Raw genomic sequence first — 72,089 nt, forward strand, 5'->3', positions numbered from 1 at the left:
GCTGTGGTGCTAGACCACTGGACCACCCCAGACCACAGGAGGTTGAAACAACTTGATACAGAACACTATCAACCTGGACAGTGCTAATTCGTCGTCCCATCTGCTTCTCGCTGTAGCAGTTAGCAAGATCAGTGGTAATTTGCTCTGTTTTACATTTACATGACATTTATGGCATTTAGCAGACACTGTTGTCCAAAGAGACTTACAACAATAAAGATACTTTAATCAGATTAACTTGGTCAAACAACAGTAACATATTAACACATAGGATATAAGACCTGAAGAAAAATACAAATAAATACATAATTAAATACAGTTTATTAAAATACAACTGACAGGAGGAAGGGGGAGTTTCAGGGGGAGAGCTAAGGTGCAGCCCGAAGAGGTGGGTCTTCAGTCTGCGACGGTAGGAATGCTTTTACTAGCATTGTTTTGTCACACACTGATGTCATGGCTGTCATTCACCAGACACACAGAGAAGCAAGCGTAATGCTCAAATAGGCCTTCTAAGCTTGTATTGCGAAGCATCATCTCTTTACCCAAACACGCTCCATGTCACTGACTTTTCCCTAGTTATCAACAGGAGTTTGTAGGCTGAACGCATTGTGCAGACCTGGCCCGAGAAAGGTTGAAGGGTGGCGTGCTTTGCGTCCAAATCCTGTTGGCAGTTTCCAGACAACACTTTTCTACATGAAAGCTTAGGCCTATGTGACCAGTCCAGTTGTTAACTGCCAAAGTCGCCTCTGTACATTTTGCATTGGGGTTCGGGGTTGAAGTTGACAGCTGCAGGCAGGGGCTGGGGCAGCAAGTGGAACGTGACTGACAGAAAGAGAAGTGGAATGAACCGACAACAGGAACTAGATGAATGTTTAAAAGCATCAACGCCACAGGGATAAGTTAGACAGTGATGCTTAGCCAAGTGTAACTGGTTTTCAGCAGCTTTAGAAGTGGGCATGCCTTGTTTTCAAATCTTTAGTTTTGTTTAGTTTGTGCAGTGTGTGGTGCAGACTAGCGCGAGAGCTGTGTTTACCCAAGTTGTGTTCTGACTGTGTTGGTTCAATTGAAACACAGATCCCTCATTAACTCACACTTCATTAAAGGAGCAGGGCTTAAGTGTGTTGGAAACCTGCCCTCTTTGGCCACTGTGGCGATATTTATGTTTTCTTGATGGCGTACGTATCTCTTGTCAAGAGTTTGCATCAATTTCTTGAACCGACTTTGTTTGACAGTAGAAATTGAGGGGTGATGTGGTAGGTTAAGCCGTTGGTGACTTCATTCCACCGTTCGAGAGTATTTCACATATGGAGTTGCAACTGGAAACACCTCAGTGATAGATGTTTGTCTTGTTGTGGCATCTGAGCTCTCCTGGGCGTTTTGGCTCCCACATCTTGTCCATACTATCTAGGCCATACATTCACCATACTTTTTCACGTTGTGTTTCAAAAGGTGTAATTGCTAGTGTTCCCTAGTGTTGAAGTGACAAGAAGTTTCTGTCAACATATTAGCCTACCTCCTGTTGATCTTTCTCTGTCGGTTTAAAATGAATTGAACCTCTGTCTCTGTGTGTGTGTGTGTGTGTGTGTGTGTGTGTGTGTGTGTGTCTCTCTGTTTGTCTGTTTGTCTGTCTGTCTGTCTGTCTCTGTCTCTGTGTCTGTGTGTGTCTGTCTGTGTCTGTGTCTGTGTGTGTGTGTCTGTCTGTGTGTCTGTCTGTCTGTCTCTCTCTGTCATAGATGCAAAGCAGCAGCACCTGCTTATGTCACACACCCGAAGGTAGTGGCAAATAAGAACAAGGTTGTATCCTTCTTGCGCTAAAACAAATGATACTCATAGGTTCTCATTTTGCATCAGTTAAAATTAACACAATTCTACAACAACCCTGTGAATGATAGGTTCTAATTTTGCGTCAGTTAAAATTAACACAATTCTACAACAACCCTGTGAATGATAGGTTCTAATTTTGCGTCAGTTAAAATTAACACAATTCTACAACAACCCTGTGAATGATAGGTTCTAATTTTGCGTCAGTTAAAATTAACAAAATTCAACAACAACCCTGTGAATGATACTTGATATACCAAGTCCAGGTATCGATACATTTGTGGTTTATCGCCCAGCTCTAGTGTGGATGCATGTGTTTGCGCAATAAGTGGAATTATACTTACTCAGCAATTCTCTTGTGTGTTGAGCTTTTAGGCTACAGACCACCATCTGATGTGAATCCCAAGGTGAAGTGATAGTCACAAAAAATATTAATTACGGATGGCATTTTGGAGTGAGGGAGAGAGAGAGAATTATTGTTCTTTTCTTTTTTGCTCTTAGGCCTGTAGCCAGGTTGTTCTACATAGACAAAGGGAGTGTTGCCAGAGCTGCCTATGTTTGAATTGGCACTTGCTGAGTTCCCATAATCTTTCTGGCTCCTTGGTTCCAGGGCACTCACCTCCCAGTGAGCAGGTGCAGTTGTGTTTTGCCTTCACGGCAGTTGTTCATCTCCATGGCGACAGATCACCTGCTGTCCAGGTTACAGAAGGGGTAGTCTATATCATGCAGGGGAACAATATAAACATAATTACTCCAACTTCAGCTGGATGTTGTCTGTTCATTTTCAAATATCTATTCTTCAGCGAAAGTTGAGCAAGAGTCCCCCAAAAATGCAATGTTAGGATATTATTTAGTTAGGCTATTATTAGAGTTAGAAACAGACCTGAAAGTTCAAGCCCATCCTGACTCGGGCCCATTGAGATTATGGCATCAAATAAGTTTGCATGAGCCTGAAAAAAGTCTAGAAAACATCGACCTTTATCCATTGTGCAAAACAGCAAAATTGCAGCTCTGCCGAGTAAGGAGAGGAGAGTGGAGAGAGAGAGAGAGAGAGACTGCTTGAGAACTCACCTATAAACAACTACACCACCTGCCTTTATAGAAAACCTTATATATTTCCAGAAATTAGCCAGATCTTGCTGTTTTGTGTTTTTAAGTGTTGATGCCAATAGTGCCATAAGGCTTCATGCAGCAAAGTTTGCTCTGCTTTCAATTTCAATTGAATTGAACTGACAGTCAGGTGCAGATGAAGAGAGCACGACAAAAGATGCACATCAGCGATGTTGTTTTGGGGGTTTTGCAGACTTTGAACACCAATTCATACAAACAACAAGAGAACGTAAAAAAATACAATTATTTACTTTATTTCTGCAGATTATAATAATAATCATAATAATAAATTTTATTTGTAATGCACTTTACATAAAGAAATCTCAAAGTGCTAGAGATTAAAAACAAGAAGAAAGATCAAAATAATAAAACAATAAACATTTAAATAAAAAAGGCTAATAAAAGGCTCTATTAAAAAGGTAGGTTTTAAGGCCTTGTTTAACAGCATCCACAGACTGTGGTGCCCTTAGGTGGTCACTGGTCAGAGAGAGCATTCCACAGTCTGGGAGCTGGTGGGTGAGGAGGGAGACCTTGAATTCAATTCTGAGGGAGACGGGGAGCCAGTGAAGTGATTTGAGGATGGGGGTGATGTGATCATATTTGCGCACCCTCATCAGGATCCTAGCAGCGCTATTCTGGATGTATTGGAGTTTCTGGGGGCAGTTTTGCAGTAGTCCAGCCTGGAGGACGAGCTTCTCTGCATCTGCCAGAGTGAGTGTGGGACGGAGTTTGGCGATGTTCCTCAGGTGGTAGAAGGACGTCTTGCACAGGTGTTTGATGTGGGTCTCGTAGGTGAGGTGAGGTTCCATTTTGACGCCCAGGTTGGTGACTGATATATAGGTGTGACGCCTCCCACTCTGGCTACGTTCACACTGCAGTGAAATGCGACCCAAATCCAATTTTCTTGCCAACACGCGACTCAGGTCTGATTTATGCATGACCGTGGGAACAGCGCAAGTCACATGAAATCTGACTTTTTAAAATCCGACCTGGGTCGCGTTCAGTGGTGGTATTACATCGGATACATGTCTGATATTTAGCAACGCGCCCGCCGTCTGAATTGTCAAGTCGAGTTTTACGTCACTCTAGCAGGGTTGCCAGATGGGATTGACAATTTACAGCCTAAACAGTCTATAACCGATAAATCCAGTAGCCCATTCGGCGGTATCCCCACCCATCTGGCAACCCTGCACGCACTTGCTCATATCTTTGCCGGCTTCCGCTGCACAAAAACTTGAAAATGAATCCGGTTGTAATGTTATCATGTTATCCTATATATGTTATCCTATATATTATATATCATACATCTAGATATACTTGCAGACAGTATACAGAGTAGACCTGTATCCTACAAAGACACTTAGATCTTTTCAGTTTGTTAAGCGTCTTTGAGTGTCTAGAAAAGCGCTATATAAGTCTAATGTATTACTCTCACTCTCTCTTCCTTTCGTTTGCTTGGGTTCAGTCACTCAGTGAGGGTTGTGGTAAGGTCTCAGGGTACCAAGTTTTGGGGCCTTTTAGTTTTACATTACATACATCCATACACCCTCTACACATACAACATACATTCTACAACCATTCACGCATGGCATACACCACTGATTCTTATCCATATTCATACATATGTTATTTAGTTTATTTTGATTATTTACCTAAATAAAACTGATACGTTGTATCATTTAAACACGTGCCACGTGTAGTGAACCAACTGTGGTGAACCAACTGATTCTGCTTGTCTCTCGGACAAGTAAAAGATAAGTTCACTTGTCCGAAGGACAAGTACCTGAAAAAGCTTAATGTCAAGCCCTGCGTGTGGACCTTATTTGCCACTACCGTCGGGTGTGTGACATAAGCAGGTGCTGCTGCTTTGCATCTATGACAGAGAGAGACAGACAGACACACAGACACACACACAGACACACACACAGACACAGACACAGACAGACAGACACACACAGACACAGAGACAAAGACAGAGACAGAGACAGACAGACAGACAGACAAACAGACAAACAGAGAGACAGACACACACACACACACACACACACACACACACACAGAGACAGAGACAGACACACACACACACACACACACACACACACAGAGACAGAGACAGACAGACAGAGCATGAGCAGTAGGCATGCTGTGAGTTGCCACACAGCCACACACAATTCTATCAAACTAAAGTAAGCACAGCTCTGTCGGGGCAAGCCCAGCCCAGCCCGGCCGAATCAATGATCAGAACATTAGGCCTGGCCCGGATCCATGAGAACAAAAACATCTATGCCCGGCAAAACCCATCATTAATGCAAACATGCATGTGCTTGCCATTGACAGAAAAAGCGGCTTCTTATCATGTCGATTCAAACAAGACCGAATGCTCATCCCCTGTCCAATCCTGTTCAGTATTTTCCTGTCAAGTCCCAATCCTTCTGTAATCTAAAATCCTGACCCCTGTTTTGCTGATAATCCCCCCAGTCCTATTCCATCCTGCACTTCTGAAACCCATCCAGTGCACTGTTGTGGTTGGTAAACGTATTGTAAACGACTTCACTTAGGCTACCACTTTCAGTCATGTAATATTGTTAGCCTCCATTCTCCCAAGGCTTTCAATTCATTCTTTGCTGTGGTTATTGTTATTTAGCCTACTGTTTTATCCTATAGGAAAGGTGTTCTGACTACATTGCTTTGTAGGTTCTGATTTCATTTCTCATTGCCTGAGATATCCGCTTCGTAACATGCTTGACAGCGCAACAATTTTGGCCAGGGACTGTGACATTTGTTTAATTTGATTAATCACAGCTAGTGGAAAGAGAATAGGCTTACACTGTTTTCAGGCAGAGAGAGATTTCATTTAAAACATACACACACACACACACACACACACACACACGCATAAAACAACGACGAGTGTTTTGAACAGTGTGGTGGATAATGTGTGGCAGTTAACCCGTTCCGTGCACTATTATAGGCATGGCCATGGACTAGGTGAAATGCACAACACTGGGTTTGCATAACAGGAGCTAACTGGAGGGAAAACGACAGAGGAAGGGGAGGAGGGAGGAGGGAGCGCTCCATGGGTGCTAAAGCAGGGCTGTGTGAGGGTGGTCTGACTCACTGAGTGTGAGTCACCGCAGGCGAGGCACACATGATTCAATATAATTCGTAATATTACACTCAATTGTAATATTAGAAAGTAGCCTGCATTTTGATACAGGAACTACCTGCCTCAGTGTGCAAAAGCATCCTAACTTAATCTTGTGTTACCAAACTTCAGTCTCTTATTTTGGAAGTCATGATTGGGGAAAATGGGTTTGAAGGGTGTCCTGTGGTTGGTCACGTTGGCACAACAACACACTTTTTCTGTCTGCTTACTCTTCAAACCGTAAGAAAAAAGCACACAAGTCAGTGTTAGCCAATTGATTCAGCTAACATTGATGGCATGCTATATTTGTTTACCCTAGTCTTGTTCCCTGACACTTTCGCCCCAAATGCGCGAAAGGTCTGGTGGACCAACACGTCAAACTTTGCCACCGTTAAGCCAAAAGAAAGAGCATTGAAAATTAACGGCATATCGCCTTTGGCTTTACCTCACATCAACCATCTCTCACAGCTCTTTATGTTAAAGGGCTTTGCCGCCTCGCTGCCATGTTATTCACTGACATCAAATAATAACAAATCCTTTACTCAGTAAATTCACTCCCACTAAGGCCAGGTTTGAGTCATTGTTATGTCCATGTTATAAGTTCTGTGCGCATTAGTCTGGGAACGAGGTTAGAACCCACAATTGCCGGTTCAGGTTCCGTATCTGCCACTGTTTTAAGCCGTCTACTGACTGTTTGGCTGACGAAAACTCCCATGTGGTTTTTGGAGTAACAAGTGATCTGTCGGGTCCCGGCCTCAGTATATCTAAGAACCTCAGGATCACGTGGTGTGGTGTGGTAACTTACCTCGCCATATCCACAACAGGGACATGAGAGACTCAAGGAAAGGTAGCCAAACATTCATGTAATCGTTAACATAAAAAAACACAATATTGTACCCCAATAAGCACTTACATTAACATACAAGTAAAAGGCATTTGATTCTGAGGGCAACCTAGCAAGAATAGCAGGCCCGTTAGCTTGCTGGATTACTGCAGAGAAACTACTGACAACGTTAGCTGGTGGCAGCTAGGCAAGACAAGTTTATTTGTATAGCACATTTCATACAGGGGCAATTCAAAGTGCTTATGGCAGCGATGGTGATCAGGTGCATGCCAAAAAGCTGGTGGTAGACTACCCTATTTCATAGGCAGAGCTTTTAGGGAACCAATCAGAAATCAGCGTTGGTACAACATGTACAACCTGCACTATTAACACAACTGCTGGACTTCAAATAGTAGTCTATTATAAGAAATAAGAAATTGCTTTATTAGGAATAACCCCTTGAGATATGCTATCTCGTTTCTGAGGGGGTCCTATGCAACAACAATAAAATAACAAGACAATTAGACAACACATTTAACAAAAAAACAAGAGAAGAAAAAATGAAAATTAATTAAAATAAACAAGAACTAAAGTAACAACAGGACAGATGAACCACACAAGACATAACAAGCAAAATAACAAAACAGACAAAACAAAACCAAAAAATCTAAATTAGAAAAAGGAAGCAGAAGGAGCATACAGATGGATCTTTCACTGATTAGAAATAGAGGAATAGTAATGGTGACAGTGATAATAAGTTATATCATAAGTATATTTATAATGATCTATAATTTATTAACAGCTTGAAACACAAAGTTGTCTAACTATTGCACACAAAACACCCTAATTCTCGGTCTACTTTTTTGCAACTCCAAATGTCTCTTTTCCTGTTTGAGTGTGGCCACAACATTCACATGTTGTATCCAAATACGATATTCTGTGTCCAAACATGATAGTGAGTGAGAAAGCCTTTGATCCAGGCACAGGAAATGTCCCATAGGAAGCTGGCATAATTTGTATGATCCCAGTCACTCCAGACCAATACATAATAAACCTTATTGTGGAGCACATTGACAGATCCCAGAAAAAAAAACCTCTCCTGCCATTGTTAGAGGGAAGTAGAGCAGACAATTGTGGGAAATGAAGGGAGATCTGAAGACGTTAAATTTCTCCAATTAATTATTAACCGAATACCTACTGTTTTGCTTAGGTATTCTATGATTTATTTATTAATGCAAAACACTTAACACCATGACTATAGAGAGGTCATGTTATCCCCCAAAGTTAAGTTGTCCTGTGATTTAGTAGGCCTAATGTATAGAAAAACATGCACCTACAAGGCCTACTTCAGACTGACACCATTCTATTTGGTAAACATAACGTATTATTTGCAATAACTCACAACATTTAAAAAAGATCACATGACCACAAAGACCCACATGTTTATGTGGGTCTTGTCAAACCCTTACCAGTCTAAAGGTTCCGGAGCTTTGATGCAAAGGTGCCTCAACTGACAAAGGGGGCCGTGTCACTTTGACAAGGTCACTGGTGGTTATATTTAGAACACAGGCCACGTCCAGGTTTGGAGTTGCAGCTTTTTTTTTGCAGTACAGGCAGCACATGTAGTAGGATGTTATACTATGGCTAATGTTCACTCAGATGTTAATGCTAATACTTCAACAAAAGCTGGTAAGTGTTGTGTAAATGTAGCCTAGCAGTTTGTAATGTATCTGGTCTTATTAGAAAGTGGAATTGACAATTAAAAATAAGTCTGTGTGCCCAGGGCTGTGGCGGGTCATATTTTTTGCGGGGGTTTGGTTGTCGGTCGATCATCATGCAAATAATTGGAAGTACGGTAACGTGGAATAATGATAATAATAATAATAATAATAATAATAGTAATATTTTTTTCTTTTTTTTAACTGTCACTAATATAGCTGAAAAACAAATCACATTCTAGATTTATTGATGGAGTAGATGTTAGTTAGTTAGTCCTCTTCACCCCGTTGAGGGGCATAGGGCGTCCACCAGAGCTCTCCATCTCACTCTCTTTTGGGCCTGGGCCTTTGTTTCTTGCCAGCTCACCCCGATGTTCTTCAGGTCTTGGAGTGTGGAACGTCTCCAGGTGTTTTTCGGCCTTCCAGCTTTCCTCTTCCCCTGCGGGTTGTAGTCCAAGGCCTGTCTAGTGATGTTGTTGGAGTCCTTCCTAAGGGTGTGCCCTATCCAGCTCCACTTTCTCCTTTTGATGGTGGTAGCTATGCTGTCCTGGTTTGTTATTCTCCACAGCTCTTCATTTGTGATTCTGATGGGCCACCACAGCTTGAGGATGTACCGCAGGCATTTGTTGACAAACACCTGGGATGGAGTAGATGAGCCCCCCCAAAAATGAATGTAATCATTGCTTGACCACCACCATTTCCTGGTGCAACTGATTCTGCTTGTGTGGTCTTGGCACTTTTAAAGTGCAGAGTTGGTACAGTGGCGTGTCACGGACTCACGGTGACTGATTAAGTTCGCGTTATTAAAAGACTTGACTTAACTCCCTCCATGCAAGACTTTGACAGTAAGCCTAGCCTACACGTGTTGCAGATTCCTGATTTGTTTGTGTTTTTTGGGCATCTTTAAATTGGTCCCCACAGTCTACACATCTCTCCTTGTTCATCAGCGGCATATCAGAGAGTAGTGGCACACTTTGACAGAGTGTACATGACTGGTTGATGGCACATAATTACTGCCATGTCACCCTACATTTCATCCGATACAGATAATGTATATTTGCCAATTATCAGAATCAGAATCAGAATCAGAAGACTTTTATTGCCATGACATGTAAACATGTTAGGAATTTGGTTTGGTACCATGGAGCACGGTTTACAGAAGGACAGGTGCAAGACAGGACAAGACAGTGCAAACCAACATCAAAGTGCAAGAGTCATAATTAATATAAATATAAAGTGCAGAGATTCAAGTGTTCAAGTGTTCATATCCAGACAGTGCAAAGCTCTCTGGGTGGGGGTGGAGGGAGGGTAGATAGATAGGGGTCAGGTCAGGGGGGGGGGGCCAGCGGCATTTAGGAGCCGGATGGCTGTGGGGAAAAAGCTGTTGGTGTGTCGGACCTTCACAGTATTTATGGACCGCACCCTCCTGCCTGAGGGGAGCGGGGCGAAGAGACCGTGTCCTGGGTGTGCGGGGTCAGCCATGATCTTCCTGGCCCTCCCCAAAGCCCTACTTTTAAACAGGGCCTCAAGGGGGGGCAAAGGGCAGCCAATCACCCTCTCCGCCGAGCGTATTACCCGCTGCAGCTTGGCCTTGTCCTTGGCCGCTGCAGCGGGAAACCAGATGATGATGGCGGAGGTGACGATGGACTCAATGATGGCCGTGTAGAAGTTCACCAGCGTGGTCTTAGGAAGGTGGAATTTCCTGAGCTGCCTCAGGAAAAACAGTCTCTTCTGGGCCTTTTTTGTGAGGGCGTTGATGTGGGGCCCCCACTTCAAGTCCCGAGAGACTGTCACCCCAAGGAAGCGGCATGACTCCACTGTGGTGACTGGAGTGCCTCCCAGTATGATTGGAGAGGGAGGGGGTGGGTTCCTCCTGAAGTCCACTATCAGCTCCACTGTCTTAAGAGCATTTAGCTCCAGGTTGTTCCGGGTGCACCAGGAGACCACCAAGTCAATCTCGCTCCTGTAAGCAGATTCATCCCCCTTGGAGATGAGCCCTACCAGGGTGGTATCGTCCGCGAACTTGAGGAGCTTGACCGACTGGTGGCTGGAGGTACAGCAGTTGGTGTAGAGGGAAAACAGGAGGGGAGACAGGACGCAGCCCTGCGGGGAACCGGTGCTGATGGTCCTCAGCTCAGAGATGGACTTCCCGAGCTTCACCCGCTGGGTCCTGTTGGACAGAAAGTTCGTGATCCACCTGCAGGTGTAGTCAGGCACCTGCAGTGCAGAGAGCCCACACTCCAGTATGGGTGGCAAGATGGTGTTGAATGCCGAACTGAAGTCAACGAACAGGATTCTGGCGTAGGTCCCGGCCGTGTCCAGATGTTTTAGGACAAGGTGTAGGGCCATGTTGACTGCGTCCTCTACGGACCTGTTGGCTCTATACGCGAACTGCATGGGGTCTAGGAGAGGGTCTGTGATGGACTTTAGGTGGGCAAGGACGAGGCGTTCAAAGACCTTCATGACTACAGAGGTCAGGGCAACGGGTCTGTAGTCATTCAGGCCTGTGATCCTCGACTTTTTGGGGACAGGGATAATGGTGGAGGTCTTGAAGCAGGCTGGTACCTGACAGCACTCCAGGGAGGAGTTGAAGATGTTGCTGAACACAGGGGACAGCTGGTCAGCGCAGAACTTCAACATGGAGGGTGAGACAGCATCCGGACCGGCCGCCTTCCGGGGGTTCTGTCTCTTGAACAGGCGGTTCACCTCTCTCTCTGAGACAGAGAGGTGTGAGCGGGCAGAGGGGGTGGGGCTCAGGGGAGAGAAGGGAGGAGGAGGGGAGGTTGGGGAGAGGGGGGGGGGAGGGGGGGCAGTAGTAGAGGGGGCAGAGGGGGTGGGGCTCAGGGGAGAGAAGGGAGGAGGGGGGGAGGTTGGGGAGAGGGGGGGGAGGGGAGGGGGGACAGTAGTAGAGGGGGGGGGGGCAGACTGTGGATCGAATCTGCAGTAAAACTTGTTCAGTTCATTTGCAAGGAGAGTGCTTTCTATGGTCAGAGGGGGTTTTGGTTTATAGTTTGTAATTTGTTTTAGACCCTTCCAGACAGAGGCAGCGTTGCCATCTGAGAATTGTTGTTGCAGTTTCTCAGAGTAGCGATGTTTTGCTTGCTTAACAGCTGCCTCGAACTTGTACCTGGCGTCTCTAAACCTGTTCTTGTCACCCCTCTGCCAGGCATCCTCCTTCTCCAACCTCAGCCTTCTGAGCTGGGCTGTGAACCAGGGTTTGTCATTATTATAACTGACCCTGGTCCGAGTTGGAACACACACCTCCTCGCAGTAGCTGACGAATGACGTCACAGTGTCAGTGTACGCATCCAAGTCGTTACCGGCCTCAGCCCCCGCCCACTCCACATAGCCCTCGTCACAGCCAGCCCGCTCTAACCAGGCGCTGGTTTTCTCCTTAGCCTCGCTGTCCCATGTTCTGAACGACTTAACTACAGGTTTTGACACTTTTAGTCTCTGCCTGTAGGATGGGATCAGATGGACAATGTCGTGGTCAGATTTGCCCAGCGCAGCTCGGGAGACAGCGTGGTAGGCGTTCTTGATGGTACAATAGCAGTGGTCTAGCGTCCTCTCCCCCCGAGTGGGGCATTTGACCTGCTGCCGATATTTGGGCAGAGCCCGGCTCAGATTTGCTTTATTAAAATCCCCCAACACAATCACAGCACTGTCCGGATGTAAACGTTCAGTCTCCATAATATGCTCAGCTAATGCGCTCTGTGCCTCTTCGACAGCAGCGTCTGGTGGGATGTACACACAAGCAAGAATAAAAGAGCTGAACTCACGGGGCGAGTAAAACGGGCGACAGTTTATGATGATGAGTTCTAGGGCAGTCGAGCAGTGTTGTTTAATCACTGTCACGTCAGTACACCAGGACTCGTTAACGAAAAAACATACCCCACCTCCGCAGACTTTTCCGGACGAGAGTGTATCCCTGTCGGCTCGGTACAGCTGGAAACCCTCCAGTTGTACTGCTGCGTCTGGGACGTCCTCAGAGAGCCAGGTCTCCGTGATGGCATAAGCTGCTGAAGAGTTGTAGTCCTTGCTTTTCGCTACCAGGCACCGGAGTTCGTCCATTTTATTACATAAGGAGTTCACGTTGGCTAGAAATATTCCTGGGAGTGGAGTGCGGGAACCGCGTCTTCTGAGTCTAGCGAGAGCCCCAGCTCTCTTCCCCCGCTGTCGTCTCAGCCACCTCACAGCCTGGGTGAAGATTGCGGTTCCTCGGATCAGGATATCCAGCACTTCCGTAGATCGGGTGAGAAAAATAGGGGCAATGTCCAAGGGGGTGGAATCCCTGAGACCTAAGAGTTCTTCTCTTGTATAAGAGATGTCACAGACCACAAATCCAGACATACAAACACACCAAACAACACTCCATAGTACCACAGCTGCCATGGGCGGCGCCATCTTGGACATGCGCATATAGCGCATACTCACTCTCGGCCATTAATTACCAACATACCGTGCATCCTTAATGAAGCATGTAATGAAGATTACAATCTCTGTAAGAGAACTGGAGCGGCAGTAAGGCTCCCAGAAAAATAGGCCTGAGAGGTGCCTCCAGTTGTTCTGTGGCATAGATTACTTTTTCTCGCGATGACTGATGGATAGATGATTCATTTACTTAGACAAATGTTGCTTTGGACAAAAGTCGCTTTGGATAAAGGCGTCTGCTAAATGCCCAAAAATATTAATGTAAAATGTGACGTTGTGTAGCCACGGCCTAGATTTCAACCGCACCATGATCCCACAAGATTTTACTATGTTCTGTCATTGGGCACCATACTAAACGCCAAGAAAATATCATTTTGACATTGAAAATGTGATTCATTCAAATGTGTGATGGTGTGCCTACATTGAGCAGGTATTGAGTAGTTATTGGGTTGTGTTTGTCAGTACTTTTTTCATCTTCAACAGTGTGAAGAATTAGGCTATATTCTACAGGATAGGCTGATCTTATCAGTCAATATCACCAGCACGATTTTTATCGAAGCATTAAATCCGGCTAACAGAAACCCTAATTATTCAACCCTAATTATATAATAATTATATCTCCTTTTCCTCTTTTGTCCAGGTTTCCTGTGAGAGCTTCTGCTCCCCATCTCAGATGTGGAGGTTGCAGTGACAGGGCGGGGCAGAGGCAGGTGCCCTGGCCCCTCTACCCAGACGAAGAGCAGCCGTCAACCCCTACCAGGGTGCATACCAACCCCTTCCCCTGGGCCTCCGGTCCTTCAGGGGGCGCCCTGAGCCATGGAGAACCCACGGGAGAAGGAGGGAGAGCGGCCAGCACGCAGCAGTAAGACGGGTCAGGGGCGCAGTGGACACTCCCGTCCCTCTGGCTCCTCAGGCTCCTCTGGAGTGCTCATGGTGGGGCCCAATTTCCGTGTCGGCAAGAAGATCGGTTGTGGTAACTTTGGAGAGCTGAAGCTAGGTAATAATGTCACCTGTGTGCTTGTCCTCTTTCAACATTTGGATTTAGTTGTGTTAAGTATGGCAAAGGCTCATTCTTTTCTTTGTTTTTTGTTTCTTTAAAAACAGTAAAATGAAGGTTTGAGGTTCAACGATTTAAAGGGGCAATCTAGGATGTATAACAAAGGGTACTCCCTGCCACGTTATTTTGTAAACAGCTATGGGATGGTACTGGAGAAATGTAACCACGCTCAAATACATAGACAGAGCTATGGATACAAGGACTGACCATCCATGATTTTTACCCATGTTTTGAAGCTCTACAGTGTTTGTTTACAGTTACATTATAAACAAAAGAGTATAACTAATATATGTTTGGGTACTGATGGGGTAAAAGAACTAAGCTAAGTGTTTCCCACAGGATTTTGTGAGACTGTGGGGGGTGGGCCACTTAGTGCGAGCAGCGCTGGAAAATGTGCCCAAAGAAAACCTGCAAAAATACTTTGGGTTTGTTTTGAGACTATGGCGGGACACATTAGACTATGGCGGTCCACCACAGTCTCGTCTATGCAGTGGCGGGCGGTGCATTTCATACCTAGGCCTTCAGTGATGTCCTACCTGAATTATTCCACCTCTTAATACCATCATTATGACACGCCATGGCTCTAGAAACTATACATTTAGACAGAAACGCAGTATAACCGGGCGTTGCCATTGTTATTATAGCGGCACCTAGTCTGGGTGTATTCAATTCATTGCATGAAAACGAAAGCATCAGTTATTTCCCGAACTTTGCGGTCTGTCGATCTCGATAGGAGAACCGTATCGAGGTTCCATTTAAGGCCGGTTATCTTCCTCGTGTTCATACGGTCACGGGGGTGTGTCGTTTTCCATGGTAGCAGCCCGGGAAGTGGTTAAAAGATCGCATTGAAGCCCCACTTACTCACACAGCTGAGCCAGTGCACCGCACCACCACACACTCTATCTACGAACCCCAGGGTCGCTCCGTATGTCTACATCTCTTGCAGAAAACATTAAATGCTTTGTACTCACCAAAACAACTGATTATTTGAACACAAAATCCATCCTCCTTTCTTTCCTCAAGAAGACTTCAATGACTCTGTTGTACAGTTGATCAGTTCCACCAATAAGTCCTTTTACATGGATAGCGTCGCTAACGTCGGGGTTCGGCTTGTAGAACAACAGCTTCCATCTACACAAATTAGCGAGATCAAGTTTCAGTGTGTTAGCTCCGCCTCCCAATAGTTTGTATCCAATCAAAAGACGTGCAGGTGCTGATCAGGTGCTCCGCCATCCAGAAGGCCCCTTCGTCGGATTTGCTTGGATTTGCTCGCCAACTCGAGATCTGACCACGGCACGCCACAGCTCTTTTCTCACTCACTTTAAATTACAATCTGTACTCGCGCCACTGTTGAATCTGCAGGCGGGCAGATTTCTTGGTACCCTGGCAACACATTATGGCTGAATTTTATTGGATAAAAGCTAAAGGCCAGCCCTCCAAATGTCTGGAAGCAGCGCAACCAAGAGGAAAGCTATGAAATGAAGAGAATAGACTACGGGAATAATTTAATACATATTTGTAGAAAAAAAATATAAAAATTAAATGTATATTCTGATGATGTTTAGGCCAGCAGAGAAGGCCTTGCTGGCCCTGACGGCACACCACTGCGTCTATGTATGGGAAATACTGATACTCAAAGATTCATTCTTCAAAAATGTGCATCATTTTGCATCAGCTAAATAACTAGGCCTCTAATCTCCTTTATCTCTCGCAACCAACCGCCATGACCATCATTTCCTACCTTCATGTATTGTCTTGCAGTTGCCTTCATGCATTTATTTATGTCACTGCAAACCTTTTTGTATGTTTGCAACATTAGTCATTCGATGTTTTGGGGAATATAGCTTGCAGAATTTAGTAATGTGACACTAGTTAAAGTGCGGCTGGGGCGGCTGTGGCTCAGGAGGTAGAGCCGGCGTCTAATGATCGCAAGGTCGGCAGATCGCCGGTCGAACCCCGGGTGGCCACATGTCGAGGTGTCCGTGGGCAAGACACTGATCCCCAAATTGCTCCCAATGAGCGGCTTGCACCTTGCATGGCAGCTTGCCGGCATTGGTGTGTCAATGTGTGTGCGAATGGGTGAATGAGATATATGAAGTTTAATAGTTTAACGTTGTAAGTTGTGTAGTAAGTGATAGTGTTGTAACTGTCTATTTTAAAAGACAAAGCCTGGCACTCTAGTGAAACCAGTAGCCCCAGTAGCCCCCCTGAGACAAGTAGGTGCTAATCTGCAAGTAGGAGGAGCCTCTGTCCTGTATATCTGGAAGACACCAGGGGACATTTGCCTCATACATGCGACTAGGGAGAACACCTGTCAGTCGTTGGCATTAGTGGTCGTTAGTGGGAGGGGCTACAAGCCTGCAAGTTGGTAGCAATTACTGAGTCTCCATAATATCTGGCCTGTCTGAGAGCGACACTGACACTAAGGCCCTGTCCAGACCTATACGTTTTTTTGACAAACGTGGACTTTTCTATTCGTTTTGGGGGGTTCGTCCAGACGCAAACGAGTTTTTGCCCTCTGAAAACGAAGATGTTTAAAAACGCCTGCCAGAGTGAAGATCCTTAAAAAACGCTGTATATTTTTTGACGTCTGGACGAGATAGACGTTTGTTTTGTATTCGTCACGTCATCATGCGCGTAGATGATGCGCAGTGCAGCTGTTTTCTGTAACCCGCATGCGCTAACCCAGCCAACAACAACAACAACAATGGCGCCTTACAGGGTTGTTGCGTTCGTGCTGCAGAAGCTGTTGAGCTTGATTGGGCTTTTACAGCAAAATGTACTGTTGCTCCTCTACTACCACAGACAGCAACAAATGGACAAATGGAAATAAATAAATGCCTGTATGCAAAGGACACCCTGTGCTCGTAATTCTTAACCGGGGGAGCTACACACACCATGACCTCCCAGCACACACACACACCTCACTCCTGACTTCACATTAGAACCTCCTACTGCACATAGTGCCAGACCTACACTAGACAGATGCACTGTCAATCAGTACATCACTTCACTACATTACAATACAATACAACACTACACAACATTACACTGCAACGCTACATTACACCAGTACTACACTACAACACTATGACACTTACTAGGACAGTTGCATAGGAGAAAGACACTTAAGAGAACATTAGATTAGTCTTTTCTGTAAGTGAAGATATTATACAGAAGTCCTGTTCTGTGTTTATGTAAATTGTTCATTGCTATTCTTTTTTGGGGGCTTTTGCCATTACTTACTAGGAGAGGTGCATAAGAGAAAGACAATGTAGAGAGCCACAGTAGATTATTACACACTCTTATTTCTGTAAGTGAAGACATTTTTGTTTATTATTTGCGACATAATAATTACGACATACAATTCAAAGGTACAATAAAGAATGTTTATTTTGTTTTTTCACTGGGTAATGTTGCAGTGCATACAAAATATTGTAAGAAAATAAATAACATGTCATCTTGACGGATTTACAAACATAGGAGCTGTCCAACAAAAAGTTTCAAACACTGCGAAAATGGCAAGACTCCCAGTCAATGGTTGCATATGTTTTTTGTACTTTGTACTCAATAGTTAAACTCAACAATACTTCTACTTCACTGTCTGTCCAAATGAACGACTCCTTTGCTCCCCGAGGCGGCATGTTGTTTACGATTGGAATTTTGTATTTCGCGGATGTAACGCGGAAGAACCACTTTAGCTTTTCCTGGCGTCTGATTGGCCAGCGGAGCTATGGGGTTAAAATTATATCGCCGACTACTGGTGTGGAATGCTCAATGACAGCGTTTATATTGCGTTCATACGTATGCATCTGGATGCAGATATTGTATAAACGTGCTCGTCTGGAAGGTGATATTTTTATATACAAAAAACGTTTATCAAAAAAACGTATTGGTGTGGACATAGCCTAAGACTCGTGACAACAAGACAAGGGAGTCTATCTGTGGGAGTCAAGACTCGTGACAACAAGACAAGGGAGTCTATCTGTGGGAGTCCATCGAGGAAGGCCTGAGAGGAAGCCGGAAGCCAGGGTACTAAGTACCTTCTCTTCCAGTTGTTTGTAGTGTTGCTGCTGTCTTCTCAAGTCACTCCGGTCTACTGAGTGCGCTTAGCTACTCCTAGTTCTGTTGGTTCCTTAGCCCTCTTCCCCTCTACATACTTTTGCCACAATGTGCTTTCTCCCTATCCCTGTTCTTCTGACACTCAGGAGGACACCTAGATGCTACATCCCCCCTCGCAAACCTTCCAATCTCATCTACCCACATCTTTCTACTGACCATGACTTTATCGCCGCAGGCGGTCTCTGGAATTGCCAGTCGGCGGTCCGGAAAGCTGACGCTATCTCAGCCTATGCATCTCTTATGGCCCTCAATTTCCTTGCTCTCACTGAAACCTGGATCACACCAGAAAACACAGCTACACCGCCAGCCCTCTCTGCCGCCTACTCCTTTTCTCATTCCCCTAGACCCTCTGGTCGAGGGGGAGGCACAGGACTCCTCATCTCTCCCAAGTGGTCACACACTGTCCTTCCCCTGGCACACTTGTCTACATCCTCCTTTGAATTTCATGCTGCTTTTGTCTCTTCCCCGGTCAAACTCCACATTGTTGTCATCTATCGCCCCCCAGGCCAACTCGGTGACTTCCTAGGCGAGATGGATGGCCTTCTCAGCTCTTTCCCTGATGATGGCACTCCGCTCGTACTACTAGGTGACTTCAATTTCCAATCTGAGAAGCTTCTCTCATCTGGAGTACTTGACCTTCTCCTCTCCTTCGGCCTTACCCTGTCCCCCTCTCCTCCGACTCATAAGGCAGGCAATCAGCTCGACCTTGTCTTCACCAGATCTTCCCACACCTCCAACCTTACCGTTACCCCTCTTCCAGTTTCTGATCACCACTTTATATCCTTCTCCCTTCCCCTCAAAACTTCCTCTTCCCTCTCAGCCTCTAACCACTTAAGACCCTCTCGTCGTAACCTACGTACCCTGTCCCCCAGCGCCCTCTCTTCTTCTGTCCTAGCCTCCCTACCCTCTGTCGAATCCTTCTCCCTTCTATCCACTGATGCGGCATCCTCAACCCTCCTGTCCGCTCTCACCTCATCCTTCGACACCCTCTGTCCACTAACCTTGAAGCCAGCTCGATCCTCTCCTCGAGCTCCCTGGCTCTCTGAAACGCTACATGCTTGTAGACTAGAGCTCAGAGCAGCTGAGAGGAAATGGAGAAAAACTGGCCTTTCTGATGACCTTAACCTCTATCACTCTCTCCTTGCCAACTACGCCTCCTCGGCATCAGCTGCTAAAACATCCTACTATCATTCAAAAATGCATTCTTCTGCCTCTAATCCTAGAAAACTGTTCTCCACTTTCTCTTCACTCCTTAATCCACCTCCTCCCCCTCCTCCTTCCTCCCTGTCCGCCGATGACTTTGTCACCTACTTTGAAAAAAAGGTGGACGACATCAGCAGCACCTTTCTCCCCCCACCGCTCCCTCCTCCCACTAACAATGCTAACACTGTTCCCATTAACAATGCTAACACCCCTTCCAAACTCTCCCCTCGACACTCGATCTCTGGATTGTCATCTTTTTCCCCCCTCTCCCCCGATGAGATTCTCACACTTATCACATCAAAGCGGGCAACCACATGCCCTCTTGACCCCATCCCCTCCCCTCTTCTCCAATCCATTTCCGCCGACATCCTTCCTTACCTTACCACCCTAATCAACTCCTCCCTATCCACTGGATCTGTCCCAGCGGCCTTCAAAATAGCCAGAGTCAAGCCTCTCCTCAAGAAACCTACCCTTGTCCACAATTACAGACCGGTATCCCTTCTCTCCTTCCCTTCCAAAACCCTTGAACGCGCGGCATCTAAACAACTGACTGACTATCTCCGGAAGATGGATCACTTAGACCCCCATCAATCCGGCTTCAAGGCTGGGCATTCCACTGAGACTGCGCTCCTTGCTGTCACGGAAGCCCTCCACTCTGCCCAAGCTTCCTCCCTCTCCTCTGTTCTCATTCTCCTTGACCTGTCTGCTGCCTTCGACACAGTCAATCACCAGATCCTTCTCTCCATCCTCTCAGACCTGGGCATCTCTGGCACCGCACACTCCTGGTTTTCTTCCTACCTGGCGGGCCGCTCCTACCAGGTGACCTGGAGAGAATCGCTATCTTCTCCACGAACCCTCTCCACTGGAGTTCCCCAGGGTTCCGTCCTAGGGCCCCTACTCTTCTCCCTCTACACCAAGTCTCTTGGCTCGGTAATCTCTTCACATGGGCTCTCCTACCACAGCTACGCAGACGACACTCAACTCTTCCTGTCCTTCCCCCCGTCTGATGTACACGTGGCAACCCGTATCTCAGCATGTCTCGCTGACATTTCAACTTGGATGGCTGACCACCATCTCAAGCTCAATCTTAACAAGACCGAGCTCCTCTTCATCCCCGGGAAAGCCTGCCCTCTCCAAGACTTCTCCATCACAGTGGAGAACTCTACTGTAACCCCCTCCCTGACAGCCAAGAACCTTGGAGTGATCCTGGATAACCGACTATCCTGTGCGGAGAACATTGCAGCAACGGCTCGCTCCTGCAGATTCCTCCTCTACAACATCAGAAGGATACGACCATTCCTTACCAGAGAGGCAGCGCAACTCTTGACCCAGGCACTGGTCATCTCCCGCCTGGATTACTGCAATGTACTCCTGGCTGGGCTCCCCGCTTCAGCCATTAGACCTCTGCAGCTCATCCAGAATGCTGCTGCCCGGCTGGTATTCAACCTCCCCAAATACTCGCATGTCACCCCTCTCCTTCGCACCCTGCACTGGCTCCCGATAGCAGCTCGCATCAGATTCAAGACCCTGGTGCTTGCATACCAGGCAGCTAAAGGGACAGCCCCTGCCTACCTGAAGGAAATGGTAACCCCCCAAACCCCTGCCCGCTCACTCCGTTCCTCCACCTCGGCTGGCCGACTGGCCCCACCTCCTCTACACAGCAGTCGGGCTGCCCGATCACGTCTCTTCACAACACTGGCTCCCCGCTGGTGGAATGAGCTCCCCACGGCCGTCAGAACGGCAGAGTCACTACCCATCTTCCGTCGTAGACTGAAGACCCGTCTCTTCAGGTTACATCTTAACTGCTCCTCCTGAGACATCTTCTGACCCTCACCACTACGTCTCATAAAGACACCCGCTTTCCCCTCTACTGTGTCCCTAAGAACTTCTACTGCCCCCCTTGTACTGTTTCTCAGTTTCTCCAGTAAAAAAAAAAAAAGTTTTAGTAGAAGGCGATAATAGGGAGAAGGTTTTTCCTTCTATCAGTGGCCCCGGGCCCGAGCTAGAGTACTCTTCCTGCAACGAATAGTGGACTGCTGATTCACATGCTTAGTATTCAAATGTATTGATTGTAAGTCGCTTTGGAATAAGGCGTCTGCTAAATGCCAAAAATGTAAATGTAAATGAGAGGCCGTTGTAAAGAGCTTTGGAATAAGGCGCTGTATAAGTCAGTCCATAGTTAAACTTCCACATGTTTAAAGGTACTGGTAGTATGAGGGATTATCCCTGACGGGCGACAATTGCTGCCCATTATTATTATTTTGATCCATTATTCTCAATAAGTGTCTTCTTTTGACTATTAGTAATTATTTAACCTAGTTGAAGCCAGACTTTCCTAGTTCGGGAAGCCTGGGGAAATCCTTTTCACAAAGTAGCTTCAAAGGTGTGGAAACCCGTAGCCTGGGGTGGTCCAGTGGTCTAGCACCGCGGTCTACAGTGCACATATGCCCATGTTGGCACAGGTTTGAATCTGGCTCATGCCCTGCTGACATGCCCTGTCTCCCTTCTTCTCCTTACTTTCCTGTCTGTCTTCACTATATCTGTCCCAAAAAAATTAAAGATATGAGTGGGACTGCCCCACTCATAAAAAAAACACAGAAAAAAGTGTGGAAACGCCTTGCGTTAAACCAATCAAGTACATTTCTTCGGCAGAGCTCCAAAAAAGAACGGTTCAGTTTTTCTTTCAGGTTATCTTCCAATTTCTTCAATGTTGAAATGTTTCCCTGTAATGTAAAAAGTTGATGAAAGATTCTTAATCACCCAGTCATTTAAAGATAGTTCCCGATCATCACCCTCCCTGTCAGGTTTCCTATGATGCGTAGCTGGGCAAACTCTACTTATAATCTCTTCTATATATAATCTTGACTTGGTGTAAACATGAAGTTTGAGCTACAGCAAAGCTCCACTGTAAGTCTTCTGTATCTGTCTCTGGCTGCAGTCGAAACAAACCCTCTGTAAATTAGTCTAATTCCAACAAATAAATGAATCGCCCCGAGCAACCATCAACAAATCGACTGCCAAGAACTTGAGATGAACCCTGATACGCTTCTAGTGTGCATCCCAAAAGCTATGCTGTCAGAACTGACGAGCCATGTTTGCAGTGAAGTCTTGGCGTAAGATGAATTAGCCTATCCATATCACAATGAGCTCAGGACCCAGTTACTCTCTGAATTCTGTTGGCACCAGAATTAACAGATAACAGAGGTGGCTAAGATGTATTTTATATTCACTATCGATCATTTGAGAGCTGTATCCTCTCCCACAGCAACGGCATCTCATTACTAACACCTCGTGACTTAAAGGCTTAAATAAACGTGATAAAGAGTGTGAGAGCTTATTTTTTCTATGCTGTTATTGTCACCATATTTCAGGCAGGATGAAATAATGTAATTAAGTTTGTAATAATATTTTAAGCCCATAACCTGTTCCATTTTATCCAGACAGCAAAGCGACATGTACTGTTCTGCTGTAGAAAAGCTGCAGGTTTAAAGTGCCTGTATAATGTTATTAAAAATAATAAAGTACTTCAATATTCCTTTAGTATCTCTGGTTGCTGTCCACTGAAAGTAGTATACACTGTGGCTTAGCTTGGGTGAGCTGAATGAGCAAATAGGCGTAATCGAAATGTAAATAATTTGATGCCGATGAAATGAATAATTTATAGTTTTTTGATTACATTATTTTACTGCTGTATTTCAAATATTCATTATGATTAGTTCTGACTTGTGGTTTTCAAAAAACTACAGCCGCAAAATGTGTGCCCCCTATGATGTCATCATTTTCTAAGGACCTCTTCTTGAAATATCAAAAAATCTATCAGAAACTAGACTTACCAAGAACAACAGTCTGGAACATGATCAGAATCAGAATGACTTTATTCGCCAAGTAGTTTTCACATACAAGGAATTTGCTGTGGTTGTTGGTGCATACAGACAACATAATAATAATAAGAAGAAGAAGAATTAAAAAGCAAGTAGTACAAAAAACTATTACTGTATAAAATTAAATAAGATATGAATGAATATTTACAATATAGTAAATTGTGTCTATGGGGGCGGGGTAAGAGTCTGTGTCAGTGGGGTCCCGGGCCTTGTTGATGAGGCTAGGCTAGTGCGTTCACCAGTGCGTTCTTAAAAAGTAAAAACGCACTGGTGAGCTCAACAATCACAGACAGCCTGGAAGTCCCAGGAAGACTTTAAGATCAGCCTTTAAGAAAACACGCATCAGGAACACTCTCCAGTAGGGACGCACCGAACTGAAAATTCTTGGAAGAAGCATAATTTAAGGAAACATTTGCCCGAATACCGAATGCGTACCGGCAGTATTTTCACTATTTATTTTTTGGGCATAAATTAAATCAATTTAGCTTTTTATTCATGCTTTTCAAATAAAAAAAAATGGTGAAAACTTTTATTGATCACTTTTATTGAACATTCCAGGAGACATTAGGCTATACCAACAAAGCACAATAACTGGAAATAAATAAGAACAGCATTGCACTGTTTGATCAAAAAACGTCTACTCAGGGTTTTTCCTGGCACAAAATGAGGTGTTATTCGGTGCATCCCTACTCCAGGAGGTAGGCGTGAATGTGTCACAGAATACAATCCGCAGAAAACATCACCTGCCTACTACACAGGCGTCACGGCAACGTGCAAACCGTGGGTTATCCTCAAAAAGGATGGTCAGGTAACAGGTTACAATTGCGATGCTTAAAAATCCCTACAGAAGCATACAGGTCTGGAAAACGGCTCTGGACAAATATAACCATGTACCAGAGTGATTTCAAGAGGAGAGTTTGCGTGACCAGAGGGGAAAGAGATGTTATGTGTCCTCTGTGGCTCAGTTGGTAGAGCATGGCACTAACTTGTGGGTTCGATTCCCGCTGGGGCCATATATACTGAAAAATATATGCGCTCACTGTTGCTTTGTATAAAAGCGTTAGCTAAATGCCATATATATATTTTATTTAGAGACAAGTTAGCCAGTTCTAGCGGCAGCTATACATGGCCATTTTATATATAAATAAAATAAATACGTAAATAAAATGGCTAGCTTGTCAAAACTATTTTAGATATAGCTTAAAATCCAAACTGAGTATAAAGCTAAAAGAAGACAAAATGCTTCGTCCTTCCTATACTTTCCAACTGCCTGACCCTCTAATGCTGCATTCAAGTGCTGCTAGGAAATTGGAAACGTGGACATTTCCAACTTGTTTACCACAGAGTTACCCACTCTGAGCTATCTCAGAATTAGCCAATAGGGAGCTCTATATGCAACATCCTATGATAAATCTTGTTGAAGGTCCAAGTTTCCAAGGAGCACTTGAATGCACCAAAGCTTCTAAGAAAAGGTATTAGAAAAAAAAAAAGCTTGTCACTGTAGTTTTAGAAATCATAGATCCTTTGTTTTAGGAACCCAGGTGACATAATGGAGGAGGTCATTTTCTTAGGACCTTTTCACTACAGAACGTATAATCACTGTTTTCACATATGTAGACACTCAAATCGTTACCTTGGTCGGGGTTTGATGATTGTTTGTCTAGCCCGCTGATATTTGTGAAGCCTTTGCTTTAGAGAGCTGTGTTTGAAGGATTATTTGGTGGCTGTGCTTATGACACCAGACTAAAGAGCTGTTGTTGAAGTACCTCTGACTGTCAGACCATCTGAGTTAGGCTAATCTGTGTGCCACCTTGTGTCTGATAGAATCACATCTTTGCCTCTTGCTTCTACTGTTCCAGGTAAAAACCTCTACACCAATGAATATGTTGCAATAAAATTGGTAAGTAGTGCTGCATATCTCTATACTTTCCATATTGGAGCTTTTTCCTGACTTCAAATTTGAATTTATTTTATGTGTTCGATTTCTTTCTTTTTACACGCAATAATATTATAATATGACATATTATAATATTATTATGGTTGTTCTTAAGGTCCCTTACAAGAGCATTAGCTCATGAACCATTTTAATAATCAGGAGAAGAAAAAAATTGCTGAATAATGACAGATTAATATAAATGTATGAGAATCATTAAGTGGTTTAGCAACTCAGTTAATTCAGTGCTGCTCTTACTGGTAATTGCGATTTTGTAATTAATTTGATTGATAATTCTGTTTCATGAATACATTTGAATTGGTTGAATATTCACCTCAAGTGTCTCATTGTGTGTGTAGTGAAGTAAATGAAAAGACCTCCTCTGGCTGAAGTGTTCCTTTGTGTCTTCCTCCTCCAGGAACCAATAAAGTCACGGGCGCCACAGCTGCATCTGGAGTACCGCTTTTACAAAACGTTAGGCAGCACAGGTAAACCCTCCACTATGATACCCCTCCCTTCCCCCCTCTCTCCCCCTGTCTTTCCTCTTCATATCTTTCACTCACACATTGTCTTTCTGTCTCTCTATATCATCTCTTACCATCTCTCTCCATCTCTCCCTTCTCTCTCTCTCTCTCCCTTCTCTCTCTCTCTCTCTCTCTCTCTCTCTCTCTCTCTCTCTCTCTCTCTCTTTCACCTTTTTTATTGGTAAGCATAACAGACAAATTGACACCTCCTTACATATACACAAACATACAATATAAATAGTGAATATAGAGAAGCAAAACCTCAATTGGAAATATTTTTTTTTTTAATCTTTAAATAAAAATAGATGCAGTTAGGTCCACTTCAAACGTACAGCAAAATATCATACAAAATATTTTACTAAAGCACTGATAACGGATGCACAAAGCAAGTGTTGTTAACCAAGGAACAAAGTGTATAAAATGTGCATGAAATGGTTAGCCTATCTAAAATAGTTTTGAGGCAGAACATCCCTTGTCTTCAAGTTACTGAAGATTACCACAAGACTGTCAGCTCACCGGGAAACGGCAGTGTTAAGTTTAGTTTTGTTCACCAATGTTGTGGTTTACTCGTTGCAATGCACTAGATATCTCTCTCTCTCTCTCACTCTCAACACACACACACACACATTCTCTCTCTCTTACACACACACACACACACATCTGTGCTTTACTCACACAATTGTGTAGCTCAGCTTGTTTCTCAGGCTCAGGCGCAAAAAGCGGCACTGACCCTGTGGTGTTGATGAGACACCTGCCGGATCTCAGCGAGGGGTGTCATGCTGCTATGACGTCTCTCTGAAGTCGCAGCTGAGACAGAGCACTGGAAATGTCAGTTTGTCTTTCCCATTTAGCCTTAGGCCAACCTTAAAACTATGATGTGGGAAGGTGTAACTTTTCTTAAAGGATGGAAACTTGTTTGTAAACTGTAATCATGAGTAGTGTTGATCCTTTTCTCCCTTTTGGTGGAAAGACACAGGAAGTGCAGTCTATTGGTGCTTGCACGGCTGGTGTGATACAGTAGACAAACACACCAGAGAACTTAAAACTTTGACACTAAATTCACTAAATAATAATAATAATAATTTGTTGTATTTATATATTGTGCTTTTCCGGGGCTCAAAGACGCTGACAATATGGGAAAAACAGAAGACACAGAAACAAAAAGCAACAGATAACATTAGCACGTAGAACACAGAGTTAACGAACAGGCACAGGGAACAATTAACACAGCAATGTCCAGGGAGGGAGGTGGGTGGCAGGGTTAGGGGAGATGGTTAGGGGTAGGGAAGGCTATGCATGAGAGAACAGGTAGGTTTTGAGGTGGGATTTCAAAGTGGAGAGTGAGGGTGAAGTCTCTGAGTGGTTGAGGGAGAGAGTTCCAGAGGCGGGCTGCAGCTCGTGACAAAGCACGGTCTCCGAAGCCTTTGAGTTTAGAGGGTGGGACAGTGAGGGGAACAGTGGATTAGGATCGGAGGGTACGGGTAGGGCGATGGGGGAGAAGGAGGTCAGTCAGGTAAGGGGGGGGGGGCAAGCTATGGAGGGATTTGTATGTGAGGAGGAGTACTTTGAATTTGATACGTTCTTTGGTGGGGAGCCAGTAGAGAGAGTGGAGGACAGGAGTGATGTAGGTACCGATAGTGCTGCCATTATTGATGCCTAGCTTGGTAACACAGGCCTGTCCTTTTAATGTGGGTGGGTAAATGGTTTAATGGGTTCTCTGGGGATATCTAAATGTTGCTCTTTTGACTCAGTTTGTTTGGCTCCAAAGCATTAAAAATATGCAGTACATTAACTCATAGGCCTTGCTCAAATTTCATCAGCTCTTTGCATCATTCTGACAGTTTCTGAAACGAGATGGAAAGGGTTTGTTTAGGCTTAATGTTAGAGTTAGGTTGAATGTAAAATCTATTTACTACAGATGCACCTGGCTAAATGTTAAGTATTCCTGTTCTATGTGACAGAGAGAATTCTGGTGTTTTGTAATGTTTTATTATACAATAGAATTCATCTAGGAACACCTAGGAGGTCAAGACGACACCTCGCCGTAGTCCTAACGGACCTGGACTACGTGGACGACATCAGCCTCCTCGGAGACCACTTAGAGAAAGCACAGGAGCTCTTTTGCAGAGTGGAGACAGAGTGTGCCAAGGTTGGCCGTCGGCTAAATGCCAAGAAAACCGAGGTAATCACCTATAACATCCTCCCGGACCATCCACCTCTAATAACAACAGGAGGCATTGCTCTGAAGGAAGTCAAAGACTTCAAATACCTGGGCTCATGGGTCAACTCGTCCGAGCAAGACCTTAAAGTGAGGAAGGCGCTTGCATGGAGGGCCCTGAACGACATGGCCAGTGTGTGGCACTCCAACCTCCCACGACAAATCAAACTCAGCTTCTTCTATGCAACGGGAGTCCGTTCTCCTATACGTCTGTGAAAGCTGGACCCTGAAGCCTACCCTGCAGAAGTCCCTAGATGGGTTTTACACCAGAATACTGCGTGCAGTAGTTACCAACAAGCATCTGTATGGGGGGGTCACCAAGGATAAGCGGAAAAAATAGCATTCAGGAGAATGAGGCTGGCAGGTCACTGCCAGAGACACCAGGAGCTGCCAGCCTGCAAACTGGTTCTGTGGGAGCCAACACACGGGCATCCATCACGAGGGCGTCCCACAATAACATACGTGGACGTACTCAAGAAAGATGCAGGAGCGGAAACTACCGGCGAGCTAGCCCGATGTATGGAAGATCGGGATGACTGGAAGCACCGATGGAGGGCTCGTCCGGGGACGACCTAGTAGTAAAATGAGTGAATCCAGGTGACTTAATCTCTTGGGTTTTTAGCAGTTTATTCCGGGAGCTGACAAAATGTCTGCACTACCCTAGAACATGTCGCCATTGTGACCTCCTCTACCCCTCGTCCTCAGTCAAGAATAATTGTTCATGCTTTGTGATGCCCCGAGTGTGTATGTTTAATTTGTACAATGTTTATTAAAGAAATGTTTGTGTTTAATAATGGAAAAATACAGGTGGAGATGGTATGAACGGTATTCACACAAATAAACCGGTATAAGACACCTTATTCACCCGGTATTACCGTATACCTGCCCAACCCTATTAGGCTGGCCGAAAAACATTTAACTAGGCTGGCCAAAGATTCTCTGTGCAGGAAAAGCCCAGAATATGCTTGGTCAGGACAGTTGGACAGTTGAAATCCACCCTGACTCCCTCAGCAGGTATCAGTGTTGATGAAAGCACAAGCTCTGCCATAAACTTGGAGTGTGAGAAAAGGCCTCACTTTGCAGCTGAGCTCAGCTGGTACAGGAAACCTCACACCGGGGATGTTATCGAAGCCGAATGTGGAGCAGGTTGTAATCTCGACTGCTGTATCCACTCAGAATTATATATTTTCCTTTCCATATCAATTATTAATTGGGTTGGGTAAGACACCAAATCTCCTCCCTGGTCCAGTTGTGTTATGAAGCCTAGATTGTTCGGGATATTTAGTTGGCTTGGGCCATCTGAGGCTCATGGTCAAGTGCAGGGCATCGCACAAACAAACAAATCAATCAAAAGGGGTGTTAACTTCAAGAAATACGTCCAATCCCCTCCCCCCCCGCCCCCCCCCGACATCACTGAACCAATCGAAAGCTTCAGTTTGAGACATTTGACCACAAAGAGAGGCGAATCATGTGAACTGATAACACATGTACCAGTACCGCATGATATTCGCTATCAAATAAAAATTCCAGATCTCAAAATATAATTTTGAAGCCAATGTGATGTATTTCTGTCATTTTCAAATACTGTATAGGCTAACATTCCACCCCTGTTAATGACCCCCCTCCTCTCTCTGTCTCTCAGCGGAAGGCCTTCCTCAGGTATTCTACTTCGGCCCCTGTGGTAAATACAATGCCATGGTGTTGGAGCTCCTGGGCCCAAGTCTAGAAGACCTGTTTGACCTGTGTGACAGGACCTTCTCACTCAAGACTGTCTTAATGATGGCTATTCAGTTGGTAAGTTAGCATACAGCTAACAGCTTTGTGTGGTGTGTGTGTGTGTGTGTGTGTGTGTGTGTGTGTGTGTGTGTGTGTGTGTGTGTGTGTGTGTGTGTGCGTGTGTGTGTGCATATTAGGGTTGGCCCGATATTCTATATTATTAAATATTGTGATATTTAGAGTATATTGTGATATTGTTCTCTTACAGATGAGAGTCTGTAAAAGTACTTAACGCTACACATTATGTGCATAACTCCAAGGAAAAGCACCTCAAACAATGAAAACAGTTTATAACATCCTAAAAAAAACACTGGTAAACTCAGTAATCTCAAACAGCCTGCTAGACCATGGAAGACTTATATAGTTGAATGACCTAAGAATGCTCACCGTAATTAAGAAAGCACCCCAAAAAACTGTCCCGGATCAGGAACTCTCTCCAGGAGCTAGGCATGAACGTGTCAGAGACTACCATCCACAGGATGTGTCACCAGTCGAACCTAGCTTCACTGCAAGGTGCAACCCACTAGTTATCCTTTGGTCCTCATATTGACAGACAGCAACAGCAGGCTCCAAAGGCCAACGCAAAGCCTAGAATCAATACTAAACATCGACAGCTCTCTTATGCTTGAAAACATTATGCGATGGAACAAACCTAATTAACCAGAAACACCTGTCAAGCCAATTCCTCCATTACTTTTGGTGCACAGAAATAGGGGGACTAGTATGTATAATATATTCAAATATATTAACTCAATCATTAATTGTTTGATTTCAAATCCAAACTTTTGAAGTCTAGATCCAAATGAAGAAAAACATGCTTCACTGTCCCATTACGTACGCAGGGCACTGTATATTTGGTTTTGTCAAGAATACTTCAATGAGGAATCAAAAAAGACAGTTGGCAAGTCATTATGAATCAGTTCTTAGTGATCATTTAGATAATCACATAATCCTCTCCACTCAGATCTCCCGGATGGAGTACGTCCACTCCAAAAACCTCATCTACAGGGACGTGAAGCCTGAGAACTTCCTAATCGGGAGACAGGGTATGAAGAAGGATCACATCATCCACATCATTGACTTTGGCCTTGCCAAAGAGTACATCGACCCTGAGACCAAAAAACACATTCCCTACCGGGAACACAAGAGCCTCACCGGGACGGCACGATACATGTCCATCAACACCCACCTGGGGAAAGGTAAGACCACGTCACTTCCTGCTTTTATCGGTCAGCTTGCCTGATCCAAGGTGAATGGTACTAGGGGTTCACTTACAGAAATGAATGTCCTTACAGAATGCCCTCACATTTTCCGATTCATACTTGTTTGAATGTCATCTTCTTTCGAAATAATGTCCTTATTTTCATTATCTGACCCACAATTCAGTCAAAGTTGACACCCTTCCCTCTTTTTTTTCAGAGCAAAGTAGGCGCGATGACCTGGAAGCCTTGGGTCATATGTTCATGTACTTCCTACGGGGCAGTCTGCCGTGGCAAGGCCTTAAGGTACGACCGCTAGGCTTGATATGAGCAGATGTCTGCACAGAAAATAATTGTCAGTGTCAGTCGCTGAAAGAGGAGGAGTGAGGAAAAAGTGATATGAAGAGGAAAGGGAGAGAAGGAGATAGAGACACAAGAGTACGAGTGAGTGGGGGAAGAAAGTGAAACGGCAGCTAGAGAGGATAGGAAATATGGTATGAAGGAAGGAGGGAGAGGGAGGAAAACTGTCTTCATTCATGTTCCCCTCCTATAGGCTGACACCCTGAAAGAGCGCTACCAGAAGATCGGCGATACCAAGCGTAACACTCCAGTCGAGGTCCTCTGTGAAAGCTTCCCAGGTACTGGCGTTGACTACCAATATCTTTTGACCCTCAAACTAGTGCAGACCTTTGTGCCACGGTCACACCTTCCTACAACACGCACACTACACTGTAGACACAGACAAGCCTAGACTTTACAGAGAAATGGACTCAATGTGAGTAGAACAAACTTTTCTTCGCTGATTGTAGAAAACACATTGAACAGAAAAAAAGAAGGGAAAAAAGGCAGTTTACCTACTTTACCTTTGTGCAATCTGTCTTAAAGTATGAACAAATGGATGTAATGTTTTCATATGTGCCTGAACCATGCTTAACCGACTGTGTGTTGTTTCCCCCTCTATAGAAGAGATGGCCACGTATCTCCGCTATGTGCGAAGGCTGGACTTCTTTGAGAAGCCAGATTATGAGTATCTGAGGACCCTCTTCACAGAACTGTTAGAGCGCAAAGGACACACCTTTGACTACACTTACGACTGGGTCGGCAGGCAAATCGTAAGCACCCAATAGTGGCATGCTAGTTAGCATAAGCATGCTAGTAAGCATTGTGTGCTATTTACAGGGTTCGCACAAGGTGCTTAAAGTACTCAGAGTACAGTACTCAGTACACATATCTTTATAGAAAAGTTGCTGTCACCTCCTGGCTTAATGTCATATCCCAGAGTACAACCTACTTTTTAAAAGTCATTGAATTTGTAATCTAATCTAATGTCTGTAAACTATCTAATGTCTGTATGAACTCTATGAAATTATAACCAAGGACTTTCATAAAACCTTGATACAAATGTGAACTTTTCAAAAAATGCCGGTTGAGAGAGGACGCTGGCGTTCTCCGCCCGAAATCTAGGTGTAACCAAATTGCAGTATACAGAGTAGATTGTCCTACAAAGACACTTAGACTTAGATTAGTAATCAAAAAATGTATTAGACCCCTATACTTACTTTTACTTATCTTTTGTTTCTTTTTATTATTACTACTCGATCTTTTCAGTTTGTAAAGCGTCTTTGAGTGTCTAGAAAAGCGCTATATAAGTCTAATGTATTATGATTATTATTATGATTATTATGATTATTATTATAACTCTGTATTTAGTGTTTGCATGCTGATTAGTATTAACATTATAACAAGTGTTAGCTTGTGTTACTACCTAGCATAGCGTATGTGTTTAGCTTTCCTTCTCTGACCTGGCTTTCTCTCTCGGTCTCTCTCCCCCAGCCAACACCAGTCGGGTCTGTCAACGTGGACTCGGGGGCGTCTGCCATCACTAGAGAGAGCCATGCAAACAGAGACCGGCCCTCGCAGCACCAGCCCTTACGTAACCAGGTATGCTGCAGCCTCCTTCATCTCACACCTCAGCTCACCTTAACACACAGTTCAGTAATAAGACAAGTAATAAAGTCATGAAACCAAGTCAGTTAATGAGCTAAAGAATTTCACGAGTCGCACTATGGCACCTAATAAATGTAAACACTCAATGAGAGGACAGCGGTGGACTTCAAGAGACCATGCAATTGGTCGACCGTAAGATTATCTGGGTATCTTGCAGTTCTCCAGCTGTATGCCTGGTAATGAAGCCCTGCTACTTTGGAGTGCTGACTGAGTCATATAAACCAGACAACAGGATTGTCAAACCGAGATCATACATTTACACGTCCGCAAAGATGGCTGCCACATAGGCATGGTATTATTTGGGCTGCCATTACTGTTTGGCAAACAGTACACAGAAAAAGACATGCCTCATTGGTCAATTACATTTCAACGGCCATCAATCAAACTGAAATTCAACCCATGAATTGACAAATACTTATGGAATATATTGCAAAAACTGCCAACTGATGGGTGTTCTATTCTTATAAGACAATAAATACAATAAAACAAATTGATAAAAAGAAGGAAGACATGGATAATTGCATGTACTTACCCTTACCTGTATTGTATGTAGGCATCCACACTCCACAGCAGTTACAGGCATTCATCAAATGATTGTGTCATGATTAACTATGTCATATTATCAATAGGGACAATTTCAATATTAAATAAAGTATGTGACCTGACCACTGAATGACAGCATTACATCTACCCACACTTTAATGCATTTGGAAAAGGTTTATAGCAATATCATTGCATTCAAAAGCATGTTTTTTTTTTTGGTAAATGAATAATTTAGACTAATCGCTAAAATAATCTACAGATTAATCAGTAACAAAATAATCATTAGTTGGAGCCCTAGTTCTAGTACAAATGATTTTTTTTGGCATATCCACTTCATAGAAAAAATGCAGCAAAGGGATCTTACAGGCTGTAAATACATTCTCAGTATGTAGTCTCAGTGTGTAGTCTCAGTATGTAGTCTCAGTGTGTAGTCTCAGTGTGTAGTCTCAGTGTGTAGTCTCAGTGTGTAGTCTCAGTGTGTAGTCTCAGTGTGTAGTCTCAGTGTGTAGTCTCAGTGTGTAGTCTCAGTGTGTAGTCTCAGTGTGTAGTCTCAGTATGTAGTCTCAGTGTGTAGTCTCAGTGTGTAGTCTCAGTGTGTAGTCTCAGTGTGTAGTCTCAGTGTGTAGTCTCAGTGTGTAGTCTCAGTGTGTAGTCTCAGTGTGTAGTCTCAGTGTGTAGTCTCAGTATGTAGTCTCAGTGTGTAGTCAGTGTGTAGTCAGTGTGTAGTCAGTGTGTAGTCTCAGTGTGTAGTCTCAGTGTGTAGTCAGTGTGTAGTCTCAGTGTGTAGTCTCAGTGTGTAGTCTCAGTGTGTAGTCTCAGTGTGTAGTCTCAGTGTGTAGTCTCAGTGTGTAGTCAGTGTGTAGTCAGTGTGTAGTCTCAGTGTGTAGTCAGTGTGTAGTCAGTGTGTAGTCAGTGTGTAGTCTCAGTGTGTAGTCTCAGTGTGTAGTCTCAGTGTGTAGTCTCAGTGTGTAGTCTCAGTGTGTAGTCTCAGTGTGTAGTCTCAGTGTGTAGTCTCAGTGTGTAGTCTCAGTGTGTAGTCAGTGTGTAGTCTCAGTGTGTAGTCTCAGTGTGTAGTCTCAGTGTGTAGTCTCAGTGTGTAGTCTCAGTGTGTAGTCTCAGTGTGTAGTCTCAGTGTGTAGTCTCAGTGTGTAGTCTCAGTGTGTAGTCAGTGTGTAGTCTCAGTGTGTAGTCTCAGTATGTAGTCAGTGTGTAGTCTCAGTGTGTAGTCTCAGTGTGTAGTCTCAGTGTGTAGTCAGTGTGTAGTCTCAGTGTGTAGTCTCAGTATGTAGTCAGTGTGTAGTCTCAGTGTGTAGTCTCAGTGTGTAGTCTCAGTGTGTAGTCTCAGTGTGTAGTCTCAGTGTGTAGTCTCAGTGTGTAGTCAGTGTGTAGTCTCAGTGTGTAGTCTCAGTATGTAGTCTCAGTGTGTAGTCTCAGTGTGTAGTCTCAGTGTGTAGTCTCAGTGTGTAGTCTCAGTGTGTAGTCTCAGTGTGTAGTCTCAGTGTGTAGTCAGTGTGTAGTCTCAGTGTGTAGTCTCAGTGTGTAGTCAGTGTGTAGTCTCAGTGTGTAGTCAGTGTGTAGTCTCAGTGTGTAGTCTCAGTGTGTAGTCTCAGTGTGTAGTCAGTGTGTAGTCTCAGTGTGTAGTCTCAGTGTGTAGTCTCAGTGTGTAGTCTCAGTATGTAGTCTCAGTGTGTAGTCTCAGTGTGTAGTCAGTGTGTAGTCTCAGTGTGTAGTCTCAGTGTGTAGTCTCAGTGTGTAGTCTCAGTGTGTAGTCTCAGTGTGTAGTCAGTGTGTAGTCTCAGTGTGTAGTCTCAGTGTGTAGTCTCAGTGTGTAGTCTCAGTGTGTAGTCTCAGTGTGTAGTCAGTGTGTAGTCTCAGTGTGTAGTCTCAGTGTGTAGTCTCAGTGTGTAGTCAGTGTGTAGTCTCATCTGATTCTTTTTGATTAGCTGCTGTTGGCACAGAGATGTCCATCTGCACCTCTGTCTGACAGTGTCGACCGGAGAGCTGCAAAATAACCTCCTCTGTTGGAAGTCCTTCAGCTGTTGTTTCCAACAGGCAGGGAAGCTTGTCTGAGTCCTGGTCGTGCGTGCGTGCGTGTGCGTGTGTGTGTGTGTGTGTGTTTCCATGTATATGTCCAGTGAGTCCCAGACTTAATCTCTAGACCACTCACCTTTACCTCCATCGGGGATGTTTGTTGGAAAAGAGATGAATTGAACGAGGGATGGGTGGATGGAGAGACTGCCATGTAATCAGGCGAGGGAAGGAGGAATGCCCAGGAAAACTGGATTAAGAGTGAGGGAGAAAGAGAAGAGAAATGAAAGAGAAGCTGAAGGGTTGATGAGTGGGGTAGAGTGAAGAAGCGTTCTTTGTTTTGAGGAGGTCAGCCTTGTTCAGCCTACTAGTCTCTACAGCTACATGCTCATTACGAGGTGGGAGCTGCCTCATTTACATTCACATTACATGTTTGGCATTTAGCAGACGCCTTTATCCAAAGCGACTTATAACAATTCATTTCTCTAGGTAAGTGAATTATCTATCCATCAGACATCATAAGAAAGAAAAGAATCTATGCCAGGAAAAAGAAATCTATGCCAGGCAGAGAAATATTATACAAATACAATGATACAAATCTGGTTGTTTTACTCCTTTGTGATGCAGTTCTCTAAGTAACCCCATGCAAACTCACTATAGGCTTTAAATGACATGACTTTTACTAGATGTTGATAAGATGGTTTATTGAAATATGCTTTATTTAGTGTGTTTACAGCTTTTTTCCTACGACCTGGTTGCTCTCTCACACTTAAGCTTTGCCATCTTTGCCTCTTACCTGTTTTTCTTTCTTTCTTTGTTTCCTGTGTTGCGCTGCATGGCCTACTGGCGCCTGCCTCACTCGCTCACTCGCTCCGCCCACCTGCACCTCGCCCCGCCCACCCGCCTCCCCAACCAACCAGACAGCAGCGTCAGACCGTAGAGGAGCATGGGACGCACAGCCCCACCGGCAGACAAACTCTTCCTACTTGAGCTCTCACCTGGCTTCAGACAGGCACGGGGGCTCCGTGCAGGTATACTAACCCTTCACTGGTAGACACACCACACTGGTACACTGGTAGACACACAACACTGGTAGACACACCACACTGGTACACTGGTAGACACACAACACTGGTAGACACACCACACTGGTAGACACACCACACTGGTACACTGGTAGACACACAACACTGGTAGACTGGTAGACACACAACACTGGTACACTGGTAGACACACAACACTGGTAGACACACAACACTGGTAGACTGGTAGACACACAACACTGGTACACTGGTAGACACACAACACTGGTAGACTGGTAGACACACAACACTGGTACACTGGTAGACACACAACACTGGTAGACACACCACACTGGTACACTGGTAGACACACAACACTGGTAGACTGGTAGACACACAACACTGGTACACTGGTAGACACACAACACTGGTAGACTGGTAGACACACAACACTGGTACACTGGTAGACACACAACACTGGTAGACACACAACACTGGTACACTGGTAGACACACCACACTGGTACACTGGTAGACACACAACACTGGTAGACACACCACACTGGTAGACACACACCACTGGTAGACACACAACACTGGTACACTGGTAGACACACAACACTGGTAGACACACCACACTGGTACACTGGTAGACACACAACACTGGTAGACACACCACACTGGTAGACACACAACACTGGTAGACACACAACACTGGTAGACACACCACACTGGTAGACACACCACACTGGTAGACACACAACACTGGCAGGGTCCCAAACCTAAAGCTTGCTTCTTTCCCCTCAACGGACCTCTCGCTAAGCCACGCCCCAAAATAGAAATTGTCTAATCATATCACAGCAAAAGTCACGACAGGCAGAAAACTCGGACAAACAACTCGCTAATATCTGATGGTGAAAGGCTTCTAGACGAAATATTCTTGTCATCTTTAAAAAAACATGTCTCAAACATGTCTCAAATATTACTTGCTGTGGTAAATCAGAAATCTGTAATTTGCCAACTCCCGCCATTGTAAGTCATTGAATGTAATTCAGTCACAGTCGGTCGGTCAGTCACTGTCAGTGAAGCGTTGTCTGTTTGTCTGAGTTTTTAAAGGGGGCGTGGCTTAGCGATAGGTCCATTGTATGAGTTGCATTCTACAGTGGCACTGTGTAAGCCAAAGTGATGAAATGATGACTACAAAAAAAATAAAACCTGTAGAATGCAGGATTCTAACACATTCGGCCTCAACCAAATTTAATTCTATCAGTTGTATGTATCTTGCATAATCATTATAATGACAATGTTTTTATAAACCTTTAGTTTGTTTTGGAGATGTCTGGTATTTGACCAGTTTAAGATGTCCTCATTGAGCATTCCCACCTGGCTGCCCTGTGTCTGACCTCCCCGTGACTTTCCCCTGTCTGCCTCAGGTGGTCAGCTCCACCAATGGGGAGCTAAATGCTGACGACCCACTGGCAACCCACTCTAATGCACCAATCACAGCGCAGGCTGAGGTGGAAGTGGTGGACGAGGCCAAGTACGTATACTCCTGGACATCATCCTCTGTCCGTCTTTCCTTCTCTCTCTCTGCCTCTCTCTCTCTTCCTTCTCTCTCTTCCTTCTCTCTCTCTCTGCTTCTCTCTCTGCTTCTCTCTCTTCCTTCTCTCTCTCTTCCTTCTCTCTCTCTGCCTTCTCTCTCTCTGCCTTCTCTCTCTTCCTTCTCTCTCTCTGCCTTCTCTCTCTCTGCCTTCTCTCTCTCTGCCTTCTCTCTCTTCCTTCTCTCTCTCTGCCTTCTCTCTCTCTGCCTTCTCTCCCTCTGCCTTCTCTCTCTCTGCCTTCTCTCTCTCTGCCTTCTCTCCCTCTGCCTTCTCTCTCTCTTCCTTCTCTCTCTCTGCCTTCTCTCTCTCTGCCTTCTCTCCCTCTGCCTTCTCTCTCTCTGCCTTCTCTCTCTCTGCCTTCTCTCCCTCTGCCTTCTCTCTCTCTTCCTTCTCTCTCTCTTCCTTCTCTCTCTCTGCCTTCTCTCTCTCTGCCTTCTCTCTCTCTGCCTTCTCTCTCTCTGCCTTCTCTCTCTGCCTTCTCTCTCTCTGCCTTCTCTCCCTCTGCCTTCTCTCCCTCTGCCTTCTCTCTCTCTGCCTTCTCTCCCTCTGCCTTCTCTCTCTCTGCCTTCTCTCTCTCTGCCTTCTCTCCCTCTGCCTTCTCTCTCTCTGCCTTCTCTCTCTCTTCCTTCTCTCTCTCTGCCTTCTCTCTCTCTGCCTTCTCTCCCTCTGCCCTCTCTCTCTTCCTTCTCTCTCTCTGCCTTCTCTCCCTCTGCCCTCTCTCTCTTCCTTCTCTCCCTCTGCCTTCTCTCTCTCTTCCTTCTCTCTCTCTGCCTTCTCTCCCTCTGCCCTCTCTCTCTTCCTTCTCTCCCTCTGCCTTCTCTCTCTCTGCCCTCTCTCTCTTCCTTCTCTCCCTCTGCCTTCTCTCTCTCTGCCTTCTCTCCCTCTGCCTTCTCTCTCTCTGCCTTCTCTCCCTCTGCCTTCTCTCTCTCTTCCTTCTCTCTCTTCCTTCTCTCTCTCTTCCTTCTCTCTCTTGCTTCTCTCTCTCTGCCTCTCTCAGTTTCTCACTCGGAGAGTCAGTCATCAGTCAACGTTTCAGAAGCGCTTCAGTGTTTGTTGTCGATAAATACAGCAAGTGGTTCCAACCAGAGGTTACACTTCTGTACTTCATAGAGCTTTTTTCAATATTAGTTCTCTCTGTTCAATATGAATTCTCTCTGTTTCAGCCTTCACATTTGAATGGGAACCATGTTGTCTCCAAGACATTGTCCCTGGACCGCACATTAGAATGTCATTGTCATTGCACATTTAGCCCACATGAAAATGAAAATAAAAATGTATTGAATGTAGGATATGTCTCAGAGGTCAAAAGGGATTAAAGAATCTTTGAGATTAAAGATTTTGCCAAAAAAATAAAAATGGCAGTGGAACAGGTTGTAGAATTTCTCCCCTGTCCCCTCTTGGCCTGTGCGTGTGTCTGTGTGTGTGTGGGTGCCTACGTGCGTGCGTGTGTGGAGAGAGACAACTTGCATGCTTGCTTGCGTTCATTGTGTGTGTGCAAGAGGATTATCCTGTGTCCTTTTCTCTCTCTATCTCTCCCTGTCTATCGCTCTCCCTCTTATCTGTGTACAGTATTAATCTCTGTCTTTTCTCCTCACACTCTGTAGCTGCGTGAAAATGCTCAACCTGTGGTGAGTCTCCTCTCCCATGCACATTAGTCCATCAGAGGGAGTGGCCAGACTTGAACCAGTCTAGCACCATAATGGGAGCCACCATTTTGGGGACAGCTGTGTCTGGGTTTCTTGGGTTCTACCTGACTCTCCATTGAACAGATAGGCTTCTCTCACATGTGTCAGCAGCTGGTAAAACCAGGAACAAGTCGTCAACCAATGAAATGACGATGACTTTTATTCAGAAAAATGTAAATACATTTCAGCGTTGTTGAAAATCAATGACACACTCGCTAGTCAAGCCAAAATATTGCAATGCAATGGATTCGGTGAGTAATCCCCACTACTACCTAGTTAGTGTAGAGTAGTGAGGATTACTCACCGAATCCATTGCATTGCAATGTTTTGCCTTGACGCTGAAATACAAAATCGGAATAAAAGTCCAAACATTTTGATTGGTTGGCGACTATATTGACAATGACAAAATGTACAAATACTGTTCCCAAGCCAGTGTACTCAGGAACGTGACAACATGTTACATTTGAACATGGATACATCAGTTAATACCGTATTCACCACCAGGTTAAAAAGCAAGATTATGTTGCTCAAAATACAGTATAAAAATAATTTGTTTTGTTTGATGAATAGGAATGATTTAGGCATTTATGGAGGTCCACCTAAACGTCACTGCTCTTCTAAATTCTGGGTAAATGAACGGTGGCTCTCAGACATTTGTAGAAGAACACCACACATAGAAGTTCCCATCAGGTCAGAGTCTGGGTTTATTAAGTCAGAGTCTGGGTCCGTTCCCTCACTACCACGGCATGCCCTCTCTCTCCCTCATTGCATCTCTATCCTCTCACTCACTTTGTCACACCTCCATGCTTATAACTGTTTCTAAATGGTCATACGAATTCTCTCTAACTTTCTAACCCACACTTATTGCGTGTGCGTGTGCGTGTGCGTGTGCGTGTGTGTGTGTGTGTGTGTGTGTGTGTGTGTGTGTGTGTGTGTGGGCGTGCAGGTGTATATGAATGAAAATGCCAATATTTAATTGTCTTAACTCGTGAGCGAGCTGGAGTGACAGCAGGTGACTTCTATTTAAAGGAACACTCCAAAATCAGACGCCCTCAGACGCTTTCAGACCTCAGAGGTGAAATGTGTCTGAGCCGATGTTCCACGTCCTCGGTCGTGTAGATCCAGCTTATTCAACTCTAAATTGACGCATGGTGATATTTTCCATTAATTTCAGGTTCAGACATATATTAATTAATTAATTAGTTAATTAATTAATTAATGATCTTTATTGTCATTGTAACAGGTACAACGAAATGTAAATGCAAACCCTAGGTGCTAACAAACAAACACAGTCCTAAGATAATTTAAAAAAACACGAATGAGACATAAATAGGGGGGGATATAATAATAGGGGGATAAGTGATGGGTAGACATCTGAGCTAGACTGATCCACATACTGTAGCTGGACTGATCTACATACTGTAGCGGGACTGATCTACATACTGTAGCTGGACTGATCTACATACTGTAGCTGGACTGATCTACATACTGTAGCTGGCCTGATGGCGTTGGACATGGACTCCCATGATGCCATTAAATGACTGTGGAAGACTGAAAGCGACTGACAGATGTTGATTTTGGAGTGTAATGTCCCTTTAAAGGATAGGAGTGGGAATTGTAGTCCCTCGTATAACTTTCTTGAACACCCTCTTCCTCCTACACCCTCCTCCTCCTACCCCCGCCTCCTACACCCTCCTCCACCCTCCTCCCACCCCCTCCTCCTCCACCCTCCTACCCCCTCCTCCTACACCCTCCTCCTCCTACCCCCGCCTCCTACACCCTCCTCCCACCCCCTCCTCCCACCCCCTCCTCCTCCACCCTCCTCCTACACCCTCCTCCTACACCCTCCTCCACCCTCCTACCCCCTCCTCCTACACCCTCCTCCCACCCCCTCCTCCTCCACCCTCCTCCCACCCCCTCCTCCTCCACCCTCCTCCTACACCCTCCTCCCACCCCCTCCTCCTCCACCCTCCTCCTACACCCTCCTCCTACAGGTGCTGTTGCTTCTTCAAGCGAAAACGGAAGAAGAACACCCCCAGAAACAAATAAGTCTTTGTCGTTCGGTCCCGTGTCATCGAGCCGTCGGGGAAGTTAATGAAGGGATATGTTCGTGTCGTGGGAGAGGGGGGGGGGGGGAGGGGAGGGGGTGGGGGTGGAATTACTGGTCTTGACCTACTGAATGGAACTATACACAAGAAGACTATTATTTTTTGTGCCCTCACAGTGGCAACGGATGATTAACTTAATTTGAACCCTTCCTCTGGACTGTGGAGGACGCTGAGGCTCATGGGAGGAGGACATCTCTTCATCCGCCTCCTCTTTTTACCTCTCTCGTTCTTTTCCTCAAGCGGAGATCAAAAGTCATGTCTCTTGCTTGTTTACTCCTTAAGGGGCAGTGAGGATAGTTACAGACCCTACCACCCCCCACCCCCCTTTCTCTCTCTCTCTAGACTCAACCACACCCCTACACCCATCCTCAGTAAAAGCTGGTCTTAAGCTGTCCCTGATGGTTTGCATGTGTGTTCTTTTTCTGTGCATATTTATGTTACGTACGTAGGTTTTATAGTATGTTTGAATGTATGAATGTGTCCTAATTGCTAAATGATTTACATGCCACAAATGTCTACACACAACAGGTAGTGACTTTCCTCCGGTGCCCTCACGTGTAACGTAAACATTTAGATCCGCTTATTGTCAGCCTACACGAGAGAAATGTTCGACAGACACACACACATACTCACTACACAGCACTGTGTGACATAAGGCATGTGTAGACAGGATTTAGGCTAATCTATATTGTGTTTTTTTTTATCTTTGGATTTGGATTTTTATTCCGAAAATGATTTGTTTGATGTGCTGCTTAATACAGTATATGCATCCTGAAACTGGTCCCCTATAACCCACCAATCCTTACTGTACCCGTGTGTCTTTGTCTGCCTTTGAAGTTGAAGTTGCTCAAATCCTGACCTAAAGTTAGTTTTGCCCTATCACCTCCAAATGTTTATGGTTAACATTTGGCTGGTGTAAACTGATGATAGATATGTACTTTGAAGGCAACTTCTACCTCCCGTTTGTCTGTCTGACTATCTGTCTGTCTGTTCAAAATCTGGGACAAGGAGAACAGACACCTGTTGAGACTAAAGCCAGATGGACACTGAACGATTTTCACAAACACAGACAATTCCAACTGATGAGGTTCTCACACTGCAGGATACATTCTCCATGTCACACTGTCTGGATGCAGAGCAGACACGGTGGAGCCATCAAGCTCTCTTGCATCGAGGAAAAAGCCTAAAAAACAGAAGGAGAATTTACGATGTCCAGGCGTATTAAATTATTCTTTAAAAACAATTTGTCTGGGCTTTGGCCCTGACAAAAGTTTTCCTTTAATTTTATGATTCCAAACTGAGAATTACATTTTTATTATTTAGCTATTATTTTAAGTATTCTATAAGTATATTCTCAAACTCAACTAGCCAACATTTTTGGAAATGTCAGAATTCAAATTTGGACGTGATTGCATCTTCAGTTGGTTGACCAACTTGCACTGTTGTGAGTCAAGGCGTGATCCACGTTCACCACACCTGACCTGCGTTTACAGCCGATATGTACATTTGGTTGTGAGGACTTGGGCTCATGGCAAATTTGTGGCGTAAATGGTGTAGTGTGTCTGCCTGGCTTTAGCTGTCCCATCTACTTAGATGCTACTGCTCCCTCTGCTGGCCTTACCATGTAATGCCTTAATCAGACCACCTCTCTGCAGAGCCTGTCAGGATGGGTGTCTGTGCACTGCAAAAAGACCCCAGCCAATGAGAAGACTAGTCTGATTACTCCTACAGAGAGAGAGAGGGGGGGGGGGGGGGAGAGAGATATCAGGCAGCTGCCTCACTGCTGTTCTGGCCCATTAGAGACTGTTGACCTCAGAGAGAGAGAGAGAGAGAGAGAGACTATTGACCTCAGTCCTTAGTTCTCTACAGTCTGGGAGCTTCTTGCCCTCGTCTTCTTATTCAGCGCGGAATGGTGGACAGCCTCTCTCTTCACCTTTCAGTGATCTTTAAAGGACCTAAACACACGTAATGGCTCATACTCTACCCTATTGGTAGACTACTTGGACACAGGCAAGCAAATGATAGAATGAATAACAGTGAGATATTATTTAGTTGTATTTTGAAACACCAAACTCATTAGTCTCTCTCTCAGTGTTTGTGGACAACAGCACAGACGAGGTTGTAGAGGAACGGGACGGTCTGAGAGATGGGTAGCTCTGCTACAGCTTTGATCCCTGGGTAACGTTGTCAGTGTGAAAGCAAAACGAGGGGAAATGATTTCTCTTTTCTTCAGATACGCTTGTTTGTGTTCCTGGTTGCAGTCAATTAAATTTGTGTGGCATGTGAGGCTATGAAGATGCTTAATGCGACAATGATACTCTACCCTATTGGTAAACACCAGTGTTGACTCCCATATTAGAGCTATCTTGTTTTTTTGGATCTATTTCTATCATTTTGTGTTGTAAATGTGAACCGGAAATGTATGATGTACTGTAATTAAGCTTTTTAATTTTTTTAAATAATTGAATGACCTTGCTTTTTGGTGGGGGTAAAGTATGTAAACAGTGATCGAGTGCACTACTTCTTCAATTCCTACTGTTAACTGTTATTTACAACGCCAGCCCCGCTCCTTTCCATTTACATACTGTCCACAACTTTTCATTTTGTGTTCTTGTTGTTGTTAATATCCAACAGTGGATAGAACTCAACAGCATTGAGGAAAAACTGGAGGATTTGTAAATGTCCCCCCATATGCTTCTATTTAATCTTACAGAGCCATTATTGCTGTAAGTCTGGCACACGAGATGGGCTTCTGTTGAATAACTCCCCTGTTACACCTACATACAGATGTGCAAAAACCCAAATATTGGCCCTAGTGTGATTGTGTGTTTTTTTTAATCTCTTTTGGCACACTGCCAAGCAAAAAACACTAATCCGTGATTGATCCCCCCTGATGGGTAGCAGGACTATAGAAATAGAATTAGTAGAACGGATATGGTTTGTTAAACCATGGCAATTTGGCTAGTACAACAAAAGATGGCTGACATGGAACTGTAATACTTAATTGCCATGGTAATCATTATTGTTGCAAGTGTCGAACACAGAGACTGCGTTCATAAATTCACTCTGAGAGCGCCGGAGCGCACACTGGGTTCAACGTCATAAAGGGACCAAGTCATTTGATTGGACGAGGCATTCCATGAGTGCTGGTCAGATTTACAGAGCGAATTTACGAACGCAGCCAGAGAGAAGCTAAAAATCCAGAGGTGGGACCACTAAGCATCATTTGACTGAACATTCGGAAGTTTAATTTAATCAGTTTAATAAAGCTGTAAGCTAGAACTTCCAAATGGTACACCAAAAGATGGCCGCTGGTACACCCACCTTGGAACGTTGTCTGTTCTACTCATTCTATTTCTACGGGACTTTGTATTCTTGGCTATGCTATGTTTTTATGTTTGTAGAGTCCACTCCCTTTAGCGTGTTTTTTAAGTGTTTCTGTGTGCAAACTGTGTGTGGATGCCGTTTCCTTTCTTCAAATTTGATGTATTGCATAAGCTGCATTTTGAATTATATGAAATGTACTTGGAACAGAAGAACATGTGGAACTGGTCTTGGCCTATTCGGTTGAATGTTAGGATTTCCTGAATACCTGTCTCTGACCAAACAATGTGCATGCATGGGAGTGGTGTGTTTCACTAAGGGATGTGTTGTCGGTCCGATTGATTGACAGATTCACCCACCTGTAGGGCGATGTTTGGACATAGTTCTTGACCACACCACGTAAAAACGGTTGAGGACGTTGCATCTTTGGTGTGCCCTCTTGGTCTCCCCCTCGCCTCCTCTCCCTCTCCTATACCCCAAACGCCTCCTAGTCCCGACTCTCCATGCACACAGTTCATTTGGGATTGGCCACTTCTCACTCATGGAGTGTGCACGATTTGGCAAGCCGCCGCCGGGCTGGTAGTGATGTAAGCAGGGGAGGAGTTGTTCACCCTGACCCCGGTTGGTGTAGTATGCGCTCAACCAGCCATCTGATTCAGCTGTGCAGTCAGTATATGACGCCTTAACATCCCTTGACAAGTTCTTGACGACCCTGTATTAAATGCAGATGGTTTCGTTTCGCTATGTCACTCACTGTATTAAGATGCTCCGACGAGAAAGATTCTGTATACCTCAGAGAAAAGCCATTATTGTCTCCTACTCTCTGTCCTCTCGCTCTCTTTCACCAGAGTTTTTTTTGCCCTCAGTCTTTGCTCCCAATGCCAGGTTGTTGACCTCTAACAAGAGCCCTACTCTTCTCTTGAGATGGTCACATTTTAGACATTTGCATTCGCTGAGTTAGCCCGGGTCATTGCTAGTGCTATCGAAATGCAGTTGGAAGTAGATATATATTAGTTTTTTTCCCCACCATCTTATTGTTTAATGTAGTCTTCCCAGACAAGTGCTTGAGCAACAACCCATGGCAGTTGGTCCCATCTTTTGACATTCCATCAAATATTTGTCGTTGTTTTTCCCTGTAGGCTTTAGTTGATTTTAGTGTTTTATGAAGCTTCCACAAGTATTTTAGCTTCTGGATTTTTTGGAAGATTGTCTCGTTCCTCAAGTATTCCTGGCCTGGTCGTCTGCTTTATTCCAATGACCAAAGTTATGTGTTTGAAATCCTTCTTTCTTTTTCGTTGGTCTTCCTTTTTTTATAAAGGGAACCCACTTTCACTGTATTACATACTTGAAATCTTTTGCCAACGTTTGCGCAGCATGTACATGATGTGACATCACCTCCTCCAAATAACGTGGATGCTTGAGAGGAGCCATGGCTTTCCCCCTCTGCAGCAGCATCGAGAAGACCTGGACCCTGAGTCAGGTGTCTGCGGCCAGTTGTATCCTGAGGCCTCCTGTGTATTTTATCTAGGGTTGATATGAATCCAACCTGAGGGTTTTGTTGTGGACTTAGGGCACAAGGTAATTGCACTGGTATGCTTTGTACATTGAACGGAGAACACTGAATTCCTGCTTGCAGGTAACAGGCCCAACATGGCCTTACAGATAATTTTTTCCTAGTTGCCTGTTCCTCTGTCAGTCTCACTGTCATTCCTAACAACCTTGCCACTTTCTAAGCTTTGGAGAGACACTTTGTTGACTATTGTTCGCATTTGTCTACGGAACAGTGCAGCACGAGCAGCGAAGCTTTGCTCAAGTGAGATTTTCTGACATCACTTTCAGAGTTGCTGATACTGTAGAGCTCCAGTGGTTAGAGACAAGACTGCAATATTGTAATGATTATTTTCAATTGTAAATTATGTAAAGTTGATTACTTCTTTTTACGTTAAAATTGGAGGCTATTTTGTTGACTTGTTTTTTTCTCTCCTCCCTCTAAAGCTGTGGAAGGCAAACTTGTACAGTGCTAATGAGAGCTTCTGTCTCCTGTTCTGGTAAAGGTTTCAAAGCTATGAATATAAGAGTCAAGTCTTAAAATTGTACTATGAATATTATTGTGTGAAAACATGAATGTTACTTCAAAATGTATTTGAACGCTTTAACCTGGTTAAGGGCTCCAATTGTGAAGAACCCCCCCCCCCCCTCTCTCTCTCTCCTCCTTTTTTGTTGATTTTTACATTTCTATTTTTTAAGTTACAGAAAGTAAAAGGGCCCAGAACTTTCTGTCTTAAAATTCCTACTTCCCAGAGGCTTCAAGTGAAACATGTCATGGGACCTTTCAGAAATGTAACTTTAATTCCCTCCACACTTAAAGGGAATCTCAAGTTTGCACCCTTTTTTATGTCAAATAAAACTCTCTTAACCTTAACTCTTGACCCTGTGTGTCTCTTGTCTATGTTGATGACTTCTTGCTGTCATAGAAATGTTTTGGATGAGTTTGCTTGCGATGCAACCCACTACTGTGCTTAGGGTTTACATAATTATTGGGCTTGCTTCAGAAACTTTAACATCATAGTTGTTTGATTTAAAATCCAAACGTTTGGAGTGTAGAGCCAAAAGAAGAAACAATCCTTCACAGTCCCATTACTTACTTCTACGCCCGGTTCGACGAGGGGCGAACGGAGGTAACCACAACACAAACACCACTCTCTCCAGCTCTCAGCAGCCTCACCCTCACAGAGCATGAAGTGAGACGCGTGCTGAAGGCGGTGGACCCCAGAAAAGCCTCAGGGCCGGACGGCGTCCTGGGACGGGTGCTGAGGGACTGTGCCGACCAGCTGGCCGGGGTTTTCACCAACATCTTCAACCAGTCCCTGTCCCAGGCCACCATCCCACCCTGCCTGAAAACCTCAACTATCATCCCAGTCCGAAGAAAAGCACGGTGAGCTGCCTAAACGACTACCGCCCGGTGGCACTCACACCAATCATCATGAAGTTCTTCGAGAAACTGGTCCGGGCCCACATAGTCACATGCCTCCCACCCAACCTGGATCCATACCAGTTCGCCTACAGAGCCCACAGGTCCACAGAGGACGCCATCGCGACGACTCTCCACTCCACTCTATCCCACCCCACCTGGAGAGGGGGAACAGCTACGCGAGACTGCTCTTTGTGGACTTCAGCTCTGCTTTCAACACTATCCTTCCAGACAGGCTAGTGACCAAACTACTAGACCTGGGACTATCACACTCCATCTGCGCATGGATCAAGGACTTCCTGTCTCCCCAGGGCTGCGTGCTGAGCCCCATCCTCTACAACCTCTACACCCACGACTTCACCCCCGTCCACCCCAGCAACTCCATCATAAAGTTTGCAGACGACACCACCGTGGTGGGCTGCATCTCGGGGGGGGACGAGGCGGCGTACAGGGATGAGGTGGAGCAGCTGGGCAAGCGGTGCAAGGTTAACAACCTGCTGCTGAACCAGTTAAAGACCCAGGAAAAAAATCAGGAGGAAAAAATCAGAGGTCCAGCCCCTGCTCGTCGATGGAGGGAGCGTGGAGAGTCTCAACTCTCCGATTCCTGGGGGTGCACATACAGGAGGACCAACACAGCAGCCATCATCAAGAAGGCACAACAGAGAAATACCACCTCAGACAGGAGCTGCTTGTGACCTTCTACCGCTGCACAGTGGAGAGCATCCTCACCTACTGCATTTGCGTGTGGTTCTCCAGCTGCACAGCCGCAGAGAGGAAAGTGCTACAGCGAGTCGTGAGATGTCCCAGAAGATCATCGGCGCCCCCCTCCCCTCTCTGGAACAGCTGTACAACACACGCTGCCTCAGGAAGGCCTCCAAGATCTCCAGGGACCCATCCCACCCTGGGAACGAACACTTTGTTCGGCTGCGCTCAGGCAGGCGGTTCAGGACCATGTTCGCACGGACAAATAGACTGAAGTTCAGCTTCTACCCTAGGGCCATTCAGGCCCTGAACACAGCAAAGACCTAGGTTCTAGGCCCTGGACAATCTAGACAATTTGATGGCAGCTACTAGATTGTAAACATAAGTGCAATATTGAAATACAACTGTGAACATTTCAAACCTGCTAACTGCGACACGTTAATGAATGTGCAACACTTTAATGAATGTGCAACAATACTATGTGCAATATGACAACCCTTGTGTACATAAGGTTCAGATATAGGAAAAGTTAGGATATTTATAGCATAGCATAGAGTACAGCACAGTGTTTTATTTGTATAGTATAGTAGATAGTGTACATAGCCTTTATTTATGTAAACCAGCTCTTTCCCCTTTTTTATTTTACCCTTGGCCCTGTTTTTAGTCTTTTTTCCAAGCACCATGGGAGCCCCCCCTCCTAAATTTCGTTGTATGGTACCTGTACTGTATTAATGACAATAAAGACCATTCATTCATTCACTCATTCATTCATTCATTACGCAGGGCACTGTATGACAACTTGGTCTGGTATTACTACTGGGGTCTAAGACAGGTTCAAACTCACTGTTTTTATAATGAGAGTTTGTAACCACATGAAATAAATATATAATATGAATATAAGAGTCAAGTCTTATAATGTATATATCTATTAGAATATGTTATAATATATATATATATATAATAGATATTTTATATATACATAATAATCAGAATCAAAGAACATTCAATCGGATACGACAAATACAACAGATATCATAGTCATAAATATCAAAGGGACGTCTAACTAGATCTGAGTTACATACACCAAACTTTCCAGTTTTATAATATATATATATATATATATATATACACACCATCTATATTCTGAAGGCTTTTACAGAGGGGTTTGTTAATATATAATTCATAGCCTATTTATGTAACATTTATTCCTAAAAACATTGTTGAAATGTACTTTTCATGGCTGTTGACAGTATTTTCTGATTTATGGAGTGATAGAGGCATTCAAAATCCCCAGTGTAAAAGCTGTTGACTAATATATCAACAAGATGAAACAATATTTTTTTACCTGGCTTTATCCAATGTTCATATTTATGTTATTAACTAGCACATAAGACAATGCCTCCTTTGCATATTTAAACATAACATTTCAGAAAACTTGTAATACAAAAAAGAATTGTTTTGCTGTAAGTGATTAACTGGGGAAGTTTCATCGTGATATCTATTAGGTAAACAGCCAAAAGTAAAAGACTTCAGACATTCTGTCTGAGGAGCACTTTGAGCTGCAACGTTTGCAGGAAAAGTGTTCTACAAACAAAAAGTTATGATCATGATATTCTCAGACAGCATGATGTTGTTGGCTCACCAGTTTTGCTGCATCCTTTCGATCGCGACTCGCTCGTCAAATCGTCGCTCGAAATCATATTCGGACAGTTGTAGATGAATGAATGAATGAATGAAAGCTTTATTTCGAACATGTGTAAAAAGAATTAGTTATAACAACAAAAGACAAAACAAAAACAAGGAAAAAAAAAGAAGAAAAAAAAACTATTTACTTAACATCTCCGAAAAGGATGAAGTAGATGTTCAGACACATTCATGTTCTCTGACCCCCCGTGTTCAACACGCAATAACACGGGTGATATCACTCAGATCCTTGCGACAGGGAAGGAGTGGAGAGAGGGAAATGACCGAGATCACTTATTATACTAATATACGAATGAAGCTTCACTTCAGTGGTTTATTGATCTGATCCTCCGTGTCTCTCCTCTTCTGATCTGCACACCGAATAAGAAGCCTTGAACGGGGGTGGATTTATTAACCACCTGCCCTGAAGTTTGGACGAGATGAAGCAATGACCAAACCCCCCAAAGCTTTGGTATCTAGGCCACCCCTATAGAACACCATTCAACTTATATTCATTGCAGTGGATACCAGACAACGACATGCAGTTTATAATCTAACCAGAACGTGTGCAAATAGTGATATAAAACATGATAGTGATACGTATAGTATGGCAAGTACAAGGGAATAGCAGTAAGCTATGTACAGTTAATGTACAGTAGCACAATGTCACTTTATTGTCACTTTTTATGACTGCCCAATAGTAATTAGCCGTTTTCAGACAATCTAGGTTTTGGGGCTGTTTTTTCTGGTGGATTTGGCGGTTTTTAGACTGTGGTTTAGGCTGGAATCAATCCCATCTGGCAACCCTGGAGGAGAGGGTAACCCTGGCAACCCTGCCTGACGTCCTCTTCAGCCAGACGACGTCATTAATGTTGACGGTTGACTTTGTCAACTGACAAGCAAGTTTAACCGACATCTGAATATATATATATATATATATATATATATATATATATATATAAAATAATATATATATAACCCGTCCACAAACTCAGTTTCTGTAAAGAATAGTTAATGAATATCTTCGCATAGTGAACTAGTGAAGTCATTTCAACCCAGATGGCGGAGGAGCTGTAGTGTAACATGAAGGTTTGGGCCTTTAACCTCACCTTCGTGTTGTGTTTGCTGGTCGTGATGGTGGCGGTTGGTCCTCCAGAGATCAACACTGGTGAAAGTCTCCTCAAACTACCCCAACAACGCTCTGCTTGCTGCTGCACAACTCCACGGTTTGCTTATACAAGGTGACCTTTGTGGTTTATTTATTTTGGTAAAGTGTTTGTTGTTGCTGACTAAGCTAGCTCCATTGAGAACATCACTAAGGCTGCGTTCGTAAATTCGCTCTGGAATCTGAGCAACACTCCTCGAATGCCTCTCGTCTTGACTTAGCAGAACTTGACTTAGCAGAGGCGTTTATCCAAAGCAACTTACATTTGTGTAAAGTAAGTGAATCATCTATACGTCAGTCGTCATAACAACACACATCTATGCTAGGACCAGATGCCATTGGCAGTCACAATGCTAGAGTTCAGAACAACATACTACACATGACAAGTCAACAATTATCAAATTAATAATCTAAATAAAGCAGAATTTAACCCTAACCCTAACCCTGGTCTTACATAACCCTGGTCTTACATAACCCTAACCCTGGTACTACATAACCCTAACCCTGGTACTACATAACCCTGGTCTTACATAACCCTAACCCTGGTACTACATAACCCTGGTCTTACATAATGATGATGATGATGATGATGATGACGATGATGATGATGATGATGATGTGAGTGATTGTGAAGCAGCTCTATTATGTTTGTTTCACACAGGGGAGACACAGAGGAGTGGCAGGGTCAAACCCAAGGGGAATATCCTGACAGTCCCGTCCTATGCTGAGCCCACGGTGAAAGTCAACCTGGATTTGGGTCGCTTTTTCTGGGTTTGGGTCTGGGTTTGGGCCTCTTTTTCTCTTTTTCTGTGGCTTCGTCGTGATGGGTATGTGACCTTCTTTTTCTTTTTACCAGCATATTAGCACCTGGCTACAATAGATGGTTGTATTGCTCCTCATTCTGACATTCATAATGATGTTTTCACTACTAGAATGTCATTAATAATGATGTTTCCACTGCTAGAATGTCATGACTGTTGAGCAATTCAACCATATAGGAGAATCCAGAGAAAACTGCTACTATAGCCTAATGCTGTACAGCATGAATTCATTCTCTTGTTGCACATGGCAGTCCTTTATTGAGGTGAAACAAGAGAATCACTTAATGCTGTACAGTGTTATAGTTGTTGTGACTTTAATCATCTGGATCCTTCTCTGGATCTCAGAGAAGACAAGGTTCCCAGATAATCAGCAGAGACTTCAAGGTTGTGGTGATGTTTGTTTTTGGTGCTTATGTCTCTGACAGTTTGTGTCTCTTGTCTGTTCTCACCAGCTTTAATCATGGACGCTACTAGAATCTCCAAGGAGGCCAGGAGGAGGTCTGATGCCCTACACACTGCTAGGATGAAGAAACGGACTGATACCAATGTGGAGGTTACGTTCTTTTGATAATCTCTGACGCGGTTGTTTGAACGTTTTTTCCAGATTAGTGACGTCCATCGCCACTTAACTATAAGCAAGAAAGTATTTACATGAAGATAGAACTCAACAATGAATGTGCGTTGTAGTATTACAGCATGCATAACAAACTAAGATGAATTATGTTCTGTTTCTCTGTAGACCCGGTCTGATTTGAAAGGGAAAGAGTTGAGACCGATGGCCACAGTGGAACCAGCAGAAAGTCACATCTCAAAATAACATCTTGAAGACTTACACTTTCTGTTTCTGTGACTAAGTTCCATACTAAGGATTATAATAAAAAGACATACTTGCATTCAAATGTACGCCCAGGGTTTTGTGTTTGGTTCACAACCACCTGTATTTTTGATACATTTTATCACCTTTTGTGTTGTTAACGAATCATTTATGATAATGAACATTTCAGACTCTTCTCACTAGGTGTGATACTAATCCCAAATCAAATCAAATTGTCTTTGTCACTTTTACATTGACATGTTTTGGTATTTAGCAGATCAATCAATGTCAATCAATACATTTGACTAGTGTAAGTAAGTGAATCATCTATCCACCAGTCATAGCAGGAGAAGTGAGTTACGCTCAGGCCGGGGGACGTTGGCAGTCGTCTGCTAGAAGAAGGAAGAAGCAGAGGTGAATAGTATGACTCCTCAAAGAGAGGGAGAGGGAGGAAGGGTGGGAGGGAGGAAGAGAGAGGGGGGGGGGGGTGTTAAAGACAGAGGGAGGCAGGGTGGGAGGGAGGGAGGGAGCAAGGGGAGGGTGTGTGAGAGAGGGAGGGAGGGAGGGAGGGAGGGAGGGTGTGTTAAAGAGGGTAGGTGAGGACACACCTTAATCAGTTTCTCCTGTCTTTGTCGCAGTGTTTGAGTCAGAAGGAACGGTTGAGTTCCGGTCTCATGCAGCCCTCAGATTTCAACACTCAGACAGAGAGAGTGAGAGAGAGGAAGAGAAAAGCCCTGTAAAAAAGGTTTTGTTGTAAACTGTGTGCAGGGCGTGTGGGTGGGTGGCTGGATGGGAGGGTGTTGTTGGGTGTGGGTGTGGGTGTGGGTGTGGGTGTGGACTCCTTTGTAAAAAGATCTTGGTTTCAATGGGACTCCCTGCTTGAATACAAAATAAAGAGTTCACTGTCATGGGAGTCAAAGAAGACTCACAGGCTTCAATCAAGATACAACATCAGTCATTACACCAAGGGGTTAGATCATGAAGTGGAAAAAAACACAGAAACACACACACACACACACACACACACACACAGGTGAGAGGGAACACCATGTACATAGGATAGATAGACAGGTGAATACATGGAGAGAGGATTTCAGAACATGTACATGTTGTTTTGACAGAGGAGGAGAGCTGTCTTCACATCCACTCCCTGCTATCTTACAGACAGCTCCTTAATACAGCATCAGAACTCAAACACACCATTTTACCAACTCTTATACACATCCACTCTCTCTCCTCAGGGTCAGAGACTTTGGGTCTCAGAGTTCATCATCAGTCTGACTGATCATCTAATGATTCATCTGGATTGTTTCATGATCAGTTGAATTCCAGAAATAAGTTTAAAAAGTAATCACATAAGTAATCACATAATATATATTTATATAATATAGAAAACTCCCACGCTTCTGTTTTGTCAGTCTACTAATAATAACTTTTATTTGTATAGCGCTTTTCCTGCAAACATTGCAGCTCAAAGTGCTCCAATCATTATATAATCATGATTAAATGATTTAGTCATTTAAAGGCAACATTAAAAAGATGGGTTTTTAGTCTTGACTTGAACATATTTGCTGAGTTTGCATCCCTAATGTAAACTGGCAGTGCATTCCACAATTTGGGTGCATAAAATGAGAATGCAGCCTCACCAAATCTCTTCTTTTGTACAGAGAAAACCAGTGTCAGAAGACCTGAGAGCTCTATTGGGCTGATATGCTAGCAAAAGGTCTGAACATATTCTGGTGCTATGCCAGTGAGAGCTTTATAAACAAGCAGAAGGATCTTGAAATCTATTCTGAACTTAAACAGGAAGCCACCGTGGTGGGCTGCACCCACCGTGGTGGGCTGCATCTCGGGGGGGGACGAGGCGGCGTACAGGGATGAGGTGGAGCAGCTGGGCAAGTTGTGCAAGGTTAACAACCTGCTGCTGAACCAGTCAAAGACCCAGGAAATCATCGTGGACTTCAGGAGGAAAACATCTGAGGTCCAGCCCCTGCTCGTCGATGGAGGGAGCGTGGAGAGAGTCTCAACCCTCCGATTCCTGGGGGTGCACATACAGGATGACCTGTCCTGGAAGACCAACACAGCAGCCATCATCAAGAAGGCACAACAGCGGCTCTACTTCCTGAGAGTCCTCAGGAAAAACCACATCGGACAGGAGATGCTTGTGACCTTCTACCGCTGCGCAGTGGAGAGCATCCTCACCTACTGCATCTGCGTGTGGTTCTCCAGCTGCACAGCCGCAGAGAGGAATGCGCTACAGAGAGTCGTGAGATCGGCCCAGAAGATCACCGGCGCCCCCCTCCCCTCTCTGGAAGAGCTGTACAACACACGCTGCCTCAGGAAGGCCTCCAAGATCTCCAGAGACCCATCCCACCCTGGGTACGAACACTTTGCTCGGCTGCCCTCGGACAGGCGGTTCAGGACCATGTTCGCAAGGACAAACAGACTGAAGCTCAGCTTCTACCCCAGGGCCATTCAGGCCCTGAACACAGCAAAGACCTAGGTTCTAGGCCCTGGACAATCTAGACAATTTGATGGCAGCTACTAGATTGAAATCAAGTGCAATACTGAAACACAACTGTGAACATTTCAAACCTGCAAACTGCGACACTTGAAATGAATGTGCAATAACACTATGTGCAATATGACAACCCTCGGGAACATAAGGTTCAGAGATAGGAAATGTTAGAATAGGTATAGCATAGCATAGAGTACAGCACAGTGTTTTATTTGTATAGTATAGTATAGTGGATAGTGTACATAGCCTTTATTTATGTAAACCAGCTCTTTTCCCTTCTTGTTTTTAGTTTTTTTTCCTAGCACCAGGGGAGCCCCCCCTCCCAAATTTCGTTGTTTGGTACCTGTACTATATCAATGACAATAAAGACCATTCATTCATTCATTCATTCAGTGTAGAGTTTCTAAAATAGGAGTTATATGAGCTCTTCTGCTTGTTTTGGTTAAAACTCTCGCTGCTACATTTTGGACTATTGCACTTTTTTCCCCCCACATATTATTTCACGATGAGCAAATAACCATCTGGTTGTCATCAACTGCTGCAGACAGGATCTGAGGCAGGAGTATAAACCTACACTGACACAGTCCTGAAGACTTTACAGTCAGAGACTCCTCCATCTCACAGGACCTGTGCTGCTGCCCTCTAGTGGTCAGAGTGGAACTGACACTACACACACAGAGGACACATCACAATCACAATCACAAATATTTGAGTATATTTACACATACAATAAATGGACTTGGTGAGGTTTGTGCATAGGACATAAAAAACAACAATATATAAGCAAAAACTGTTTAAAAAGACAATGGCAAAAAGAGCAATAGAATAATAATTACATAGGCTGTAGATTTGAATAAATGTAAAACTAATATAAATTACACTGTCAGTTGTGTGTGTGTGTGTGTGTGTGTGTGTGTGTGTGTGTGTGTGTGTGTGTGTGTGTGTGTGTGTGTGTGTGTGTGTGTGTAGTAGTGTGTGTGTGTAGTAGTGTGTGTACTGTGTACTGTTGATGTGGTGAAATGAACAGCCTATGGCTCATTAAAACTCCTAAGTCCCATCGCTGTGTGGGCATGACTCGCGCGCGTGCATGAGGACATTTCGCACTGTTATTTTGGAGACCCCCACAAAGCTCAGCTTATAACTCCAACCCTGGTTATGTGTGAGTAACACAGCAGTAACACAGTGAGTGTTTGGCATTGCATTTTAACTCCTTGATCGAATACGATTGTACTATCAGTCTCCCGCCTCTAGGTGGCAGCACAGGTTATGTGTGCATTTCTCTTTCACTTCCGTGTGCCCTCTTAAACTTCCGCCGGGGCGACCGTCCGGTCTCTTCTACCAGGCCGATTCAACATGGTGGGTACCCGAACATGTTACAACCACTTCCAATCTGCTGCAATCCTCGGTTATAAACAAACAGTAGTGATAGTTCTCTTCAAAATAGTACGCCGTGTAATGTCTACTGTACATGCATGGTGGTATGTGTCTTTAATAAGGCCAATCGGAGGAGTTATTAACAATATTGTGGTGGAGGTGTTAGCTCCGATGGGCTAACGGAAGAAGCCTTGTCACGTTTTCTATGTCTCAAGACAAGTGATGCTGTTTAGGGGAATGTTGTTGTAGACAGATCGCAGACCTGGGTTGTTAGAATCGTGCCTGTTGGTTTGGGTTATTATATTTCACATGTTGGCTTGTAGGAAGCTCAGACATCCTCACCTATCTGACATCTCAGCCCAGCCATGTTAGACAAGCTTCATTCAGATGGTCGTGATGTCAGATTGTCACATCAGATGTGACAAGAGACCTGATGAGGACATGTGAGACCCAGCCATCAAGGCTGCTGGTCCATTTACAAGACATTGTAACATGGAACCCAGTTGAGCTATTGATTGCTAAATGCTAAACATGTCAATGCAATGTTGGTTGTTAATGATGATGCTAGTATCAAGACATCTCGGCATCCATACCTACATACCCTAGTTCCTAGATGCATCTTTAAAACGACCAGAGACCATACCATGTTAGTGTTTTGCCCTTTAACTCTCCGAAGCTCCCACACAATGATGAGCATTACTACACATTTGACTGATACGAATGCTCAATGCAATCCACTCAACTTGAACTTGATGTTTTGAAACAGGGACGAGTCAGGACCAAGACGGTGAAAAAGGCCGCCAGGGTCATCATTGAGAAGTATTACACCCGGCTGGGTAACGACTTCCACACCAACAAGAGGGTGTGTGAGGAGATCGCCATCATCCCCAGTAAGAAACTACGCAACAAGATTGCTGGGTGAGTTGAGCTCTTAACACCATGCACAGAGGTGAGAGGTGCTGCTGGGGCCCATGAGTCCAGAAACCCTTTCTGTTCTTCATAGAAGCTCCAGAAGCCTTTCTGGTATGGTCCTTGGTTGATTGGGGAGAGCACATAATAATTATAACATCTTGGATTTATATAGCGTCTTCCTCTGAGCCAAGGACGCTTTACAGATTTCATAGACAAAACAAAGAAACAGACAACGAGAGTGACAACTAGACTAGAGGCCAAAGGTGGGTTTAGAGAACAGGTGGGACTAGAGAACAGGTGGGTTTTGAGGGCTGATTTAAAGGTGTCCAGGGTAGGGGCGTTGCAGATCGCTGTGGGGAGAGAGTTCCAGAGGGTGGGAGCTGTTTCAAGTGGAACTGAAAGCTCTGCCCCCGAAGGTCCGTAGGTTGGTGCGGGGGTGGTGGAGAGTAGGCCCATGCCTGTTTAAAGGTAGAATCAGCACTGGGATGTTCCCACAGGGAGTGGGAAACTTACGGTTCACTGAAGCCAGATGTCTTTGCTCATTAGCGATTCCATGGGCATCTGCACATGCTACATGATGGGTGTCACTGTTTTGTGTGTTTGACACATCTGGTGAGTTATCAGTCTGTGCTGTGTGTCTGCCAGTAGGACAGCTACGTTCCTGTCAAATCGTTGAGGCTACCTTTGACGACACCATGACATGTCATGTTCATTTGTGCATGTGTTGGCAAGATGCACGTTTTTGCACCGTTAGAGAGATGTCATTCGTCATGTGAATCTGCCCCATTATACATTTGTATTCATTCTAGGTCACCTCAAACCCTGTATCGAAAGTGGCTGTGGTATGACTGTTGCCAGGTCATTGATAGTACAGGAATAGACAACTTGAAAGCTTTTCCCGTGTTTGTTGGAATACCTGTTCCTCTCAGACCCTGTATCTTTCAAACATCTCATCGCATCCTTCCCCATTTAAGTTTCAGGGTGAAAAGTCATGCTCATAATGGAGATCTATGTGATCTTAATTGGCCAAAAAATGCATACCCATTGTAGACCTATGGTCTAGAATTATGAAATACTTGTAGGTTGGAATATTTGTGTGGGTGGGGGGGGGTCATTACTGCGGTTGTGTTAGATTTTGTGGACATTAGGGATGTTCTGACATGTAGTAGTGATAAGTATTCTGTATTGATTGCTTCTTGATGGCTAACTTATTCAGTGCCCAGGGTGGATAAAGTCGCCCGGTCTGTCAACATTCTAGGGTTGCCATGGGTGACCTTATTCAGCAAAAATTCATAAATTATCATGCTTCATTTTTGTAGCCAATCGATCTGTTGTTGCTAGGTAAACACCACACAAAACACTAGGTACTAGGTGGCGAGTGTTCAGGAGCTGTAAGTTAAACGGTTGCACCTTTGCCCTCAGGTATGTGACCCATCTGATGAAGCGCATCCAGAGGGGCCCTGTCAGAGGCATCTCCATCAAGCTGCAGGAGGAGGAGAGGGAGAGGAGGGATAACTACGTCCCAGAGGTCAGTATGCCGTCTAACACCCAGCCTCCTCTGGGTGTCAGTGCAGGACGTAGGCCTTCTGACTACGACCGCTAACATTATCCATTAAGATTTGTAAAATTATTATTATTTGAAATTTGAATGCTTTGAGGTGTCTTTGGGGTGGCATGTCTTGTATGTGTACATGTATAGATGTCTGGAGAATGTATCAGAAAGATACCAGGGGTGCAGCGGTTTTCGGTTTTATATTGAGCCGTACGGTTCGCCTGTCACGGTTCTATACACCAGTGAACCGCGGCGGTTTTCGGTTTATACTGCGTGTCATTCAAAGTCGGAGGTGGAGTTTGTCTGGAACGCAGTTGATATTTGTTCCAAGTGTTTTGTACTGTGGATGGATATATAGACTTAACACACCCAATATAGCAATGCAAGCTTTTGTTGACGGTAGGATTCAGACATAGTCGTTGATTCAATGGCACGGTAAAGCTTAATTTCCCCCTTGAACCTGAGCGACCCCCTGCTCAGACATGAACCGCACAGTCATGGGTTGACCAACAAAACTAACATAACATTGGCCCATAATCCTTTGTGCCAAGTAACAGTTTGTAAATAAATAGTAGCGTTTTTTTCTTCCTCCTTACCAAAAGACGTACCGAAACCAAAAACCGAGGTTCATACCGATCTATGGGCCAACTGAACCGTTGCACCCCTAATTCTGTGTCTGTCCAGAAGGTTTTTCCTCAAACCCTGTATCGAAAGTGGCTATGGCATGACTGTTGCCAGGTCATTGATAGTACAGGAATAAAGATCTTGAAAACTTTTCCCGTGTTTGTTTGGAATACCCCTTCCTTTCAAACCCTGTAGCTTTCAAACATTTTCTCGATGTCCTAAACACATGATTGCTACGTTTGTAAATTCGCTCAGAGCGCCGCAGCGCACACTGGTTTCAACATCATAAAGGGACCAAGTAAATTGATTGCACAAGAGGCATTCCATGAGTGCTGATCAGATTCCAGAGCGATTTTACGAAAGCAGCCTAAATATATTTCAATGCTGGTGAACATTGTAACCTGCTGTATGCCCTGTTGAATTGGTATCCTATAGAGTGGCGTATAAATAGTAAATGGACTGCACTTATATAGCGCCTTTATCCAAAGCGCTTTACAACTGTCTCTCATTCACCCATTCACACACGCATTCAGACACCAATGGTGGCAAGCTACCATGCAAGGCACCGGCCCGCTCACTGGGAGCAATTTGGGCTTTAGTGTCTTGCCCAACGACACTTCAACATGTGGCCAGCCGGGGCTCGAACCGCCGATCTGCCGACCTTGAGATCATTAGACGGCGGCTCTACCTCCCGTGCCATTGCTGCCCCTAAATAGTACATGTAGTGATGAATGATACTGTATTTGATGGTGGAAGTCACACGTTTATTTGGTGACGGTAGTCGTGTTATCTTAAAACTGTGTAACTAAGCTTTTGATTCCCTCTGTTTCCAGGTTTCTGCTTTGGACCAGGAGATCATCGAGGTCGACCAGGACACCAAGGAGATGCTCAAGCTACTGGTAAGAGCCCTGAATGGAGGCCGGGGGGGTCGTTAAGTATCTCAATATGCTATCTTAGTGATGGCTATTGGCTGAAGCGATCACTTATGGTCTTTGAATATTCTCTTTCACCATAAACCCTGTATCGAAAGTGGCTGTGGTATGACTGTTGCCAGGTCATTGATAGTACAGGAATAGACAACTTGAAAGCTTTTCCCGTGTTTGTTGGAATCCCTGTTCCTCTCAGACCCTGTATCTTTCAAACATCTGTTCATGTTCAGTGTCATCTGTCTTAGTCATGTTGGCATAAACTGGTGGTGTCACATTGTAGTTAGATGGTGGGATTACATTTGACTTACCTCTCTCTCTCTTTCTCTCTCTCTCCCTCTCCCTCGGTTGCAGGACTTTGGCAGCTTGTCCAACCTGCAGGTCACCCAGCCCACTGTTGGCATGAACTTCAAGACACCCCGGGGAGTCTAGGCATTTGTAATATATCTCTTAATAAAAACAAAAAAGTGAAAAAGGTTTGTTTGTCGTGGTGTTGCTGTTTTATAGGGTAGGTAGGTTAATTCAGAAAAACGAAACATGAGGTTTGTCTGCCACCTGCTGGCTCAGCACTACTGTGTCTTGAATGCACAATGTTAATGAACTTGAGGTGCTTGGTGCTGAGGCGTTACTGTGTTATGTCATGTACATATCTGAGGTAGAAATGAGAAGTTGCCACTTTGAAAGGGATTTTCGCTTGGATTTTTTTTGGGGGGGGATACATTGCGGTATTTTTTTTCTTCTATCTGGACTATTTTCTATTGTGTGTGTAGTTATCTTACTACGACGACTAACACATCTAATACCATTGAAGTTGACGGTAGTTTGGCTCAGTTGACAAGTAAAAGCTGGAGGCCATCTACTGTATTCCCTCTGATGTTTTAAATGGTGTGGGCACTGGGCATTCAAAAACACAGGGGGGAAATTCATTGTAAAACACAATCTTCCCACAGCTTTTCATCTGAAGAGCTGGAGGTAATGTAGCTCAAATATATTTCTGTTTGAAACTTGATTATTCTAAGTACTTTTTGTACTAAGTTGCCCCTAAACTTGTATTTACTCTAAATTACTCAACTAACGTTCGCCAGCAAAACCTTTGGCACCTCTGGTTTAAATGTCTGTTACAAATAATCTCCAAGTGATTGAAAGCAAACCTGAACACTAAATGCTACAGTTAAACATAACACCTTTCTGCACATTTTAAAGCAAGGTTTATTTTTATTTTCATTTTTCTGAGTTTTTAAATGATGCAAAAAGGGAAAGGGCCCTGTGGAAAAGTTTGGGAACCCTTTTGGATTATTCTTTGTTACCTTCTGAGAAGATGATTACTAAGGCCCAGACCAAGGTGATTTACTCGTTAGGGCTTAAATGAGTCAGGTGAATATAATTCCAGGGTTGAACTATATATAACTCCATGCCTTCTAAAGTCTCTGACATCAATGGTATGGAGGACCAATGTCAAAATTAACAATAAATATATCGATAAATGAATGAATAAATAAATGAATGCACACAGTAATAAGGAAATAAATAAAAAATATATGTAATTATAAATACATGTATATATTTATTTATTCTTTTATGCATTCACTTTGTCTATCAGATCTGTATGCAAATATAGGGCCGTATCTCGCATGTTGTCCACGCCCCTACGCATTTTCATTGGTTGATACCGCGTGTGATGTGGTGAAAGCGACGCTGCCCGTTCACTCCTCTCCTCCACCTCCACACACCTGCCCCTCCTCTCCTCCACCTCCATACACCTGCCACTCCTCTCCTCCACCTCCATACACCTGCCCGTTCACTCCTCCTCCACCTCCATACACCTGCCCGTTCACTCCTCTCCTCCACCTCCATACACCTGCCTGTTCACTCCTCTTCTCCACCTCCATACACCTGCCCGTTCACTCCTCCACCTCCATACACCTGCCCGTTCACTCCTCTCCTCCACCTCCATACACCTGCCTGTTCACTCCTCTTCTCCACCTCCATACACCTGCCCGTTCACTCCTCTCCTCCACCTCCATACACCTGCCCGTTCACTCCTCTCCTCCACCTCCATACACCTGCCTGTTCACTCCTCTCCTCCACCTCCATACACCTGCCCCTCCTCTCCTCCACCTCCATACACCTGCCCGTTCACTCCTCTCCTCCACCTCCACACACCTGCCTGTTCACTCCTCTCCTCCACCTCCACACACCTGCCTGTTCACTCCTCTCCTCCACCTCCACACACCTGCCTGTTCACTCCTCTCCTCCACCTCCACACACCTGCCTGTTCACTCCTCTCCTCCACCTCCATACACCTGCCCGTTCACTCCTCTCCTCCACCTCCATACACCTGCCTGTTCACTCCTCTCCTCCACCTCCACACACCTGCCTGTTCACTCCTCTCCTCCACCTCCACACACCTGCCTGTTCACTCCTCTCCTCCACCTCCACACACCTGCCCTTTCACTCCTCTCCTCCACCTCCATACACCTGCCCCTCCTCTCCTCCACCTCCACACACCTGCCCGTTCACTCCTCTCCTCCACCTCCACACACCTGCCCCTCCTCTCCTCCACCTCCCCACACCTGCCTGTTCACTCCTCTCCTCCACCTCCACACACCTGCCTGTTCACTCCTCTCCTCCACCTCCACACACCTGCCTGTTCACTCCTCTCCTCCACCTCCACACACCTGCCTGTTCACTCCTCTCCTCCACCTCCATACACCTGCCCGTTCACTCCTCTCCTCCACCTCCACACACCTGCCCGTTCACTCCTCTCCTCCACCTCCATACACCTGGCCGTTCACTCCTCTCCTCCACCTCCATACACCTGGCCGTTCACTCCTCTCCTCCACCTCCATACACCTGGCCGTTCACTCCGCTCCTCCACTCCTGCTGGCTGACTGGCACCACCGCCTCTGCGGGGCTGCAGTGGTCGTGCTGCCCGGTCACGTCGGCTTTTCACCGACCACCGGTGGTGCTAGCAGAGTTTTTTGCGAGTGATTGCCGGGTGGTAGGCTTACGCGTTGTGGTAGATGGCATGGTATATTATTATATACCTTTGACACTCTGCTGACAATTCTGCACACTGTGGACTTGTGAACTCCAAAAAGATACTTGCATAATGGGATGTAACAATAAACTTGATTGATTCTGTGACCATGGCTCAATGTCATGCATTGAGTCTAAAATAAAACAGGGAGCAGTGTTGTTACCCCTCTCTCCTGTACCATTAGCGCTATTCCACTCTGACAATTTTCCATTTACAAGGGTACACACAATATAACTGTACCCTTGTCTATGTTGATTTTTTTTCTTTCTCTTTCCTCTTCCAAGAGGTGTAATATGAATTTGTAAATCTCAGGTTCAATTCAGTGTTACTTTTGAGAGAAACAAAATACTGAGTATGTGTAAAAAGGACAGGACAATGCATCTGAAATAGATATCAGACCCTATAATATGAACAGCAAAATCAATCACATTCTTTGGTTGGTGTATTCATATTCATTATTCATATTGGTTTGAAGATGGTTCTAAATACCGGTACTGTACAATCCATGTTTATAGTAGACATGCAGCCCCCCAGAACTGGGAGGGCGTGTGAGAGTTCCTCTCACTTCCATGCTTGATAGCTGGTCCAACCTTCCCATTGAGGTATATGACAGTAAACAGTATTTTGTAAAGCTATAGGCCTACCGTTGGGAAAACTCACTATTGAATTATTCACTTATTAAATCACGATACAATTATTATTAAAATTAAAATGTAATAAAATTCAATTGGGTTTAATCTGTCTTGAATTTTCCTGCGAGAAACTCTTTCCTTTATTCCCAACCAGCGAAGATATGCAGTCATATTGTCATTAAAACTAAGCTAGGATTAAAGTTTGCTGCAACAGGATTAGTAGATAAGACTTGATTTAAACCAGGTTGGTGCAACCCAGCCTAAGTTTTTAAAATGACTCATTTTCAACAGGCGCGACCACTGAAGGGTTAATCAGACGATCAATGGTTGAAAAAAGCACTGGGGTTACCTTTGTTTTCAGAAATGATATCAGAGAAATAGGTTTGTCTAGCCAGCTTCATGATCATTACCCTCACCCTCACAGAGACAACTAGATGCTCTTTTCTTTAAATCCAGATGAGGGCTTTTCTGGGTTTGCTCCTCTGCGTTCACACCGCATCTGCAGGTCAGTGAGCTACAATACATTTAATACATGGAAATGCTGCTGTTTGACACTTGTTCTGCCTCGTTCACTTACACGCCCTTCACATTATTCGCTCGATAAAACTACGTTTCGATGATGTTTGCTGTATCAAATCATGGGCCTGTTTGACCTTCCTTCAATTATCTACACAATGGAATTCAGTCAAATTAAAACAAGAAGTAATCAGTCAATGGAATTCAGTCAAATATAAATAAGAAGTCAGTCAAATGTAATGAAACCCGTAGGAGCAGGGAAGTATTGGGTGTGTCTGTCTGGAGGTGAAAGGGGCAGAAAGGTAAACACACAGAGCCAAGTATGCTAACCTGAGCCACCAAGAAAAGCAACCGAAAATCCCAGACTTGAAAGGCAGCCTGCATGCTCAACATAATGTTCGCAAAACAAGTGACAGCAAGTCAAATGATGCAGTGTAACGCAGCAGTGAAAGTGAAGCTGACCCTGACCAGAAACAGGCTTTTAACAATGTCAGCTTGTCAAGAAACACTATCGCAGTTCACAGTATCTCTGTTTGACGGATTTCTACCGCACAATACCTTTTTAAAAATGATTTATTTCACCTTTATTTATTCAGGGAGGGCCAGTTGAGAGCAAGCTCTCTTTCCCAATGACGCCCTGATTACATAAACACACAACTATACACTGTAACCATAACATACACACAGGGAACACATTACAGAATGGCAAAGAACACATCAGGTATCAAAGTGCACCTAAAGCCAGACATAAAAAAAAAAAAACTTTAGGTACTTACAATATCATGAAACGTATTTCAATCAACAATAGGTACAATGTAATATACAGTGTGCATTCTAATGGTTGTGCTAGCTTGTTGTCGTTATATGCAGGGATTGATGAGTGGATTAGGATGGTGTGTGAATGGAGAGATGGACTTGGTGTGTGAATGGAGAGGTGGACTTGGTGTGTGAATGGAGAGATGGACTTGGTGTGTGAATGGAGAGATGGACTTGGTGTGTGAATGGAGAGATGGACTTGGTGTGTGAATGGAGAGATGGACTTGGTGTGTGAATGGAGAGATGGACTTGGTGTGTGAATGGAGAGATGGACTTGGTGTGTGAATGGAGAGGTGGACTTGGTGTGTGAATGGAGAGATGGACTTGGTGTGTGAATGGAGAGGTGGACTTGGTGTGTGAATGGAGAGGTGGACTTGGTGTGTGAATGGAGAGGTGGACTTGGTGTGTGAATGGAGAGGTGGACTTGGTGTGTGAATGGAGAGGTGGACTTGGTGTGTGAATGGAGAGGTGGACTTGGTGTGTGAATGGAGAGGTGGACTTGGTGTGTGAATGGAGAGGTGGACTTGGTGTGTGAATGGAGAGGTGGACTTGGTGTGTGAATGGAGAGGTGGACTTGGTGTGTGAATGGAGAGATGGACTTGGTGTGTGAATGGAGAGGTGGACTTGGTGTGTGAATGGAGAGATGGACTTGGTGTGTGAATGGAGAGGTGGACTTGGTGTGTGAATGGAAAGGTGGACTTGGTGTGTGAATGGAGAGGTGGACTTGGTGTGTGAATGGAGAGATGGACTTGGTGTGTGAATGGAGAGGTGGACTTGGTGTGTGAATGGAGAGGTGGACTTGGTGTGTGAATGGAGAGGTGGACTTGGTGTGTGAATGGAGAGGTGGACTTGGTGTGTGAATGGAGAGATGGACTTGGTGTGTGAATGGAGAGATGGACTTGGTGTGTGAATGGAGAGATGGACTTGGTGTGTGAATGGAGAGATGGACTTGGTGTGTGAATGGAGAGGTGGACTTGGTGTGTGAATGGAGAGATGGACTTGGTGTGTGAATGGAGAGATGGACTTGGTGTGTGAATGGAGAGATGGACTTGGTGTGTGAATGGAGAGATGGACTTGGTGTGTGAATGGAGAGATGGACTTGGTGTGTGAATGGAGAGATGGACTTGGTGTGTGAATGGAGAGATGGACTTGGTGTGTGAATGGAGAGGTGGACTTGGTGTGTGAATGGAGAGATGGACTTGGTGTGTGAATGGAGAGATGGACTTGGTGTGTGAATGGAGAGATGGACTTGGTGTGTGAATGGAGAGATGGACTTGGTGTGTGAATGGAGAGATGGACTTGGTGTGTGAATGGAGAGATGGACTTGGTGTGTGAATGGAGAGATGGACTTGGTGTGTGAATGGAGAGATGGACTTGGTGTGTGAATGGAGAGATGGACTTGGTGTGTGAATGGAGAGATGGACTTGGTGTGTGAATGGAGAGGTGGACTTGGTGTGTGAATGGAGAGATGGACTTGGTGTGTGAATGGAGAGGTGGACTTGGTGTGTGAATGGAGAGATGGACTTGGTGTGTGAATGGAGAGGTGGACTTGGTGTGTGAATGGAGAGATGGACTTGGTGTGTGAATGGAGAGGTGGACTTGGTGTGTGAATGGAGAGGTGGACTTGGTGTGTGAATGGAGAGATGGACTTGGTGTGTGAATGGAGAGGTGGACTTGGTGTGTGAATGGAGAGGTGGACTTGGTGTGTGAATGGAGAGGTGGACTTGGTGTGTGAATGGAGAGGTGGACTTGGTGTGTGAATGGAGAGATGGACTTGGTGTGTGAATGGAGAGGTGGACTTGGTGTGTGAATGGAGAGGTGGACTTGGTGTGTGAATGGAGAGGTGGACTTGGTGTGTGAATGGAGAGGTGGACTTGGTGTGTGAATGGAGAGATGGACTTGGTGTGTGAATGGAGAGGTGGACTTGGTGTGTGAATGGAGAGGTGGACTTGGTGTGTGAATGGAGAGATGGACTTGGTGTGTGAATGGAGAGATGGACTTGGTGTGTGAATGGAGAGATGGACTTGGTGTGTGAATGGAGAGGTGGACTTGGTGTGTGAATGGAGAGATGGACTTGGTGTGTGAATGGAGAGATGGACTTGGTGTGTGAATGGAGAGATGGACTTGGTGTGTGAATGGAGAGATGGACTTGGTGTGTGAATGGAGAGGTGGACTTGGTGTGTGAATGGAGAGATGGACTTGGTGTGTGAATGGAGAGGTGGACTTGGTGTGTGAATGGAGAGGTGGACTTGGTGTGTGAATGGAGAGGTGGACTTGGTGTGTGAATGGAGAGGTGGACTTGGTGTGTGAATGGAGAGGTGGACTTGGTGTGTGAATGGAGAGGTGGACTTGGTGTGTGAATGGAGAGGTGGACTTGGTGTGTGAATGGAGAGGTGGACTTGGTGTGTGAATGGAGAGGTGGACTTGGTGTGTGAATGGAGAGGTGGACTTGGTGTGTGAATGGAGAGGTGGACTTGGTGTGTGAATGGAGAGGTGGACTTGGTGTGTGAATGGAGAGGTGGACTTGGTGTGTGAATGGAGAGGTGGACTTGGTGTGTGAATGGAGAGGTGGACTTGGTGTGTGAATGGAGAGGTGGACTTGGTGTGTGAATGGAGAGGTGGACTTGGTGTGTGAATGGAGAGATGGACTTGGTGTGTGAATGGAGAGATGGACTTGGTGTGTGAATGGAGAGGTGGACTTGGTGTGTGAATGGAGAGGTGGACTTGGTGTGTGAATGGAGAGGTGGACTTGGTGTGTGAATGGAGAGATGGACTTGGTGTGTGAATGGAGAGGTGGACTTGGTGTGTGAATGGAGAGATGGACTTGGTGTGTGAATGGAGAGATGGACTTGGTGTGTGAATGGAGAGATGGACTTGGTGTGTGAATGGAGAGATGGACTTGGTGTGTGAATGGAGAGATGGACTTGGTGTGTGAATGGAGAGATGGACTTGGTGTGTGAATGGAGAGGTGGACTTGGTGTGTGAATGGAGAGATGGACTTGGTGTGTGAATGGAGAGATGGACTTGGTGTGTGAATGGAGAGATGGACTTGGTGTGTGAATGGAGAGATGGACTTGGTGTGTGAATGGAGAGATGGACTTGGTGTGTGAATGGAGAGATGGACTTGGTGTGTGAATGGAGAGGTGGACTTGGTGTGTGAATGGAGAGATGGACTTGGTGTGTGAATGGAGAGGTGGACTTGGTGTGTGAATGGAGAGGTGGACTTGGTGTGTGAATGGAGAGATGGACTTGGTGTGTGAATGGAGAGGTGGACTTGGTGTGTGAATGGAGAGATGGACTTGGTGTGTGAATGGAGAGGTGGACTTGGTGTGTGAATGGAGAGATGGACTTGGTGTGTGAATGGAGAGGTGGACTTGGTGTGTGAATGGAGAGGTGGACTTGGTGTGTGAATGGAGAGGTGGACTTGGTGTGTGAATGGAGAGATGGACTTGGTGTGTCCAGGGCCAGGCAGCATCACTCTCACCTCCCACACAGTCCACATCATGTCTGAGTAACCTCAACCACAACCTGACCAGTATACGTATCAACTGAAACAACCTGTGTGTGTGTGTGTGTGTGTGTGTGTGTGTGTGTGTGTTCATGATGCCACATCTATAATCAAAGCCATTCCTCATTAGTAATGGTGAGGGTTTCTTAATCTCCTAAAATATTGATGTTATAATAACACAGAGAAATAACACAGAGTGTGAGCCCACATACAGTATTTTTGCGTCTACTTACATGCATATACTGTATGTATTGATGAACAAGCATGTGTTTTTGTTACTGAACTCTTTTTAAAAATATATTTATTATTTAAATCGTTTTACACTTGAATGTCTGCTTGCCATTATTGTTCCTAGACTTCTGCTTTCAGAGCTAGTTATTAATTAAGTTATTACTAAAACCAATAATGCAGAGGCAATTATGTAATATGATAAAGAGTAGATACATTTACGTATATAGTCATACAGTTACAACCATAATGCTGATGTGGCCCGGGATGAAATTGAGTTTGACACCCCTGGTGTAGAGAGCTAGGAGAAGGAGAGGAGAGGGGGATGATAGAGGGGGTAGGGGGTTAGGAGGAGGAGAGGAGAGGGGGATGATAGAGGGGGTAGGGGGTTAGGAGGAGGAGAGGAGAGGGGGATGATAGAGGGTGTAGGAGGAGAGGAGAGAGGGATGATAGAGGGGGTTAGGGGGTTAGGAGGAGGAGAGGAGAGGGGGATGATAGAGGGGTTAGGGTGCTAGGAGGAGGAGAGGAGAGGGGGATGATAGAGGGTGTAGGAGGAGAGGAGAGAGGGATGATAGAGGGGGTTAGGGGGTTAGGAGGAGGAGAGGAGAGGGGGATGATAGAGGGGGTAGGGTGTTAGGAGGAGGAGAGGAGAGGGGGATGATAGAGGGGGTAGGGTGTTAGGAGGAGAGGAGAGGGGGGTGATAGAGGGGGTAGGGTGTTAGGAGGAGAGGAGAGGAGAGGGGGGTGATAGAGGGGGTAGGGTGTTAGGAGGAGAGGAGAGGGGGATGATAGAGGGGGTAGGGTGTTAGGAGGAGGAGAGAGGAGAGGGGGATGATAGAGGGGGTAGGGTGTTAGGAGGAGGAGAGGAGAGGGGGATGATAGAGGGGGTAGGGGGTTAGGAGGAGGAGAGAGGAGAGGGGGATGATAGAGGGTGTAGGGTGTTAGGAGGAGGAGAGAGGAGAGGGGGATGATAGAGGGGGTAGGGGGTTAGGAGGAGGAGAGGAGAGGGGGGTGATAGAGGGTGTTAGGAGGAGAGGAGAGGGGGATGATAGAGGGGGTAGGGGGTTAGGAGGAGGAGAGGAGAGGGGGTGATAGAGGGGGTAGGGTGTAACAAACACAATGCTCACCTGTGTTGTAGGTCGACTGAATAACAAGAAAACACAAAGTAAAAGTGTTTCATGTTCAACGTAGATTTGAGTCGACAGTCGCTTATAGTGTGAAGATTCACCATCAGTGTGACCAAATATCGATGATACACCTCCTTTGTAAGAGTTCATACATACATGGTATTATATCTCTGCATACTTTCATTCGTTTTTCTTCTAGTGACCCACTTTGTTCAGTATTTCTACACTGCATCCTCTGGAGTTCCAAACCTCCCAGAGTTTGTGGTTGTGGCGATGTTGGATGGTGTTCAGATTGCTCACTATGACAGCAACACCAAGAGAGAGGTGCCCAAACAGGACTGGATGAACGACGTAACTGCAGAAGACCCACAGGTCTGGGAGAGGGAGACTCTGCGTTTGATGGGCGACCAGCAGGACTTCAAAACAGACATTGGTGATCTAAAGCAGCGTTTCAACCAGAGTGGAGGTAAGAGCAATACCTTCTTTACCACTGTTACATTCCTTTTGATGGTTTTAACCATAATTGATATTTCCGTGTTGTTCTCTTGGATTTGGGAAAGTTCTGACATGATCCGTCTCACATCGAAAAGCGTCAACATGATCTGACGTGGGAGATAAGACACTGTTGGACTGAACTGACCAGAACAACCTAGTGGACGTTCTGCCATGTTGAGGGACCGTCAGACACAGAACCTTTCATTCTGGACCTTTACATTCTCACTACACACACACACACACACACACACACACACACACTGGTTAAGAGGTAAATATTAATACTCTGCGTTGGGAAGATCTCATATGTAAACTGAGGAGAATTGAATAAAATGATTTTTGATGATCCCAGGTCTGTTGATTCTGTCAGTTTTTATGTTTGAACTAAAC

The 72,089-nt window shown here is 44.8% G+C and overlaps 3 protein-coding genes across 5 annotated transcripts in view; all 3 read left to right on the forward strand.

The window, feature by feature from the left end:
• Positions 1-13,861: 13,861 nt before the first annotated feature.
• On the forward strand, positions 13,862-41,947 carry LOC308170555 (casein kinase I-like; the record flags this gene model as incomplete). Of its 3 annotated transcripts, XM_080545354.1 has the most annotated exons (13): positions 13,862-14,042; positions 25,168-25,208; positions 25,660-25,729; positions 29,626-29,777; positions 30,724-30,958; positions 31,179-31,264; positions 31,512-31,596; positions 31,922-32,070; positions 32,792-32,899; positions 36,457-36,567; positions 37,991-38,097; positions 39,763-39,786; positions 41,838-41,892. In XM_080545354.1, the coding sequence occupies 13 exons, from the start codon at positions 13,862-13,864 to the stop codon at positions 41,890-41,892; spliced, it is 1,404 nt and encodes a 467-aa protein (XP_080401480.1). The 3 variants fall into 3 exon arrangements, with proteins under 3 accessions (XP_080401480.1, XP_080401479.1, XP_080401481.1); XM_080545353.1 differs by lacking the exon at positions 39,763-39,786 and having other exon boundaries at positions 41,838-41,947; XM_080545355.1 differs by lacking the exons at positions 36,457-36,567; positions 39,763-39,786 and having other exon boundaries at positions 41,838-41,947.
• Positions 41,948-57,198: 15,251 nt separating this feature from the next.
• On the forward strand, positions 57,199-61,813 carry LOC308170627 (small ribosomal subunit protein eS17). Its single transcript, XM_080545440.1, has 5 exons — positions 57,199-57,305; positions 58,090-58,241; positions 59,658-59,763; positions 61,245-61,310; positions 61,692-61,813. The coding sequence occupies exons 1-5, from the start codon at positions 57,303-57,305 to the stop codon at positions 61,767-61,769; spliced, it is 405 nt and encodes a 134-aa protein (XP_080401566.1). The 5' UTR covers positions 57,199-57,302; the 3' UTR covers positions 61,770-61,813.
• Positions 61,814-71,477: 9,664 nt separating this feature from the next.
• LOC308169831 (major histocompatibility complex class I-related gene protein-like) overlaps positions 71,478-72,089 on the forward strand; it is a gene marked incomplete at both ends in the record, with an annotated part of 27,262 nt that continues 26,650 nt past the window's right edge. Inside the window, one exon of the mRNA XM_080544573.1 lies at positions 71,478-71,670. Coding sequence (XP_080400699.1) covers positions 71,478-71,670 — 193 coding nt within the window. The remainder of the gene's footprint in view (positions 71,671-72,089) is intronic.

Source organism: Nansenia antarctica (assembly GCF_963989245.1).
Source record: "Nansenia antarctica genome assembly, chromosome: 14".
NCBI lineage: Eukaryota > Metazoa > Chordata > Actinopteri > Argentiniformes > Microstomatidae > Nansenia > Nansenia antarctica.

Bases quoted from the DNA above. Each gene is read 5' to 3' on its own strand.
- LOC308170627 (XM_080545440.1), top strand. The intron at 59,764-61,244 runs GTCAGTATGCCG...CTCTGTTTCCAG, and splicing joins GGGATAACTACGTCCCAGAG to GTTTCTGCTTTGGACCAGGA. The intron at 61,311-61,691 runs GTAAGAGCCCTG...CCTCGGTTGCAG, and splicing joins AGGAGATGCTCAAGCTACTG to GACTTTGGCAGCTTGTCCAA.